This window comes from Berghia stephanieae, chromosome 8, assembly GCF_034508935.2.
Source record: "Berghia stephanieae isolate SIO BIC M18660-M18661 chromosome 8, UCSD_Bste_1.3, whole genome shotgun sequence".
NCBI lineage: Eukaryota > Metazoa > Mollusca > Gastropoda > Nudibranchia > Aeolidiidae > Berghia > Berghia stephanieae.
Genome location: NC_088367.1, coordinates 13,918,316 through 13,990,404, shown reverse-complemented (window position 1 = coordinate 13,990,404; position 72,089 = coordinate 13,918,316). Strand labels below are relative to the sequence as shown.

The window sequence follows — 72,089 nt, the reverse complement described above, 5'->3', positions numbered from 1 at the left end:
CCATATACCATTGCCAGTAAGGTGAGTTTATCAATTTATCTGCTCATATTTGCTATGTTTTTAGGGGGGCTGGGGTCCACGTAATCTCTATGAGCAATCAAATCCAATGGTTTTTATCCTCAGATTCCTCCATCAACCACCATATATTTGTTATGACACTGTGAAAAGTAGAATGTTCTGGGGGTTTTTTTTTGTTGTTGTTTTTTTGTGCTTCTTTCCAAGTGACTTTTCAGATAATATTGTGAATTCGATTTTCCGTATCGTTTTGTTTTCTTTAATCGTATATTTGAATATTTTATTCTATGCCTCATGTTCATCATACTGTAGAGTTGTTTTATGTAACACTGCAGTTGCGAATTTTCTTCCTCTCCCCTTCCCCCCCCCCCCCCTCATGTTTTTTTTTTCATTTGTTCACAGACCCATGGCCAGTCATAATTATTTTATTGCACTTGTTGTTTTTTTTATTATTATTATTATTATTACTCTCTTGGAAGGGAGGAGACCCCTTCTGTTTTTCTTATTTTATGAATTGCTGGTGGGCCATAGGGGTACAGGTTATTCTTCTAGTGAAGTTATTTTAATACTTCATTTCATTTTTTTCAATAGGAAGTTGTTGGTGATGCACAGCCAGCAAAGTGGAAACGGAAAGAGAACCTGGATGTAACTAAGTCCTTCAACAACTACATGGTGAAGGTAATTTATTTGATTAATTGTTGACAAATTTTTTATCAGACTAGCCATTCCAACTCTCAACATAAGTGCAATAATGAGTTATTTATTTATGACAAAAAAGAGTCAATCTTGTTATCATGAAACACAGTAAAAATTGCTTGATCCCCTTTGGACAGCACTGGATTATCAGCCCGAGCCATGTTTCTCAATGAGTTTTATATTTTTTTGAATTTATATATATCTGGTTATCAAACCTCATTGGGAGAGAATTGAATTTTATTCATTTTCCATGTATCGAATTATCCACAGGATGTCTTGCAAGATTTTGCAGCAACAATTTTACAAGTACCTGATTCCCCGTTTGAAGAATTGTAAGTATCACGACTCGTCATGCATTGAATTTTATGTCACTCATAAATAAGTTCTGAACATTGACCGAATGAATGGAAAAGAAAAACAATATCAATGTTGAATTATTTTGAACAATTATTGAAAGATTAAGTGATTAAATAAAAGCCTGGCACCTAAAGAAAAGCAAGAACAGCTTTTCAAACTGCTGAAAAAGTTCAGACAGACATTTAAACCTTTGAGGAACTATTCCTGTTATAATTCTGGTATCCATCTTATTTTTTTTTTATTATCTTTTATGTAGATTATTTCTGCCGTTCTTTGAATACTTAATTTAGATCACTTTTTATGTTGGACTTTACAAAAACAAACTTTTGTCACAAATTTACATAGACTTTTGAAAGATCATTCTCAATTTTGGATTTTTTTTTTTTTTTTCAAAGTTGGATTTTTAACATCAAATTCAGAGGTAAATAGAGTTTGTTTTTTGGAGGTTTTTTTCTTCATTTAAAAAATAGTTCTTTTTTTTTTTTATGTTTGGTATTTGTGTGAGACTGCGCAATGTCATTTTTCATTTGCTTTATCACATTGATTTCAGCCAAGCAGACACAATGCCAACAGTACATTACGAGTTCCCACATGGCTACAACCAGGACTATGGCAGTGAAAGGTTTAGGGTCTGTGAGGGTCTCTTTGATCCCTCTTTTATCAAGGTACTTGACATGTAATGACAAACATTAGAACTTAATTATAGTTTGAATGTTGACTCTTAAAATTTGTTTTTTGTTGGTTTGGGGTTTTTTTTTAAGCATATGTTTACAGTATGTGCGCTTGCTTTTTTTTTTTTTGCTTTTTTCTTTTCTTTTTTTTTTTTTTTTTGTTTGCTTTTAATATCTACATTTCGAATATGTATATATCTACTTATTGATATGTATTTTCAATCATCTTAATGTACATCTCATGACTGGATCTGTTTGTATCTAGATTGAACATTACAGTTGTCTAAGGCTACCAGACACACAGATGGATTGCTCTTCGGTTTGCTTCTGTACTTCATTTGCCCTTTGTCTTCTATCCTCTTTCTTTGATGCTTGTTGGTGCAGATCTTTTATCTTTTAACTTTTCCTTCTTTTCTTTATTACTGTTGCTGAAATGACTTTATAGTTATAGTGTTGCCATCACCAGAAAAGCAAACAAACATCTCTGTTTATCTCAACATCCTTACATGTAACAGGTGAAAATAGTCCTTTAGAATTGTAGGACACACAGAGCCAGAATTGGTCCCTATTTCCTGTAAGATAAGTTGAACATTAATAATTTATTTCTGCCCCTTGGATGTGATTCTAGTCTATGACAAAGTACTTTCTGTCAGATTTAAAAGACCTATCCAATCATTGCTGGATGTACAGAGAGTTTTAAAACATCTCAACTCAACCCAGATTCAAAATGCATGTGTTTAGTGAGTTCAAGTTGAAGTGAAGTTTAATTCATGTGATTAAAAATATAGGTTGGCTAATATTGAAGCAACTTGGGGTTGATCTTACAACCTCCCAACTCAATTCACCCTGATTGAACAGTAGTAATTAACTGTTGCATCTGTTTAAATGGCTACAGAACACATTTTGGAATTCAATTTTTATAGAAGTAAAGTATAGTGACTATTGTGCTTTTATAGATTTACTGTTATTTGTATTTCTTTTCTTTGTATAGGAATCAGGTGGCAACTCCATGCTTGGCGTCAGCCATGTTGTCAGTTCAAGTGTTGGGATGTGTGATGTGGAAATTCGACCTGTAAGTTTTGTCTAGTAATACAAAGGTTGTCCCAAACCTAAGGATTACATGGCTATGATTTTGAGTTATATTCAATTGCGTTGAAACTTAACCCCAAAAGTATTTACCGCTTAGCTGGTTTTCTGCATAGTCTCTGTGAAAATTAACAAGAAAAATTTATGAACAAGAGTGTAGATTTTAAAATAATACATTTTTGACACTATTTGTGCGTATAATTTAGTAATGAGTGTACTTTTCCAAATCTCTTAGAGAAACAATGCATGTGAGATCAAAACTCATTGGTAATTTTTTTAACCTGAACTATATTCTGAAATATTTATAGATCTGAGGCCATCTCAACAATCTAATTTAGAGCTGTCATTCACCTGAATTAATGACTCAATTCAAGTCACATTGTGAACTTATACAAATTCGTGTTAAAAGCAAAAAGAATTCCTATGTATTGTTATTAATAAAGCACACTTGGAAATTTGTTGTAGACCTTTCTTTAGTTGGGGTTTTTTAATGAAAAAAGGAATCACCGGCTTTTTTTTTATTATTAATTTTTTTTTTCATGTCTCTTGATGTCTTTTTTGTGTGTTTATTTTTTTTTTTTTTCTAATAATTTATACCTTTCTTGTTCAGGCTTTGTATGGCAGTGTCATTTGTGTAGGCGGTAACTCTTTGCTGCAAGGCTTCACAGACAGGCTGAACAGAGATCTCAGTACAAAAACGCTTCCTGTGAGTTTACTTGATATATGTGAGATAGCTTTTAAAAAGCAGTTTTCTGTGCAAAGTATTAAAGCAAGATCAAAAAGATATAGTTCTTTTTTTTTCTTTTTTTTCTTGATCTCATTTTTTTAATACAAAGGCCTGTCAGTTTTGAATAGTTCAAAAATTGAATGTAATTCTTTAAAATGTATAAGCCACTGAACTTTTCATATACAGCAGACTCCGGCTAAGACGATGTCTAGGGGAACAGAAAATAAAATGGACTTGATCAAAAATCAACTTAACCGGGGTGTAACCAAATGAGCAAAAATGTGTGTGAACAAAGCAAGCCAATCTTGAATCAATATTGCCCTTCATGTCGCGCTTTCCACTGACGTTGCTTGGTCGCATCAAATTGACCAGAGAAGTAGTGGTCATAAGAGGCTCCTATCCCCCAATAGCCCCAAAGAAAAATCAGAATACATAAAAAGCAAAATATGAAACCAAAAAGTGAATCAACTTACTGTTATTGACTATGACATGCTTTGCAACAGAAAATGTAATAGACAATCCAAAAGTGCTTAAAGACTAAAAAAGGGGTCAAATAATAATAGCGGACACAGGCCCTAGCAGTCTCAGAGCAAAGCATTGAATGGATAGATTTAACCTTGTGAGGACCCCCCCCCCCCACCCAACACACACCTAATCAAATATTGCGCGTGCTGACACACACACAAATACACAGGGCTAAAATTAAATAGGGAAAGAAGCCGACTGTACTCAATAATACTACCTATTGGAGCCAACATATATTACCTAGATCATTGACCTCATATGTTGGGAGTCAACATATTAATGATACTTCGGTCAAGCCTCCCTCCCTAAAATATAATATTATCTGGCATCAATTGCTAAATTTTTCCTCCATTGAAAGGCTGAAAAGTAGACCTGTAAATTCTCAGTCAATTAACTGAAATCAGTCAATTTGTCAAATTCAAATATTTAAAAAAGGAAAGAAAGAAAGAAAGAAATAAAAATAGAAAGAATTCACAAATCGTAGTCGAATTACCGTAAAATAATTAGGAGTGTTCCACAGCGCTACGTATAGCTCATGGGGACCGTTTATATTAACGATGTATATATTGCCAAGACAAAGCGATGCTTTTTATAAAAGGCGTGTCTGAACACTTCCCTGGGTATTTTCACACATCCTTCGTTAAATTATTTTTTCACTTTCCAAACCGTCGTGATCCCAACTGTAGCCAATTGTAACTGAGCCACCGAGCGATAAATTTCACTGTTTCATCTAAGCCAAAATTGACCACATTTACCTGGGGAGTCTCAAAACTATGATAAAGTAAATTGCGAATGCCGCAAGTCCGTTATGTAGACATCTTCAAATCGAAAGTTAGGATAGATTGCTACAAGCACATTTCGATTGCCTCACGTTGTAAACAAACTGGTTGACCGTTTCTTCACTGATTGAGTACCTGATTATAAGGAACAATGGTAAGTAGCCTAATTAATTCCCGTGCAAATCAGGACGTTTTCCGGCATTGTTTTGCTCAAGCCCAAGCGAGCTTGCTGTTTTGTGGCGATTTACCTTCTTTCGATTCTTTGAATTTTTCCGCTACGCCTGCCGAAGTTTCTTCTTGATAATTCACTTCTACTTAATAATTCAGTGTATTGGCCTGAAGTCATATTTATTTAAGTTTTTTTTTTCTCTGTCATTTACTGATTGAAAATCACGTTTGCTCATTGCTACATTATTCTAATGTTCTCACAATGGCTGAGCTGTTCGTGGATCGCAATTCAGACTTGTCGAGCATCGATAAAGATGCGAGTCCCGTGAGGAATAAATTCAATTGGTCATGGCTAGAAGTTAAAGATGATAATGGTGATTATTTTTCTATGTCAAAAAAATTCCAGAGGCAGGAATATGACTTTGATGAAGTCATCTTTACCTATATGAATGACATGCTTATTTAGCATTCCTTCTACATCAAATTATGGCAGTCATACTTCCAGTTAGAAATAACACCCACTATTTTGATATATTGTATTTATCACTCTCCTCTCCAATGATGCCCTTATTTTTTAAAAAATAATTGAATCTTCAGTTTGTCGAAGAGTTTCAGTCGATTTTTATAGAGCTCATTTACAGGTCTAGTAATGTTTGCCTTGAATGCGGAATATAGACCAATTAAAACGGAATGATTCCGCGAAAAGCAGAAGACCTAAGGTTGATCAGTCAGTCACGCCTTTTACTGTGTTGTTGATGATATGTTAGATAAAGAACACATAAAAATCAATATGACGCACAATATCTACAGCTCACCCATCTCCGTTCCCCATAAATTATGTGTGCCGTATGTGCTTTCCTCTTTTCTTCTTGAAGTAGTTTTTCTTAATTGGGTGTTCAACTTGCAACTCACATCCCCAATGTAGCCATGTTCCAAGAAAACTGTCCCTGTTATAGCCATACATGATTTAATATGAATTATATAGGCCCTGGAATGGGGGTTTTAAAATTTCCCGTTGAAGCCAAGCTCCCATTGCAACTGAGGCCTTTAAATACACGCTGTGCTGTATCTTACTCGTATCCATCGTGAATCAACGGCAGGGCAGCATATTTGCAAAACTAATGATAGTCCTTTAGATAAACGCGTAAATAAATCCTCAAAACTACATTTTGTTTTTTGTTTTTTATCTCATGCTTCCCTTTATCTTAAAAAGAAATGGGCAGTGAGAATTTTTTTATATTTCGTGTCTTCAAGACCATCTTTCTAGGCTTGAGACAACTATTGTAAATTGTCCCTCAATGCTATTTCAGATTAATTTTAGCATTTCGAAAAAGATTGATATTAACATTTATTCTTGTTTATTACATTGTCTGGTCCTCCTAAATTTCAGAGTATGAGATTGAAGATCATTGCTGCCACGAGCTCATCAGAGAGGAGATTCAGCAGTTGGATAGGAGGCTCAATCTTGGCATCATTGGTGAGAGAAAAGTATTGTATACATAGCATCACCATGATTTTTTTTTCTTTTTTTTTTTTCAAGATAAAGATTGTCTTTGGAATGTTATACTTTCTATTTTGTTTATCGTTGTTTTGTTTTCTGTGTTTTTTTGTTTGCTTGTATTAATTTAGTGGGTATGGTGATGGTGGTGTTGGTGGTAGACGGACAAGGAGGAAGATTGGTATGGTATATGATATAGTGGTAGATTTATAAAAAGAGCAAAGCCATAAAGTGATTATCCTGTTGTAAGATATTTTATTTTTATAACAAAGCAAAGGGCAACTGCTTGGTGCATGTGAATTTTCTCCAATCTCAACTGCACTTTTGATCATTTGCAACAACTTTGCATAAGCAAAAAATTCTGCCATACTGCATTGATGGGGTGTAAATTGCAATCTGACACACTCGTCTCTCTGAATGAAAATTATTTAATAGCCACGTGTTATGTCTTCATTGGGTCAACTATTATTTTCACAGCATCCATCATAGTTGCAACACATTATATTATTCCCTCCATCCGGTTTTCAGTTTTAAAAGATGTTTAGAAAGAAAACTATTGTTAGCAATTCAATAAAACTCATTATTCTCTTTTTCCTATTTAATTTTATGTATTATGTGTTTGATATATAGTTTAAACCTAATAGCTTGTCTGGAACACATATTTCTAGGCATAAGGGATGCAATGTTCTAATCATCTTTTTATTTTCAATTGTTTGTGTTTTCCTTTTGGTTATCTTTGCGAAAGTGAGAAAAGTTAAGAATTAAATAAACATGCTGACGCTCATATATGCAATTATAATATACTCTATACCCATAGCATCAACCATGAATTCCGTGCATCACACTTTTGAGTCATAAAAGTTTTCTTGAAATCAAATTAATGCAAATCAGTTGATAAAACTTTCTATACCTTATTTTATAAGACATACTCTAAACATAAAGGTCGTGTTATGAATCATATCTTGTCTTCAACAAATTTTTTCATTGCATAATGGACGAAATTTGAAACCTCCGTTTGTATTAATATACACTTATATATCTTTTTAACATTCGAATATTGAATCCATGAATATAGCGCAGTTTATTTGGCCTAGAATTGTAAGTCTCTCACATTGTTAAATAATTCATCCTCGTGGAGTATTATAAATTTAACAGGCCACGTAGTGATGGCAAATTTTTATTATGAAGGAATTATCTGTCTCCTCCACTCTTCTAATAGAGCTTGCATTAAAAGAGCCATAAATGCATACATGTCTCTCTCCACATCTTTCTCTTAAAATTTTTTCATTTTTTTTTTTATTTGACAATGGAAAGTTTATGGATTGTGTTCAATTTTATCCATATCACTCTGGTTGACCAAATGATATCTATTCCTACTTCCTGTTTTGTTTCAGCAGTTTTGGCGGAAAATAAGTGTTGAAATGAACATTTCAGGTTTTGTCAACATCATTCAGAGGCCTATTTTTTCCCATCCGTCACGTTTTTTAAAGATATCTAATTCATACTAATACTTATAATGTAAGAGGACATTCAAATATTTCAATGAAGCTTCATTACTAGTGATTTTCCAACAAATTGCCGGATTTTTATTTTTTTTCTGGTTCTTGTTTTGTTATTTTTTGGGGGGTTTTTTCTATTGTAACATACTCTTGAGAGATTGTTCAGTGTTGGGCCCATTTAATGGGAAAACTGCTATTTTCTGATAGTCAGTCTCAGCATTTCTTTTGAAGCTCTTTACAAAGTTTGGTCATCATTATGATCTGTGTATTATTTATATCAAGGAGACAGTCTATATGAATGATTCCATTGGAAATACCGTTGAAATGCATGCATTTTATGAATCATAACTTATCAGAACTCTGTCTTTATTCAATTCATGATATGACGTGGACATGTTAGAAAGTGCTGACTACTACCAATCTGTCTCAAGCAGGAAAGCATTTGTCAGTGTAATTTTTATCTCGATGTGATTTGTTTTCTTCTTTGTTCCTTTCAGGGTGCATTCCAACAGATGTGGGTCTCCAAACAAGAATACGAAGAGGGTGGGAGAGTATGTATTGAACGGAAGTGTCCTTAAGATGTGACAGGTGTTTTCTATTGGAAGGGGGGGGGGTCGGGGGGTTCTCATCATATTTCATACCCAACATTGTTTGTATATAAAGATTATTGTCATACTCCTAATGTTTCATTATTTTACTACACATACATCAGATTATGTTAAAATAATTATTGTTTTTCAATGCATCAACGCAGTCATTATTGTCAAGATTCATTCAAATTAGTCATTATTGGTGTCGCTTTTTATTTTGTTTATGTTATGATTATTTTGTTGTGGTTGTTATATCCCCGATTAATTTCATTTACGGTGCTTTATACAAGTATTTTCGAGTCGGTATGATACTGTTATTCATATTAAAAAAGTAATAACCAGGTACATTACCAGCTCTGAATGATAGAAAGTGGATTACCCATTGAGGTAAATAATGCATAGATAAACAATTCAAAAAACTTGTGGGGAAATTATCATATTAGGAAGGGTGTAAAATAATGTCATGATTTTATGGCCATGTGGATGTTCTTTAGATGATTTTAAGAAAGTTTTGTCAATGTTGCATTTAATTGATTTATGTATAGAACACATATTCGATGTCATTGTCATTAATTAAATTAAAGATAAAATGCTAAATTCAGAGAGTTGTTTTGTTTGTGTGTTTTTTTTTTGTTTTATTGTTGGGATATTTTTTTTGTTTGTTTTGTTTTTTTCATTGGTTCAAGTTTAACGTTCAAAAATAATGATTTGATGCATATACGTGTACTTGTAAAGCACTTAAAACTTGGTCAGTGGATATTGCGCTACATAAATTCTCAAGTTTATGGTGGTTTGTTTTTTTCTAACTAATTTTTATCATGCTGAAGAGATGAATTATGAGGGGGGGGGGTCGGATTTGCTTGTTGTTTTCTTTTACGTTGTATTTGCATTGACGAAAGTACTGGAATCAGTCTTTGAGCCAATCTAGTTCAGGGGTTGTTTTGTAGCACAACTCCTTTAACTTGAAAAAAGTGTCCACCTTGAATCTCCTAAAATTGAAATCACATAGAAATATTTTCATTTTGTCCGTCTCTTCCACCTCGATGAAAAAGCTGAATAAATAATACAATCATCATCATTGCTATCACCAGTACAATCACATAATTTCTATAAGTTTGATTTATTCTACCTTTACTTTGATACACTGTGGATATAGTTACTATTTAAGATTATTTACGGTATTATTGTAGTTTAAAGTAATTTATGATAACTTACTTACTTAGGCCGCCCCTTGGGGCGCCCAACATGAGCCACAAGTCTTCGCCATTCTGTCCTGCACTCCATGAGTGTACGCAGCTCCCGGGTGTGGTCCATTCCTGTGTCATCTAGCAGACAGTCTATGTATGTTGTATTCTGCCTGCCTCTGTTTCTGGTTCTGTCAAGTGGTTCCCATAGCACAAGACTGCTTGCAATCTCCTCCTTGTGTCTCCAGCAGTGCCCCGCAAGTCTCAGTCTTCTCTGTTGTATCTTCGAAGTCACTGGGGGGAGGTCACCGTAGAGTTTATGATAATCACCAATTTTTTTTCTTGACATTTAAAGAAAAAAACAACCTTCTAGATATGTAATTCTAATTCAAGGATGACATGACCTCTGAACTAGTTTACGAGTTTAGAAAAAATAGTCCTTCAGTGCCATAAGACGTGGAGCTAGAGTTTTTTTGTTTGTTTGTTGCTTTAGGTCTCTTCCAACACAATTGAGGTTATATGAGAGACCGCTGAAACAAAAAAAACAAGCAATCTAACAAAAATAGTACAAATGTAAATCAAAATCATAACCTAAAGATATCATAAGCTAAATTATAAATAACCAAGAACAAACAGGCAGAAGATTTACAGAAAAAAAAATATCCCCTGTCAAAAATACAATCACAAACCAAAGAAGCAGGATAGGCTAGTAAAGAGAAGAAACGACATTACTATCGGATCGTACACCCATGCGAACATCATAGGTATATGATTCAAGGGTGATGCTCCCATCCAACCACCAGCTAGAGCTAGAGTTTATCCCAGTTTCTATGACCTTAAATGGACAATAGCAATTGTTTGATACCCTTTTGATAGGACACATGTCTAATGCAAAATCCTTCCCACCAGATGCCAAGATTTTACAGACCCAGTAATCTAATCACTGCTGGATGGACAGGGGTCAGAATAAAATCTCAACTTCACCTTAGTTCAATTCAGGTCACTTTAAGCATGAAGCGAGTGTTCTACGAAACTAACAATCGGGACCCTCAGTTCAGAAGAAGAAAAAAAAAAAGTAGGATGGTGTTATTAGTTGTGGTGTGTGTATTTCAAAATGGAGGATTTGGTGCAGTGAATGAGCTTCTATCCCATCCATCAAGACTTAATGGTGGGAATACGACATGTAGAGCACTTAAGGATTATTTTACAATGTTGCACAGGATGGGATGATAAAATTATGAATGAGTTCATGTCACGATGCGATCGTGAAGTAGTATGAAATGAATTTGGAATTTAGTTTACTTCTCAGAACAATTATTATATTATTACACCCTACAACTTTACTAAAAATATATGAGTCGCTAAATTTGTTGCTTATGATACACAATAAAATAAAAGACTTTAAAATTAAAGTGATTGTTTTAAAGTAACCATAGAGTTAAAATAACCTACCTGAGGATTTAAAAGGCTAAAAAAGATGATGGAGTTGGAGCAAAGTTTCAGCTCCAGTTTCCGGGTGAGATCTTTTGACCTTCCATAGTGGCAAGAGGTCACTTGCTTTGTGTTCTATCTCCCCATCCATAGCCTATCTATTTTCCTGGGGTTTTTTAAAATTATTATATATATATATATATATTTATTTTTTTTGTCTTTATCTTGGAATGGGATTACTTGGTTTTGTCCTGGCCCTGGGCGGGGTTCTTGGCTGAGAGGAAAACAGATAGTATTAGTCTGTCATCTGCATTTTTTGCGAAATTGGGACCTAAAATTTGCCCCAAAAAATCCCCAAAATTTGCCAAGAAATTTGCCAAAAAGACCAAAATTTGCCGAGCAGAACTAAGCGTTTCAATAAAAAATTAACATGCGATACAGAAAAAATATATATAAAAGACAATTTATTACATTTAAGGAAGCTACATTTATTAATTTATACAGCGTTGTTACAAAGATTTTAAAGGATCATTATCCGTAGAGAGTGGCTTCCCTTGGTTTGGGCCCAGGCAAAGCTGCAACATTTCTCAAGTTTGACACCTTTTTTTTTCGTTATTTTGTTTTCGCTTCTTTTTTACCCAAAATTTGCCACGCGATTTGCCAATTTTCCAAAAATTTGCCACGATTTGTCAATTTTGGGAAATTTGCCAAAATTTGCGGATCGTCCTGATATTTGCGGCCGCAAATTGCCTTTGCGGCCGCAAAAAATGCAGATGACAGATTAGTATTGGGAGATGATACTTTTTTTTTGTAAATCATCTTTCTATTATGTACTGTAACTGTAATAATTATTATTTTTAAATAGTAATGGTAATAGCATGTTTTGTAAGCTTTGTCGAGCTTGTGTATAGATGGGACGTTGAAATAAACTCAAAGTACATTGATAGTTTGCTCATTGAATCTTCCTGTGTTCCACTCTTGATTCCCTTTGTCTTTCCTTTTCGGGTGGTTTAATTGTTAATCCAGACATTTTTTTTTCACTAACCCATCTTTTGTTGTTTTTTATTTTTTTTTATGGCGCTGAAATGACCTATAAGCAGACTGACTATAAGCTTAGCAAGCGCCTTAATTAAAAGCAAAACAAACAAATAGCTTCAGTTTATTGGCACTAAACAAATGGTGGAAATTTCAACAGACAGGGCGATTTTAAATATTCAACAAACGCAATACACAGCGTGGCGAAGTACTGATGATACCTTGTCTTGTATGTCTTATCGAACGCCATGTCTGCTGATAAGAGAGAGACTCGAAACGCTCTCACTATTACATACGATTACTATTATTCTCTCTTGTGACTAAGTGTGTGTTAGTGTTTGTTTCCCCTTTTTTGGTTGTAAACTCCATCAGAACTAAATATTGAATATTGAGCTTTATATAGCGCAATATCCACTAAATGTGCTCAAAGCGCTTTACAAGGGGACCCTAGTCAACAGCAACATTTAACATGTAGGACGGGACATGACGCCTGTTAGGCGATATTACAATTTTTCGGACAAAGACAACGCTGTTAACGGTCAGGTAGTCATTTTACACCTGAGTACGGTGAGAGAATGTGAGTAAAGAGCCTTTTCCAAGGACTCAACTATGCGCCGAGCGCGAGACTCGAACCCAGGACCTTCCGATCCGAAAGCGAGTGTCATACAAGACCACATAGCCGCACAACTAAGAAGTTTAATCATCTTCGGGCCTTAGTGCACATACTGGAGCTAAAAGTCCACCTCATTTATGTTTTAAACTTGATAGAACTTTTTGATATAATAAAGTTCCCTATGAATTGATTCCCGTTGATTGTTAGCGCATGAAAGGTAGTGCATCTGCTATTGCTATCTCTTGTTTCTTTTCTTTACTTCTTCAATTACTACATACGCGACTCGGTGGCTCAGCGTTAGGTATGGTGTCTCGTCTTGTTAGTAAAGTGAAGCATTGCTAAGCGTGATAAGTGACAATGATCGCGGAAAATTCTGGTTCTTTTGTTGTGTCCTTGGGTAAGGCGCTTTACACACATTATTCCTCTCGAAGTGTTAATGAGTACCTGGCTACTGGGTAGGGATCCTGACCTCCCATAGTGGGCAGGGAGGTGCAATCTGTGTCTTCTATCCCCCTATGTCTGTTTTCCAACATGCTTTCTGTCTTTGTCTTGGAATTAGATTACTTGGTTTTGTCCTGGCCCTGGCCGGATATCCTGGTTGAGAGGGAGACAGTCTAGTTAGTTTTGGGAGATGATATTTTTTTCCTTGTAAATCATCTCCCTGTTATGCACCGTATTATGTTTTTGTATAGATATTATATATGGTTTGTAAACATTTTAGTGTATTCCTCTTAGTCGGGACATGTGCTTGTGTCTGGATCAGACTTTTAGGTGATCTCAAACTAAGTGCTTTGATATTGTGCTCTTGGAATCTACATCTGTTTCCTATTTGAACCAATTCCCCTTTGTCTGCCTTATTCTTGGATGCTTTAGTTGTAATTCTAGAACTTTTTACTATCCCATTTTTTCCCACTTTTTACTGGCGCTGATATGACCTTAATGTGTTGCAAGCGCCGTAAAACCCTCAAAAACAAAACAAAACAAACGAGTACCTGGCTATAGGCAGTGACGGATTTTGTAAGGGTGTTGTTGTGTATAAAAATAACATCTAACCGGCGAGTCGTAGTGTTTGGTATAGAAGGAAGGTTCCTGGGGAAAATAAAGGAATCATTGTGAAGCGCATTGAGCATTGTGAACCCGTGGAAATAACCTATATAAATGTTCCTGAATCTTCATATTCATTCACTATTACTTAGCCGACGTAAAAGAAAAATAGTTTTTGTACAGCACTATAGCCATTTAATTTTAATTCACCGTATTCAAAAGCGTTTTACAAGAGGTCCCGAGCCAACAGCAATTAATTGGATTCAATAGTCTGGTGTCACGTCGCCCAGCAACGGCGGCCATCGTGGTTCTAAACAAAGAAAATTGGTACTTTTTATTCTTCATGATGGCTAGAACGTTTCATATTTATTGTGATCAGAATGTGTAAAATTCAAAACATGATCAGATTTATAATGGGTTTTTTTTCCTCTGGATACGCTTTTATGCTCGTCAGATAAATATTTCAAAAGGGTGTCCGCCATTGTTCCGATAGTTTAGAGTCAGTAACTAAGTTACCATGCGTCGTTACGAGGGAAGTGACGTTACGACTGTTGAAGCGTATTCTAGCTATATCGATGTTTGTAGGACACTCTTACTATTTTTTATTTCCAGCCAGGCTCGTAAATATTTCACTCCTGAATGACTATGGGTAATGTGGGGTCCCCCTCCCCCCAAGGACTTGACTTGCCGGCCACAGCGGGACTCGAACCAGGTACCTTTATGCCAGAAGCCGAGTGTCATACCACAAGACCGAAAAAAAAAATAAAAAAACAGCTGCACATATCATTTTTTACATTATTTTTTTTTTCACACAAAATTGATAATTTATATTGTAAAGTGCCCAGAGCTTGTGTTTTACACGAGAATGAGCGCTGTATAAACGTGTATTATTATTATTATTATTTTATTATTATTATTATTATTATTATTATTATTATTATTATATTATTATTATTATTATTATTATTATCATCATCATCATTATTATTATTATTATTATTATTATTATTATTATTATTATTATTATTATTATTATTGTTATTATTATTATTATTATTATTATTATTATTATTATTATTATTATTATTATTATTATTATTATTATTATTATTATTACACTGACCGTAGCGGGTGGTTGGATGGGAGCATCACCCTTGAATCATATACCTATGATGTTCGCATGGATGTACGATCCGATAGTGATGTCGTTTCTTCTTCTCTTTACTAGCCTATCCTGCTTCTTTGGTTTGTGATTGTATTTTTGACAGGGGATATTTTTTTTCTGTAAATCTTCTGCCTGTTTGTTCTTGGTTATTTATAACTTAGCTTATGATATCTTTAGGTTATGATTTTGATTTACATTTTTGTTAGTGTTAGATTGCTTGTTTTTTTTGTTTCAGCGGTCTCTCATATAACCTCAATTGTGTTGGAAGAGACCTAAAGCAACAAACAAACAAACTGACCGTAGATTTATGTAATGAAAAGAAGCCCTATAGGCATAGGCTATATCAACTGCAGCGATTCTACACAAGTGAGGTTAACGTGAATCTCTCTCTCTCTCTCTCTCTCTCTCTCTCTCTCTCTCTCTCTCTCTCTCTCTCTCTCTCTCTCTTTCCCTTCTCTCTCTATCTCTCTCTCTCTTGCTCCCCCTCTCTCTCTCTCTCTCTCTCTCTCTCTCTCTCACACACACTCTCTCTCTCTCTCCCCTCTCTCTCTCTATCTCTCTCTCTCTCTTGCTCCCCCCCCCCTCTCTCTCTCTCTCTCTTCTCTCTCTTCTCTTTCTTCCCCCCCCTCTCTCTCTCTCTCTCTCTCTCTCTCTCTCTCTCTCTCGAGCGTGAGAGTAGATTTATGTTCGTGTAGTGAAAAATAGGCTAGTCGACTGCAGCAATTGGACATTAAATGAGGATGGCGTGATTGTGAACCCCGGGGGGCAAAGGGAACACAAACGCGCATGTATCAAGAGTAGATGTAAACATCACACACTCAACTCAATAGCATGCCGTACTCGCCGCTTTCCGTTGAATACTTGAAATAAATTCAATAACAATGTTTAATTGAATGTAAGCTTCAATTTTATTACAAAAAACAGATCAAATGAACGTTTCGGGTTTCCCCTTTATTAGCAACAAAACAAGATGAATGTGATAATGTAGTAGTGGCGATGTATGTATCGTATTCATCTGTTGTGTTGAATACTTGATGAGGCTATTGACAGACCTGTCAGTCGTTGTCGCAGGTCATAAGAAGACACGGATAAACGTTGAGTAAGTTACTAAATTTGGAAAGGCGGGATGGATAGGAGGAAACGATTATGATGTCTGGGTCTGAAGCAGTTGACCTATGACCTATAACCTCTTGCCCCGAAGTAACCCTCGAGACATCTAATTATTATTTATGTACATCGTATCCAGCTCGTCCTCTCAAGGGCTGACATTTCGTATATGAGTAATCCGTCCCGTGTGTCCAGTCTAGTGCTAGGACTTTTGACTGAGAGTCTATGTGGTCTAGTGGTATGACACTCGCTTTCGGATCGGAAGGGCCTGGGTTCGAGCCTCGCGCTCGGCGCATAGTTGAGTCCTTGGAAAAGGTTCTTTACTCACATTCTCTCACCGTACTCGTGTGTAAAACGAGTACCTGGCTGTTAACAGCGTTGTCTTTGTCCGAAAAATTGTAATATCGCCTAACAGTAACAGGCGTCATGTCCCGTCCTAAATGTTAAATGTTGCTGTTGACCAGGGACCCCTTGTAAAGCGCTTTGATCACATTTAGTGGATATTGCGCTATATAAAGCTCAATTTATTAATTTTTAAAAAATAATATTAAGATTGTGTGTTTCCTTATACAATGTGGAGAGTATATTGGACAAGCCAATTGTTGAGCTCTGAACGATAGTTCATTTTTTTTTAAACTAGAGCATTTGTATAGCGCAATATCCACTAAAAGTGTTCAGAGCGCTTTACAGGGGGGTGGGGGGGGGGGGGGTCCCTGGCCAACAGCAAGGCTCGAGTATGTAGGTCGAGACATTATGCCTGTTAGGCGATGGTACATTTTTTTTCGACAGACAACGGCCAGGTACTCATTTAACACATGAGTACAGTGAGAGAATGTGAATGTGAGTAAAGAGCCTTTTCCAAGGACTCAACCATGCACCACTCAGAGCGAGACTCGAACCCTGGACCTTCCGATCCGAAGGCGAGTGTTATACCACAAGACCATTATATAGCTGTACAAACGAAAGGGTGGATTACTTATTAATCGACTCGGAATGTGATCAACACATTCATTCATCTCGAACTTTCACTGGCGCAGGCACAACCAATAATACTACGTAAAAGTAAAATGACGGATCGATGCGGCAGTTGAGTCTCGGCATTTCAGATTTTTGTTTGTTTGTTTGTTTGTTTTTGTTTTTTTTTTTGTTGTTGTTTTGTTTGTTTGTTTTTTTTTGTGGTTTTTTTTTTTGTGTTTTTTTGTTTGGTTTTGTCTTTGTTTTTGTTGGTTAACAAATTTATTTTTGTCAACAAAGTACAGGAAAAGCGCATTCGTAAATATGATGACAAAAATAATGATGGTGATATTAATAATGATATCAATAATAATAATAATAATAATAATAATAATAATAATAATAATAATAATAATAATAATAATAATAATAATATAATAATAATAATAATGATAATAATAATAATAATAATAATAATAATAATAATAATAATAATAATAAATAATAATAATAATAATAATAATAATAATATGATAATAATAATAATAATAATAATAATAATAATAATAATAATAATATATTATTATTATTATTATTATTATTATTATTATTATTATTATTATTATTATTATTATCATCATCATCATGATCATTGCTATATCATCATTATCATTATCATCATCATCATCATCATCATCATCATCATCATCGTCATCATCATCATCTTTGCTATTATTATCATTGTTGGTGTTGTCGTCGTTATTATTATAATATCCGTCACCATTAATGTTTTACAACTCATCAATGCCTTCTCCATCTGTTTCAATTTGCACAATCAAAAATCGATACCACTTTAATATTCATATTTTAAAAAGGCAGAAGGAGGCATTTTGAATGCAATACACAGAAAGGAACAGGTCATCATCTTCAGACTGAGAACTGGACACAACCAGTTAAAGGAACATATGTGGAGGATGTCCAGAGCAGGTGCCTCTGGACAATGTGACTGCGGACTTGAAAATGAAAATGGACATCATGTCCTAATGGAATGTCCAAAGTACAACCAGTTGAGAAGGAACTTCTGGCCTGACCCAACCCCATACTCAAAGAAGCTGTACGGCAGTGAGGACGACCTCAGGACCACTGTGGGCTTCATTCACCGTACCGGACTGACCATGTGACGTGACGGGAACGAAGAAGGAGAAGAAGAGTGCAATACGGATGCACTTAGAGACCCCTACAAGGAAGTGTTAGGCCCCTGAGTGGTCCGCGATAGCTTGGATTTCATTACGGTAATGAAATTGATTGTACTACGGTAACGCGTATCCTGTACTGTGTTTTGCATGACTGACGTGTGGGAAGATATCGGATTAACTCTTTCATTACCAACTACAGGAAAGTCGTCACATTTATTGTTACGATACAATGAACATTCATATATTGCTCTTATTCAGATTTGTTTTGTAGACTACGTCACAACATTTGAAATGCTGTTTTGTAAAGCTCGTCTTACTGAAGAAATTATGAATAGAATGTAACCTACTGCTTTCAAATTGAGTTTTAAATAAAACATTTTTGTTTTGTGCGGCTATCTATGTGGTCTTGTGGTATGACACTCGCTTTCGGCTCGGAAGGTCCTGGGTTCGAGCCTCGCGCTCGGCGCATAATTGAGTCCTTGGAAAAGGCTCTTTACTCACATTCTCTCACTGTACTCAGGTGTAAAATGAGTACCTGGCCGTTAACAGCGGTGTCGTTGTCCGAAAAATTGTAATATCGCCTAACAGGCGGCATGTCCCGTCCTACATGTTAAATGTTGCTGTTGACCAGGGACCCCTTGTAAAGTGCTTTGAGCACCATTTAGTGAATATTGCGATATATAAAGCTCAATTATTTAAAAAAAATTTTTTTTTTTTTGGAATAAGTATAATATTTCGGGAATAATCCTGAAATTAGTCAGTAAGGAGGGAGTTAATCAGCGGTCTTTACTACTCTGGAAAAACGCGTATTGAAAAATTTGGCTAGAAAACTCGTCCTTCAAATATCGATCAATTTAAATGACCCTAATCTTGACGAAATCTCTCAAACCTGTGACCTGGCGAAGTCTCCGGCTTGAGAGTTTTTGCTAAGGTGAGGGCCCCTTAAATCGATCGATATTTGAAGAGCGAGTTTTCTTGCCAAATTTAAATCAGGGCCGACGTGTTTTTCTGGAGTAGGTACGACCGTGAAATGGTTAATGTTATAGGAAAGATACGCATACAATAGATAGGTATAAAATGTGATCCATCGATTCAAAACCGTATTATCAACTTCTACAATATTGTTTCGAGCATTCGCTCTCATCAGAAAGTGATGAGAGCGAATGCTCGAAACAATATTGTAGAAGTTGATCATAACTATAGAGCAGTAAAGTTAGGTGCCCCAAACGTAAACAAAGGTCGAGAAGCACGTGGCAAACCACATGTTCCTGTCTTGACAGCTCACGTTCCAATGTAAATAATAGAAAAAAATAACCTTTAAAATTTGGCTGTTAGGTGGCAAAAGAAACACATATTCATAAATACTCGATCATGCATCAAATAATGTCTAGATATGGATATTTTATGGAACAAAAGGTAAAATTTTCTAAAATTTATCAAAAGTTACAGTCTATCTATTTTTAGACCAGAGCAAATTATTGCGCTGGTGTGAACAAAACGAGAATTATTCGGAGCCTGATTTTCATAATAATTTAGCCTTATATTATTATTTCTGCAACTGTTAGATTTTATGTAAACATATTTTCAATACTGAAAGTGTATTGCCTACAACTCAAACTACAAAATTGGGAGACCTATATTGTGCGTAAATTATTCCGGTCCCTAACGGAAATCACAAGCAACGTGTTATTGTTTACGTTTGGGGCACCTAACTTTACTGCTCTATAGATAGTATGCGCTTGGCTAAGAAGCTCATAACATTGCCATCCGGAAGTATAACGTACCAACACACAAAATTGTGTGTATCCATGAACGTTTATAATCAGGTTAATACAGTTCAGTGAGCATTACTCATAAACGCGGATGGCAACAAATAATAACAAAGACCTGAGTGACGTCATCTTCGAACTATCTATACTTGAAATATTTTATATGTATAAATATAGATAGATACCTAATATAGAGTGTCGATTAATAGAGAAATCGAGAGAGAGAGAGAGAGAGAGAGAGAGAGAGAGAGAGAGAGAGAGAGAGAGAGAGAGAGAGAGAGAGAGAGAGAGAGAGAGAGAGAGAACCCAGGACCTTCCGATCCGAAAGCGAGTGTCATACCACAAGACCACATAGCCTGTAATGGAACTGTACTCTCGAACCAATGGTTATTATCAGACGTGAAAATATCATAATATGCTAAGCCAACAGTTTTTTTTTTTGTTTGATTTTTTTCTTCCCCTTTTCTTTTCAGATACTGACACAAATTCCATACACGTCAAGGTATTCTACAGTTTTAGTAAATAAAATGTTGTCTTTGATTTTAAGACAACTGTACTAGAATCTATCAATTTGCTTTATTCATTTTTTAAAATAAAGTTGTGAATGCGTTTCGAAGATAATTTTCAGCCACTAACTCTCTGTGGGTGCGGGCCGTGTGTGTGTCGTTTGGCAGTGTTTGATCATGCCGTTGAAGCAGAATTGAAATAAGACACATTTAAACGGCTATGTGGTCTACTGGTTTGACACTCGCTTTCGGATTGGAAGGTCCTGGGTTCGAGCCTCGATCGGCGCATAGTTGAGTCCTTGGAAAAGACTCTTTACTCACATTCTCTCACCGTACTCAGGTGTAAAATGAGTACCTGGCCGTTAACAGCGTTGTCTCAGTGGTATGGTCTTTGCTTCGTACCCGAAAGGTACCGAGTTCGAATACCCGCTGCGTCGTGTGGCTTTGAGCAAGTCACCTCGCCCTAGCTCAATTTTTGACGCTGTACTGCGTCTAACGCCTGGATTATTCCAGCCTTCCCTTGGAATAGACCATAGAGACAAACTTCCCCCATGGAATTAATAAAGGGAATTTTATTTATTTATTTCTGTGTGAAGAAGGGCACTATTGTGCTTTCGATTTGAGGCGAAACTAGTCCATCAATGCTGGACCGGTTTTGGTTTATGGGTCAGACATGTATTCATAATTTTTCTTTTCTTTTCTTTTTTTTTTTTTTTTCATATGTGACTTATTTTGAATTGAAATTGTATGCGGATTTGACCACTTGGTTATTCTCTAAAGAAAATCATCTTGATTTTGATCATCTGTATAGATCTATCTAGATCTTTTTCCTAATGTTATTCCATCGAATTTTAACGATCATTCGCAATTTTATTAATTTCTGGGAGCCTCAATATTTTGGAAGGATGGTAATTGTATATTTCGGAGGGGGGATCTAATCACATGTATTACTATAACGCTATGTTTCCATTAATTAACATTCGTTTCACAACTCCACGTGGTGGACTGACCGAGTTGTTGTCTTTGCCTCTATAAATATCCATTGTTTCATTGGTTATAGAGCAGTAAAGTTAGGTGCCCCAAACGTAAACAATAACAAGTTGCTAGTGATTTCCGTTAGGGACCGGAATAATTTACGCACAATATAGGTCTCCCAATTTTGTAGTTTGAGTTGTAGGCAATACACTTTCAGTATTGAAAATATGTTTACATAAAATCTAACAGTTGCAGAAATAATAATATAAGGCTAAATTATTATGAAAATCAGGCTCCGAATAATTCTCGTTTTGTTCACACCAGCGCAATAATTTGCTCTGGTCTAAAAATAGATAGACTGTAACTTTTGATAAATTTTAGAAAATTTTACCTTTTGTTCCATAAAATATCCATATCTAGACATTATTTGATGCATGATCGAGTATTTATGAATATGTGTTTCTTTTGCCACCTAACAGCCAAATTTTAAAGGTTATTTTTTTCTATTATTTACATTGGAACGTGAGCTGTCAAGACAGGAACATGTGGTTTGCCACGTGCTTCTCGACCTTTGTTTACGTTTGGGGCACCTAACTTTACTGCTCTATAGCTACCGTATCAGCGAGCGCAAAACAGAAGTGACGTCAAGGGAAGATAGACATGTTCGAAAGGGCTCTTTGTAAACAAAATTAAAAACAACCCAATTTGAAAATATGAATTGCAATTGTTTCAATAACAACAGGTCGTTTTAAATTCTATAATTACTTTCTAGTATAAAAATATGTTGCGAGCATGTACAGCATATGATTTACTATACATCAGACAGCTTCAACTCACCATTCCTTACGAGTCTACATAGAGTTTTTGTCCATCCCCCTTCATGAAAGACAGACATGTTGCAGTGGTGAATATTTCTGGCTCTGGTGGAGCCCTATTTCGGAGTTAATACTGAAATATTTCTTTACAAATGTGATTCTAAACGCGGGGGATAGACTTTTACATTTAATTAAAGCCGTGGAATGGGTGTATTTATTCTGAAACATTGATGGTACGTGTTTAACTAAACACTTCCGTCGCGTCTGACGGTTGTTTTTCTGGTCTTTCTGCTTTTAGGTCATGGTCACAGAGTGAGAGTTATAGCCACAGACGTTTATCATCATTTCATGATATTCACCTTTTTGACGTACACATTTTATGTATTGCATGTGATAGCTAAGAACAAAAATATGCCTTTTCATTGATACTTTTATGGCAATCCTCTCATGAGTCCCTAAGTCTTATCGAATTTCAAATGTATGACAGAAGGGAAGGCGAAGGAAGAACGGCAGCAGCTGTAAGTTTTCATTTTGAATCTCAAACTCAATCTTATGCAGCGTTGTTGAGGACTGACCACCGACGTTGATTTTGTTGACACTCCAAGTTTCGATGAGAAAACTTACAATAATTTGAACACATCACTTAATTTGAGTCTCACATTTCCTTTTTAAAAGCTAAAACGTTCATGAACTCGATCAGAAAGTGTTTGTGGGTGGGCTTGGCCAGGTCAATGAGTCAATGTCAATAGTCAACAAATACAAATTAAAAAAAAAAAAAGAGATCGCATGCTATGGCAAAGTTGAGTCAAGACTCGGTAATACTGGTTCAGTGCGGTCCCCAGTCCTTTGTTTACAGTGCGGCCGTATTGGATGGCCAGATTTTAAATTTTTAATTGCCAAAAAAATTAACCATAGCCATAACTAAAACATAGAGAGCTGCGCCGGTGTTACCAATACTTAGCTTCTATACCAGGATAAATCATTCGTTTGGACCGAAAAATAAATAAAAAAACTTACCGCTTACCGTCAAAAGCAGTTTAGATTTGAAGATGCATTTGTTTTCTATCAAAAACATTCGGTAATGGACAATCCTTGATGAATTTCAAAAGTTGTGTTGAAATTATATCCTAATTGTTTTCATGATTAATTCCTCGCGAAATCGTGTGGGTATCGTTTCTGTTATGGTAGCGTCAATTGCCAAGGACCTTGACAATTGTCAAATCGTCAATTGCCAAGGACCGTGTCCTTTCATCAACTACGCATGTGTACTTTTAACTGCCACGGAGTTCCTTTAGTGTCATGAAGTGATGTATTGCCACAGAGTGATGTTATTAATATTAATTGATACTCATACTCTCTTTTTACTCTTCTTTCTCTCTCTCTCTCTCTCTGTCATTTTCTCTTTTCCCTCTCTGTGCCATTTTTTCCTCTGTCTGTGTATTTCTGTCATTTCCACCTCTCTCTCTCTCTCTCTCTCTCTCTCTCTCTCTCTCTCTCTCTCTCTCTCTCTCTCTCTCTCTTCTCTCTCTCTCTCTCATATTTCCTCTTTTTGTCACGGACCTTTGCCAGTTGGTAAATCGTCAACTATTTACTATTAACTGCCACGGATTGATCTTGTTGCACAAATGTTTTACGTTAATTGTTCCTTATTAAGACGATGTGCAGTATATTTCCTTTAAAATAAAGGAAATCTTACTTTTCTTTTTTAATCAAGGACTTGGCAGGGATTTGCCACTTCGTCATTCTGTTGTCTTTTTTGCTGAATCCAAAATCAACAGTAATTTTTTGTTTTGATATTATTTTAACTTGATTTGGAATTCGTGAAAAGACATTAAAAAAAACAAATGCCAACAAGTGTTGACTCGATCCTTTCCACAACGATTGACAAGGAATGAGTGAATCGAAGAAAGTAGAAAGTGACGTGATTCGAGATTCGTATGCGCGCAAATGGAGGCTCGACTGAAATCACCACAAGCAACTGAAGAGTTCCAATTAGACTCCTTGGCAGTTGATGAACCGTCAACTACCAAGGACTCACTCCTTGGCAATTGACACTTCCTTCTGTTATCAAGGTACCGCCTAGCCAGGCAGGGTTGCCAGATCATTTTTGAGTAAGAGACCAAACTAGCTATAGCAAGAGGCCAGATTCCTCGGCAGGAGCCCAAATACCACCAAACCCACCTTAGCCTCGCGAAAACTCTTTAGATTTGTTAAACAATTTAGATAGGATAAGGAAAATTCGTATATATAGAAGCATTAGCAAATGCAATCTGTGGCGTTAGCACGTGTTGCATTTGTCATTTAGATATTTAGATTGCCAAATAAAATAAGTTTTACCGGTACCAGAGTAAAACGATATAACGGGGAAAGTCAGAGGAAGCCAAAAAGTTGGTTACAGGAGGCCAAGTGGCCAAACCAAATTTTGGGAGGCCAAATGGCTTGGGAAAAGGCCAAATTTCTCAAATTTGGCCACCAGGAGGCCAAACTAGCAACCCTGGCCCCAGGTTTTTAAAAAAGTTTATTGGGAAAAAGATACGGAACAAAGTGTCCATAGATAGGTATGCAATTTGGTGCATTAGTGCAGTAAAAAGGCCTTTTTTTCTTTTATTCAATAAACTTGACTGCTGGTGGACCCTAGGCCTCTCTACAAGTCCAAGAAATAATACTCACTTTTTCTCTGCTCCAACGAAAACATCTACCCCCTACCGGTCTAATTATTTGTAGCAGACGACAAATTTCTCAAAACGGTCACGTGACACTGTAAAAACAACACAGGAAGTCCATGAAAGCTTATTTACGGCATTTCCTTTGAACCGTGTAAACAACAAAATTTCGTTTTCATTCGACTCAACGGGTCAGATTGGCCGGTATTTTTTAACGAACTAAAGTTCTGAAAAATCAAAATGTTTCTTAGAAAGTTGAAAGATGCTAGTTTTTGAAACAGAGGTAGGTTTTAAAAAAAAATCTTTATATTTTACGTGAATGCATGCTCAAGGCGAGTTGGACGTGCAGCGGAGGTTGGTAGGCCAAAGGCCCACCTCTCTATATAATTTAGATTTTCTTAGCTTACCTTACGGAGCAGGATACCACTGCTGAATATGGTCAATGATATCATTGAAAGCATCCATTGGGGTCTTCCCGTGAATCATATTGAAATAGAATGATAAGTGTTAGTAATAAATTAAAGGGGGGGGGGGGGGGGGGAAACCAACCAACCATGATTGTAAACAATTACAACCTGGCAAATGGAATCCAATATGGCCGCACTGTAAACAAAGGACTGGGGACCGCACTGGTTCAGTATTACCCAAGACTCGATATAGAAAGATGTCTCGAGTCCGAAAGCTGTACATTAATCAGACCAACAACAATTTTAGATCAATCATTGAATCATTGTTTTCAACCGTGGATTAGGGTTGGGTGAATAAATAAGAAACCGGCAGCCAACGGTGGTGAGTGAATGAATCCAGGCTGCCAGGGTTAACCGAGTGCAATGAATATGAATCGTAGGAGTAGGAGTCGGCAACTTGCATACCAGATAAAAAGTATTTCCCAAACGATGTTGGGAACAGTAGATATCCTAATACGAAGTGACTGTGAAGTGACTATTTCTCCAAATGAATGGTCGTGAAAGTGAAAATAAACTTGATCTCTATTTCTCAGATCAGAATGGTTTCCGTTGTCAACCATTTTTTTGGTTATTTGATTATATTTGCGAAAGTGTTTGTGTGAATGATGAATGTGTTTGCATTTTTTAAATTTAAAGTTTTCTTTTGCCAGTGCTTGGGCGCTCTCTTTTATTCCCAACTTTCTGTTAGACTTCTATCTTGAGTTTGTGCTATCCTGTCTTTCAACTTCTGTTCCCGTCTTCAGACTTTGGCTTTGTTATTTAGGTTTATTTCTGTTCTCTCTTTGATAGTGCAGCGCGAAGTGCAAAAGTGAACGCGCCATGGAGTATTCGCTATAGCACAACTCTTTGATAAAATCTGCCTTTGTCAAAAAAACGCTAGCTTGATGATGATTTGTGAGAATTTCCTGTCCGCTCTGTTTGAGCATTTACTTTTGCATTGACGTTGCGTCCATAACCCATCAGCTACTGGAGGCTAGCCGACCATTCAGAGAATAGAGTTCAAGTTTATTTTCCTGAGCATTCGGAGAAATAGAGTCGGCCTTTATATATTCCCAACTAGTGAATAGTAGAATTGAGCTAAAATTAAATAAATTAAATTGTTCCTAAAGACACTGAAAAGTCAAATTTTTTTTCCAGCTTTACAAGTTTATGGTTTCTAGGCATCACTTTCCAATGACTTTAAAACACAAATGGAATTTAAAATGCTAAGCGGGCATCCATGATGCATCCTTTCCAAAACTATTTTCTGTTTATTGTTGTTCTATCAGTATAAAATATAAAATGTTTTATTTTTTAGCCATTCTAGAGGGAACCTGCAGATTTTCGGCCCTGTGCCACTTCTTGGGTTAAATACTTAACCAACACTGGTTGGGAATATGCAAATTGTACCACTGTATCTATGACACTGGTTGGGAATTGGTAGTGGTAGGCTTTAATATCCCCAAGACTGCCAATACTGGTTGTGAATAGGGAAATTTTATTATCTTCAACACCGGTTGTGAATAAGTTCAGCGTTTAGTAAATGGACCACGATCCAATATTTTTATCGAAGTGAAAATTCGGACTCGAGTCTGAATAGTCTCCTGTGGCTATTTGGACTCCAACTCTAATAACAACAAACAAGCAAGCAAAAAGTATACTGGCACAGAAGACTGAATAATCGTTTGATTGCACATATGCATTGAATTTTGAGTCCGAATAGCCATAGGAGACTATTCAGTCTCGAGTCCGAATAGCTGCAGCCTATTTTCATGTTTGAAGGGAACAATAATCCAAAAGATTCTAATATTAATATATTCATAATTATTTAGTAAAAGCACCAAAAAAAGAGTCTTGGCTGCAATAATAATTTCTTCATAGAAATCAAATATCACCATTAAATTTAATCAAGAAAACATTAAGTACAACATTTTGATCTCCTCGATGGAATATAAAATGCCAATCTGACATAAATTGAGGTGAAAAAAAAGGACCTTTTTCAAAATGTACATAAATGCAGGTCTGACATTCGAGCCCACTTATGGGCCTAGTTTAACATTGGGCAATATTTTGTGTCATTTTTTAAAAGATTTTCATGACAACTATGAGCCCATAAGGAATTGGGTTATCAGACCAACAAATAAGCGAACATTGACCTTTTTTTATCTCGTGACCTCCCGCTCTGTTGCCGGCTACTTAGTATGAATGAGTCTACTTGGTATTTGATGCATATTTTTGATCCGATGTTGTGCCTGAGAGTATTACTATTACAGACCCGATGTTTGTTGTCGTTGACTGATGCCAAATTTTTGGTAAAAAGTACGCTTGGTTGTAAAATTATTCCTTTTTTTCAGACTTGTTCAATGAAATAAGCTGTCCACTGATTCATTTAATACCAATTTTCAAAATGCTCTGAAAAAATCAGAGGAAAATTTATTTTGAGAATTTTTTGCTGGTCGGGAGCACAGACCGAAGAGAGGGGCAGACAGGACAACAGGGTGATTCGTCATCAATAGTGGCTAGTGAGTGGTCGAGCCCTGCCATATTTCTTTTTATGCAACCAATGACGGTGTGATTTAGTCTATATTTCATCACTTTGATAGATGTAGATTAACCTTGACTTGATGACAGAAAATAAGATAAAAAAGGTCAGGTTTACGACGATTAGAAACATTGTTCTGTACTTTTATTATCAATAACTCTGGAACAGTTTGTCGTAGAAGATCAAATTAAGTATCAAATTGAATTTCATGTTTTCTTTCAAGCCCCATCCCTCTAATTGGGCCAATTAAGGTGTTTAAGTTTAAAAATTTTATCAAAGTGCCTAGCTCAGGCTCTCCTCTCATCGGCAATTTATTCTTTTGTTTACACGTTATGAGGTCAGTTCTGAAATCATCCTGACTGTCAGGTTATATGTGGTGTATTTATATGTTCATGTTTATGTTTATGCATTTAGTTCATAAGTAGTTTGTTTCTTTGTTTCTCAGATGATGTCCATCCTTTCTTTTACATCATGTATGTGGAGATTTTAAATACTCAATAAACTTATAAAATTCTTCATGTAAAAGAAAAGATGGACGCAATAATTGAAGAGTAAAATTGAAAGTAAACTGGCTGCACCTACAAAATGGAAGACTTACCAGCAGAAATACTTTGATGACGACACATGAACTTTTTGGCAAGTCCATTGTCACTGTTGTGGCATTCGGAGACATTAAAAGAGCCATAGATTTACATTGTAGGGTAGCATTAAAACAATGATGTTGGTCTGCAAAGCCACCCCACAATAATAGCATGTTCCCCTGGAAAAAATGTTTGCTTTTAGTCAGTAAAATTCCGGAGAAAAAATCACTCTGTTACTGACGTGGCAATTTTTGTATGCCATCCTTTGAGTCACTTACTCATTTGTAACTTTCTATGATTTATATACAGCTAGGAGCTTGGACTTAACTGAGTAAGTCAGTCACTTCTTTCTGATTGAGTAGATAATAAAATAGGAACGATAGAAACTAAATATTAGATGTTTCATCTGGCTTTGTTCCGTTATGAAAATGCAATTTTTAACACATTCGGTTTCAAATATTAACATAATTTTTTGTTTAAGAATTGAAAATAGCAATAATAACAGTTTATTGCAAGTTATTGTTCAATTTCAAGAACAAAGATTATCATTTTCAACAAAAAAGAGATAAGTATAACCAATTTGCAATAAATCTATTCATAGCAAAGTAAATTCATACTCAGTCCAAAGCAAATGATAAAAATCATCAAATTAACTTAAGTTAATTTCTCAAACTTGTTATAAAATTAAATCATAATATTCACTGTCACTCTGAATCAATGAGTTTTGGGATATAAACAATAAGTTTTTGACAGAGATCTTTGTGGCACAATTAATTCTTCTGTATCCACCAATCTGCAGCTACTATGCTTTTGTTAAAGATTCTCTGCGATGACAATGGAGATAGAGTAAATTTGTTCCTGAACTGGCTTTCAACTCCATCAGAATAGAAATGCACTTTGTGAATGTCATTTGCATCACCTTTTAACACACCGTCCTTAAGAATCAATTGGTTGTCACAAACTGCAGCTCCTATACATCATCTGACACGACAACATAAGAAGTTGACTCTGTTGCTCTTGTTATCAGAGCTGTTAAGACTATAATGCCTGCCTTCTTCCAATGGACTGTCATAATTTCATTTTGGTATTTAAGAGCATAATTCTCTGAAGAATCTTTACAAAGGATATTCTCTCCAGAGCTCGAATTTGCCTGTTTTTTTCTTCTTTTTTTTCTTTTGTGAATGCTGTGTGATTGAAATGAATTCGTGTTTTCTTATGAATTTAAAATTTAAGTTGCTTTTTGTTTTACAAGTTGTTTTTATGCAGAAGCCAGATCATACTCACTTGTCTTAGTCTTGGTCTTTGAATTGTGTGCTTTAAAAAATTATCAGGAAGGACTGGGTGGGGTTCCCGACATCCCATAGTGGGCAGAGAGGTACTTACTGTGTCTTCTACCCCCCCTTTATCTGTCTTCCAATTGCTTTCCGTCTTTGTCTTGGAATGAGATTACTAAGTTTTGTCCTGACCTTGGCTGGAGTCCTTGGCTGGTAGGGAAATAGTTGAATGTATAATTATAATTTTGGGAGATATTTTTTCCTTGTAAATCATCTCTCTGTTATGTACTGATATTTTAAAAAATTTTAACATGTGATGTTAAAATTTGAGTGTATTTCTCTTAGTGGGATCTTTTGCTGGTAACTGGGTGAAACATTTAGGTAATCTCAAAGTCAAAGTACACTACTGATAGTGTGCTCTTGGAATCTACATCTGTTCCCTATTTGTACCATTCCCCTTTGTCTTACTTTTTCCTCAAGTCCTTTTAAATGTACATTTAGAATGTTTTTACTATCCAATTCCCATCCTTTTAACTGGCGCTGATATGACCTAAATGTTTTGCAAGTGCTGTAAAACACTTAAAAACAAAATAAAAACAAACACATCAGGAAGAACAGAAACAATTGTTGACTTTCTACATGAATTGCTTATAAGACTGGATTTAGCTTTTGACAGAGTGCGTCCAAATGCCGTGATATACTACTTTAAATTATGAATATAAATGAGTATGAGCAAAACTTATGTTTTCTTGTTCTTTCAGACCCTGATGCACTGATGCAAGATACCTTACAGAACTGCTCTAAAATCAGCGCGTTTAGCAACTATAAAAAACTGAAAGTGGAGTCGCTGCCATTGGAGCAGCATGTAGTTTCATCACATCGTGTTGCCTCCCCCTTACTATCTACCCAATTTTCCCAACATAGCCCCAACAGTGCCTTTTTGCTCAATGAAGGTTTTCTGAACCATGATGCTAATGGCAAATTGGGGCTCATGCCAGACCACTACAACACAGAATATGACTACGACTCTTTGCTTTCAAACATTGCATTGCAGTGCAGCTCCTCTTCAAACGGAAACATTATTCAAAGTGCAGTTGCAGGACCATCTTCTTTTCATGGTGGACCAGTAGTCTCAGCCTCTGCCCATAAGGGGCACCAACATCAGCACCGGCGCCACCAACTACATCCACAGGGGCCTTTACAACCCCATTCTTCTCATATACGTCACCAAGTAAGTGGATTAACATCCAGTCGAGGTACCAAAAGAAAAGTCACTAGTGATTTTGATTCTGGAGGAGGAACTGTATTGGTTGGAACAGCTGCACCAATTTTCAACGCTAGTAGTCACACTTCAGTGACAAGAGTAGCAGGAGGCATTGCTGCCTCTAGCAGTGGTGGAACAACAAAATCACACCATCAGCATCAAAGTAAACAGATGCAGTTAACAGAAGTGCACGCAATTTCCAGTGAAGATGAGAGCAGTGCAGCCACGGCCGCCACCGCAGCCACCACCACAACAACTACCACTAAGATCAAAGTGGCCAACACAAACTCGGCTAATTCTGAAGGAGATTACCAATTAGTCCAGCATGAGGTTCTCTATTCTCAAACAGCAGCTTATGAAGTGTTGGAGTTTCTTGGTCGTGGAACTTTTGGTCAGGTTTGCAAATGTTGGAAGCACCATTCTAATGAGATCTATGCCATAAAGATACTCAAAAATCACCCATCTTATGCCAGACAAGGGCAGATTGAAGTAAGTATTTCTATTTTTATCTGATTGTGTGGTGTGGATAGATTTAAATAATGAGTATGATATTTGTAGTGATGGGCACATCGTGCCTTTTACATCTTATGGACTTGAACATTGGATTTTGATTATGATGGTGATAGAATATTTTTTAGTACGGTACAAGATGCTTAATGGGAACAGCACTGTTTGTGATTTTCTCAGAAATTTTCAGCTGATTTTCCTGTGCCAAACATTTTTCCCTGATAAAAGCTCAGGTCGCTAAGTAGTGGATCTTCTGAAAAACTACCATCTCATCATGTCTTGTGTCATATTTTGACACATGTGCTCAGTTACATGAATTTTGGTAACACTTCCATTTTTATGATGTGTGTCTGGACAGATTGCTGTCAAATGTCAAAATTGATGCAAGTGTTGATCTTCCATGAGTTGATGGTCTATAGGGAAAGGGATGGGGGGAGGGGAAATTGTGTTTAGATTTTTCTTTCTTAAGATAGCTGTAACATGATAGTGCAGTTGTGAAGATTATAAGTTGTATATTCGACTATAAGAACAAACTTCTAATTGGAAATAGTGTACACTCCGGATAATCGCAACTCGGTTAATCACAACTTTCGGTTATTCGCAACATTACCCAAGAAACGGAATTAATTCTATATTAAAGCCACTGGTTAATTGCAACAAACTTCGGTTAATCGCAACAAATTTTTGACCCCAAGAAGTGGCAAATTCAATAAATCAACCAAACTAAATCTCATAATTACATTTCATCATGGGTGAAATCGTGACAGGTATAAGAACCAAGAGTGGGCGGGGTTTAATGCTACTATTGTGTGTCACCGCTCTATTAGAAGAGGGCGGAACATTACAGAATGGGTCTGTGAGGTCATATTCGACCATTAGAATGGAGGCAAGGGGGCTGTGCATAGTCTAGGCAACAGGTGGACAATGAGAGTTTTAAGGAGAAACCGAGCAAAATCTATTGTTTTGGGATTGGCAACTAAGCATTGTGACCAATGGGTTTGGTGTCAATCAAAGCTGCTTTTGCTTGTCAAAAAAAATCTATAGAGGGCTGTTGATGGTTTTTGTTTCAATCAAATTGCTCAGCCTGTGGTGGACTACGTACAATGTTTACAACAATTGGTTTGAGTTTACTATGTATGGTATGAAACTGATCAGTGGTCGAATAATGACTGCTATAAAAACTTACAACAAGCGGTGGTGGAAACTGTGCCCCATCATTTTATCTGAAATCGACCGTAGTAGATCGTGTAAACTCAGAGAGAGAATGTTGCAATAGTTGACAGGAAACTAAACTCCGGTTAAATTGCAACATTTTCCCTGATCTCAAGGTGTTGCGATTATCCAGAGTGGACCATAGATCAATTCATAAACTCTTATGGCAGAGTAGTCTCTCTCTCTCTCTCTCTCTCTCTCTCTCTCTCTCTCTCTCTCTCTCTCTCTCTCTCTCTTCTCTCTCTCTCTCTCTCTCTCTCTCTCTTTTTTTTTTTTTTTCCCCAACCCCCCACACCTCTTTTCTAGCTTCACGTTATTTTTGTTATTAGACGTCATCTCATCTGGTTATAGACAGATAATATATTACAATTTACTATGAATAACGGTGATATTTTAGTTTACTCTTTTTATCTTTGTAAGACAGACTATGTTTATCAATTTATTGATTTATGCCTAACTCCCGGGTTCCAGTAAGTAAGATATTATGGTCTGCTTTGTAATGGAAAAACAATTACATTCTGTCCTCTTGACGAAAAGTTAACCATAATCACATGATGTAGGTGTTCAAATTGTTTGAAAGAAAGGGCAATTCATTATATATTTACAAAAGGTAAGTTATATCTCTATTGATAAGAATGGAATAATAATAATAATAATAATAATATTGGTATATTACATTTCACGGTTATTTTACGGTATTTAAAAAAAAAATTGGTTTGAGTTAACAGTCTGATGGACAGTCCTATACACTTTTCTCCTTTTTGACAAAGTGCCATTATCATCATGATATACAATTTAATTTTTTTGGAGTCAAGATTCAGTTAAATTGCTCTATACATATTTTAAAATGAAAATTTAAAGCAAAACTGAAGAAAAAAATTAAATTACAAAACATTTTGATGTTGCAATGTTCAGAAGTAAAGGTAGAAAGCATACATTTTGGGTTGGTACAATTTTTTTTTCGTTAAATTGGGATTTTCTCCCAACAATATACTGTGTCAGGTTGATTATTTTGTTGTGCGTTCTTAGTACTAAGCATAATTGCCAATGCTGATTTGGGTCTCACTACTCTGAAAGTTTTCTTTTACTTTTTTTTTTGTGTGTGCCTGTCATTCATACATAGTAAAGAGAAAATCTATCTTAAGAATAAGGTGGTCCCCATCAGGAAAGAGAAAAGAGAAGCAGACTATAGGGCATCTGGAGGATGACAAAGAGGAGATGAAAGAAGCTGGAAAGACATGGAATGAGCTGAGCCGGCTGGCCCAGGACTGAGATGCCTGAAGGAACTTTGTTGGCGCCTTAAAAGTTCCACCAAGGAACCAACGGGATAAGAAGAAGACGTTTTCTACCAGAATAAATAATCAACTACTCACTCATTTTACTTATCTCAGTTGAAATGTTGGTCAACGGATTTCAAGTCATTTTGTTGGTTCACCATGTTAAGTGTTCCTCATTTGAGTTTTAGGAAAATGGCATCTGTGATACCTTCATTTTAAATATACAAAACCATGTTGGTGGTGGAACAATCTTTTTGTCCTTGAGTTTTAAAATTAAGTGAGAATATTGTTATTTGCCCTACCACCACAAGCATTAACAACCCTGTACAACTTAAGCTGAAGCAGTAATATAACATCTCCAGCTGGAATATATCGGCCCATTGAACTCATTTTCTGCTTGCGGCACTGTTTCATAACCACCAGAAAGGCTTACCACTGGGCAAAGAAGGACACTTTGGTCTGTGGTTGCAGGATCTTCTTGGCAGCTATAGCAGACATCTGACTCTTATTGGCATACACATCCTTTATAATGTCTGAAGATATAAGCAGTCCAGGTCTGAATTAAGAAACAGGATTTGAGTATCAGCAAAGAATTTAACCTGTTTTGAATACATAAATATTTTTATAATTTGTGTCTTTCTTTTCAGGTGGGAATTTTGTCTCGACTCGCACAGGAAAGTGCAGATGATTACAATTTTGTACGAGCATATGAGTGCTTCCAACATAAGAATCACACTTGTTTAGTGTTTGAAATGTTGGAGCAAAACTTGTATGATTTTCTTAAACAAAATAAGTTTCAACCACTGCCTCTGAAGTACATTCGACCAATCACTTATCAGGTGAGTGAACAATATAATTTTGATATATTTTGTTTTAAATAAGGGGGCTATTATATTTCAGACTGATGTCTCTTGTTTATTTGTTGTTTTTTTACAGTTAAAACTAAATGCAAGTTTCAAATAAATTGCTTTCTTCAGGGTGAATGGTCACTCTGTTTAAGTGAATACATAGATAGCTGCTAGTAATGAATAAAAGTGAAGTAGCTTAAAAGGAAAAGAATGGAGTACTTAACACATACAGTTTCGGGCTCGAAAACCTTCACTCAACATCAAAAACAATTATGATGATTATATTCAGGTAAAATCTAACAGAAAGGATAGTTAGTCTCTGTACGTCAACTCAGGATAATGGATGGCAGAAAGTAAGCTCAGTTTTGTAATAAAATAGATGTTTCCAATCGAGTGTTTAAGAACTTGCGTCTTATTGAATAATTATTATTATTAAAAATTTTTTTTTACTTCTATCCCTATAGGTTTTGCATGCGCTTGGAAAGCTGAAAGAATTGGGTTTGATTCATGCTGATCTGAAGCCTGAAAATATCATGCTAGTTGATCCTGTTCGATTTCCTTATCGAGTCAAGGTTATTGATTTTGGGTCTGCTAGTCATGTTTCTAAAGCTGTATGTTCTACTTATCTCCAGTCTCGTTATTACAGGTATGATATGCAATTAAAGATATGTGATGGTGCACGACGATTCAGTCGGAAGGTACAACTGGCTGAACTGAGAAAACAGCCAATATAACTGAAACGTGACTGAAAAAGTTTCACATCATTGAAAGATAATGTCGGAAAAGAGTCTAGTCAAATTCCAGTATGTAAACGGAAGTAGGTGTGTGCTGATTATGATAGCTTAAATATAACACACCATTGCTATAGTGGTGTGTGTAACAGCTTTAAGTGCAAATTTCTCTGAATTTTGGATCTGAGATTTGCAGGAATCTCCCAATCTCAATCTTGCATATCTCAGCCAAAAATTATGGTACATTAATAAATGATCTATTCAGAAATATCAAAAAGTCAAAATGTACCTTTCGCACCAAACAGTCATGCACCGTCACAAATATTTTAAGAATAGAGATTTTCTTGGATTGGAAACTGTTTGTGTTCAAGGTTGGTGACTGTAAAATGTGTCTTGATTTTAATCCTGTGTTGTTTCAATGAAAACTTAATCTGATTCTAGAAATGTTTTAAAACTATACCTTCTCTTACTCCTTATGGTCCATATGATATTTTATGTTTTCCCTGTATAATGTTCAAATGTTCAGGCCTGTGAAGCTTCTATAATTCTTATGTAATTGTAATCTTAATTCTCTGACATTGAATACATGTTATTTTCAAATGTTCTTCAGTTCCTCTTGGAAAGGAGAAAAGAGAGATCTTTAAAAACAAATGGAAGTAGTTAGTAATCTATGAAATTCTAGATGGATATTGGCATCTTTATAAGTTATGGTCAACACAAATCAAAGGTTAACACGCAATTTAAAAAAAAATCACTTGAAATGAATCAGGAGGCTAACATGCCAATAATTTTTAAATAAATAAATGCTTTCATCGTTTTTATAGCATTTTGTAACCTTTATCAATTTATAGAGCTCCAGAAATTCTTCTGGGTTTGCCATTCTGTGAAGCTATTGATATGTGGTCCTTGGGTTGTGTGATGGCTGAGTTGTTTTTGGGATGGCCACTGTACCCAGGTTCATCAGAATATGACCAGGTGAGCATATATCTGAATTTAATTTATAATAATGTATATATTATAATTAAGATAATATAAAATCCTCTTAAAAAATTATGACTATATATTTTTTCTAAATTTTCTATTATTAATTTAAGATATTTCAAACCCTGCCCCTTATGTTCGGCCAGAGATTCCACCAAACTAGTTGTCCCCCGATTATGCAAAAACGCTGTAATTTTCTCATTTCAGGCCTTCTGTTTGGAATGCCTTACTATTTGTGAAAAAGAATCTTTTTTTATTTTTACAGAGTGAATAATTAATCATGAAACTTTAAAAGATTGTTGTGAAAACAAATCAGAGGTGTCCATTAATTGACTTTATGGTCTTGTGCTGCTTTATGTATATTGTAATGACACTTAGCTTTTGGCCCCAATGTCAAAGTTTGAGTTATGTTGTGGTAAGGCAAAGATGAAAACGCTCTGGAATCACATTTTCTCAATAAACTCTGGCATAACATGAGTGCCTGGTTAGTAGCAGGCATCATATCTTGCCTTTCATGTTTGGTGTTGCTGGAAAAAATAAATAATAAGATAAAATTTCCTTTATTCATGACTTTGGCTTGCCATTTAAAAGCTCACCGTTTTAATACCAAATTTGATTAATTTTTTCCCCAGATTCGTTACATCTCTCAAACACAAGGCCCTCCTACTGAGCACATGCTGAGTGCGGCTACAAAGACTAGCAGATTTTTCGTGAGGGAAAATACCAATGGCAGTTATCCCCTTTGGAGGTTAAAGGTAACTCAAAATATTCAATATATTTATATTTACATAACAATTATGTTGCACAAATAAATCATCTAAGGTGACTTCTAGCTTGCCTTACATTTTAAAAAACCTGGTCTCGGTTTTAACAATTTGTGACAAATTGGGTTTATTTTAAATCAACGAAAGTCATGTCCCACGTTACAGATTGATTAAATAGAGTTAGTCTTGGAATTCCATTCTATTTTGCCATCATTTTATACCATTAGTCTGCAGATAGGGGGGCGGGGGGGGGGGGGCTGTTTGCTCAGTTGGTAGAGCACTGGCTTCACACTCAAAGGAACCAAGATCGATCCTGGGTGCAGTCAAGATTTCTTTCTGACCCCTCTGTCTACCCAGCAGTGAATGGGAAAGTACTTTGCGATAGCATCCTATGAAAAGGATAGCAAGCAATTGCTATTGTCCATTTAATGCTATAGAAACCAGGATAAACTTCGGCTCCATGGGCTGAATGACTCTGAAGGACTACTGTAGATAACGTTGCATTGTCCAAAGCTGGAAATATATGATACTTGAATAGAAAATTTTATGTTGCCATCAAGCCATTAAGTGCTAAATCTGTATACAATTAATTGTTTTTGGTCTTGCTTTGTTCAAATGTGTATCAAATATATTTGATTGATCTCAAATAAAACAGAAATTTATGTCTGTTTTTGGTTATTACTAAACAATTAGCACATCTGTTTGATTGCAAATGGCATTCTTATTCTAGGATGGATTGTTTTCTATTTTAAATTGATGTTCTGTCTGTGTGTATGTCTTATAGGGTGCATATGATATGTCATGTATAATCATTTTTCATAATTTCCCTCCCCACCTTCCCCCCTTATATTTTCTAATTTAGGGCTGCTAAAGTTCTAAATCAATTTTACCTCTGATATAGAAGAAGAAAGGAAATGATTTAATAGACATATTTTTGTTTCAGTTTGTTTGGAGATGTGGATGATATGTTAAATATTTTTTCTTTTGCCCATCCAAATTTATGTCAGACTCCAGAGGAACATGAAATGGAAAACAAGATCAAGTCTAAAGAGGCTCGCAAATACATATTTAATCGCCTGGAGGATATTGGACAGGTAAATTGTTTTAGTTTTCTTCAATGATAGGATGTTAATCATAACACATGGTATTCACAAATTTTTGTAACTTGATGTAACTTGACCCAACAATTATCTTTCTCTTCCGTTGTGAAGGTTGAAGAGAATAATGCCATTGTGGATTTCTTGATTTATGTAGCCAAAAAGCCCCTCAGATGCTGTGTTAATCAACACAGTAATTTTGTTTTTATACTTTTCTTTGTTGGTGTGTGGGACAATTACAATGGCAATTTTACTCAAATTTTAATGTAGTGACACATTGTGACTCTATTTGAGGTCAGTGAATGAAGTACTTCACTTAAATCATTCATGATTTCATTTCTTAACTTTTGTTTAGGATATTTTTAATAATGAATTTTATTTTGTCCATGGATTATTATTATCAACCTTTTTTTTTGACGTTTTGTTTTTAAATCTAAAATGAATATCACATGTAACCTTAATATTCACAGACCTCTCATGATGACATCAAACAACTTTGCAATTCATTGAAGATCTTGGATTTCAACTCCAGATTCTGATATATTTCACTTATTCCTCTTTCCAGATCAATGTACCCACCGACATAGAAGGCAGCGAGTTAATGGTGGAGAAGTTTGATAGGCAAGATTTTGTAGATTTGTTAAAGAAGATGCTAACCCTTGATCAAGAGCGTAGGATAATGCCAAGGGATGCCATTACCCACAAGTTTGTCAGTCTAGATAGACTCAAGGATTACCCGCATACTATTATGTAAGTATTTGACGTACTCTACCAGTTCTGTCTAAATCCATATTTTACTATGGAACCTTCTGATCCATTGTGAGAGGTCTCAAATAATCATTTACAAAAAAAATATGATCAAATTTTAAGAAAGGCCAATGTGAGTCGTAAAATCTGGAATTTCTTACCATCTATAATCTACATCAACTACTAAAATTTTTGAAGTTCTTTCTTAATTCTGATCTAAATGTTTACTATACAAATACTCTTATAATATCAGATCATCACGTGACACCACTCTATTATCTGTACCAATTTTGGTGATCGCTCTTTTCAATATTATGGTCCTAAACTCTAGAATACTCAACCGAAACCCATTAGAGAAATCGAGAAAATGTCAAACTTTAAATCTGCTTTAAAAAATCCATTTTTCCAAAATTCATTTTACACCATGCAGTCTAATGTTTGTATACTATTATTGAAGCAATATGTTGTTTCAATGTTTAATTTTGACTATCTGTGTCCGTTACGTAATCCATTATCTGTAAAATGTTTTAACCCCCAGCCCTCGACCGTTGTTTAAACGTAACACATCATTCCGACCCCAATACCGCGGCGGCAGTTTTGATGTAACACACCTTTTCTGAGTCACATGGGCGTCAGTTGTAAAAACGTAACACAGACCCGACCTTGATTTAGTAAAAACTTCATTGTGTTCTTTATGAAATAAAAGCTGAAGTTTGATTGGTTGATATTATTAGTTTCATCCAATCAGCAAACAGTTTATCTAAGCTGTTTGGGTTGAGTATGAAGCTAGTTATTGACGTATGAAATTACGCGATCAAACCCGAGTGACGTATTGACGTATGAAATTACGCGATCAAACCCGAGTGACGCTATATGTTAGCTACGTCATTCAAACTTGCTAGGCAAGTACTGGGAACCGGTTGTTATTTCCGGTTGACCCCAATGCGGTAGAAGGGTTAAGACGTTTGGTTCATGGAAAGTGCTCAACAAGTGTCATTTATTATTATTATTATTATTATTATTATTATTATTATTATTATTATTATTATTATTATTATTATTATTATTATTATTATTATTATTATTATTGTTGTTGTTGTTGTTGATTGTAAATGAATTTGTGCACATTGATCATCAACATTATTATACTCTCTTTGTTTTACCAGTTACAAAACAAGTTTGAGTGCTATGGATATTGCATACAAGCGTCCATATCGTCCAATGGATTCCAACTGCAACAGTGTCATGCATAGTGTGATCCCGTCCTCAAGTAGTAACTTCACGCTCACATTCAACAGTAATCAGATAAACAATCAGATTAATGCTCTTCACTCACAGGTAGGAAAAAATTTAGACTTAATTCAGGGGAATCATAAATTATAGTTCATTGTAATTTAAAAAAAATAGAATTAAAATGTTCTGCTGTAATCTATCTAAACCTTAATTGTCTCCCTTCTTTAGTTTAGTTTAAGTACAAGGTCCATGAATATTGCCCAAAGTCCACGATAAGTTAATATCATGTGGTTCATTTTACAAAAAAAAAAAGTGATAATCTTAAGTGACTTAATTCATTTTATGCAAACATGACCTAGCAAAAGAAAAATTGTGGCTAAACTAAAACTCATAAAATGTTTTGAAATACTTTGAATTGCCCAGAGATGACTGGTCACTCAGTGGTTCCCTACCTCTGTAGGGAAAAACATTGGGAAAAAATCCCCGCTATATTTTTAGATTGCATATTTAACAAGAAATTGTCATGTACATAATTTAATATCACGTAAAAGCTAAAGACAGTGGTATTAATATTCATATTATTCTTCACAGAAAAACTTAAATAGAAAGAAGATTGTGAAAACAAGAAACATTATTGTAGTAGTTGTAAAAAATTATACTTTGAATGTTTTATACTATAATTATTTTTTTTAATTTTAATTTTTTAAAGATAAAGAAGGTTCAAATCTTTAGGGTTTATGGTTTTGCAGTTTCAAATTTCCTTTCTATAAGGAAAGAGTTTCTGAAAGACAGCAAATGCACCATGTGCTTGCTCATCTTTTAAAAAAATAATTTTAACAATTTGCTTTTGGCATGTTATTTATATGGCACTGGACTGAAGTATCTGTCTTATCTTTGAGACAGGTCACAAAGAAAAAATTGATCTTGAGAAACTTTCACTTTTATATTATAGAACTTTTTAGTGTCTCTTTGGCAAATTTTTGTTGTTTATCATTACATGCAAAAACAAAATTCTTGCTCTTTTAAGAACTTTCTACACTTGAAGGGAAAGTTAGATGAATTTGATAGGGAAGGCTAGATATATTCAAAAAAGATATAATATATATTAGATCTAGGCTTCAAACTCCCACAATACATGTTACATTCTATAACCCTACTTTTAGCAAGACAAATCTGTTACAAAATCAGAAATGGGAAGATATTATAATCAAAGAGAAATATAAATGAAATGTGTGACCCATTCATTTTTGGCCTTATTATGCAATCCTGGTATCTCTCTTTGTTTTAGATGGCGTCTTCTAACAGCCACAGTCAGAGTGCCTCTGATCTCCAGTACCTTCAGTACTCCCTCCCTTCAGGACCATACCTGTCATACCAAGCCACGCCAGTAGGTCAGCAGCTCAACCAACGGTCATCTGGACAGTTTGCCAGTCGGTCTGATCCTTTCCGCCAATCACTTTGTATGCAGTCTCTGGTTGTTCCTGCTACACTTCCAGGTGAATAGATATTGATTGAATGACATTGAAATTTCTTTTCCATTGTGTAAAGATATCAGGAAAAATAAAGGATTAGTGTTTGCTACTCCCACCCCCATTTCTCCAGAATGACTGATATATCACTAATCAAAAAAAGTGCAATATTCATGATGGTCTTGTCTTTCAATTTCCAAAAATTACCAATTTGTCAAACTTGGAAAATCTGTGCTCAGCCTTGAGATATTTCTATTGAAAGCTACTCAATTTGATTATTAATTTACATTTCACATGGTCAAATAAAACACCATTAGTAATCTGATAATGTTGTGGATGGCTCTAAAGTATGAAAGTTATTTTATTCAGAAATGCATATATGCGAACACAATTGAACTACTTTTTTACATTACTAAAAGCATTTTATAAAGACAATTATTATATAAAAGATGGAAATCGTGCAATCTTGTTTGACACAGATTTTTCTCTTTCGATATTTAATATAAATCACAAAAGACAATCACATTTTTTTTGTATTGTTAATGGTAGTTATTTCATTTGTTTCTAATCTTTAAATTCTTTGGTTTAAAATAGTCATCCTGGTGCTCACCTTACACATTGCTTAACATTTGCTATATTTTTCTCCTTAAGACATTATGGCATCAACCTCTTTATTCATGTTGAAAAATTGATTTAAAATTTTATTTTTCTTAAGCCCTGAACTCCCCAATTCGACCCAGTGCAGTGTCTGTAGTCACCCAGCCTGCTCCTACTCTTCAGATACAGCCTCAGCTAATAAGTCAGGTGAGATAATGTTATTTGATAAATTAATCTTGGTGTTGGTATCGATTATCTATGAAAATTAGTACTTGTTATTCATATAAGCTGAAGATTTTTCATATATCAGTTAGAATTTCATTTCAAAAATAAAAATTACCAACGTTTAGGTTTTCTTTGCTCTGACAAGTTTGAGACATGTTATCCATGCCAAGTAAGAATAATTATGTTTGCGAGTAATTATTATGACTATTAGACTTATGACTGTTGCTGGGAGAGGGATGGTGAGTTGAGAAATGAATTAAAGATTTCTTACTTGTTTAAGAGCCAGTAGTTACATTCACAATTCCCCCAATTTCCAGACTCCCCAATTCACTCCTGTTTCGATGGTGGAATCTGCCCGGCCTGTGATCATGGCAGCGGCTGTATGTAGAGTCATTATTAATTTTAATTGTGTGTAGATAAATTTTAAAGCAGAACTAACAAATCCTGTGGTCGACGTTTGCTCAACAATTTAAAGCTTTTCCCTCCCTCTTTTCTAATATGTGTTAAAGAACTGCATAGTTAACACTTCTTTTGTGAGATTTGAGTGCAATGAAACCTGTGCAGATTTTCAGCTTTTGATCCGTTTTTAATCAAGCATTTACAAATAAGTTTTGATTTTACTGTAACACTATAACCCTTCGTCATTAACTATATGTCATAATAATGCCTTAGTCCCATAGTTGTTACAGCTAGTTATAATAAATAGAAATAGAAATAAGACTTGAGATACAATCTTGCTGGAGAAGGCATAGATAAGCAAACAAAAAACAAAATCAGAAGGCACAAACATTGAGATATAAATATAGATATTTAGATATATTATCAGTTCTTCCAATCATCCTTATTTGTGTGATCTGGCAAACCCTGTCGGATGTCGGAAAATTTTGATTCAATTGTTATTACATTTTCGAATAGAGCAACAATTTCTGGACAAAATGCAGTCTGAATTTTGTAATTATCTTTTTTAGGGCTGAAGTCATTCACATTTGAAGGGAGGGATTCAAAGATTAAAAAAACCCCCCCAGAAAATCGCTTTTTTAAAGACAAGACATGGATATATACTATAAATTGTTTAAAATACGGCTACATTATTATCACACCTTGCACACCTTATTCATGTTAAAAAAGCCTCCTGTAAAACAAACCAAAGATTCTGATTGTTTCCCCATTTTGTTGCCCTTCTTGACTGCGTGATGAGAGAAGGTTCATGTGCTGCTTCATCCTTGTAGGCTGATTGCTCTCTCAATACTCTTGGGTTACTGTGTTCATGGTTTTATATTTGTTTTCAGATATTGATATTGACTTTTAGATATTTGATATTGTAAATTATGGTATAAAATTGAAAGAAAAATGCATTAGTTGCATGATTTTATTGATGTCGCAATATTTCGCCTAGGACAGAAGATGGACTATTGCTTGTCGCGTTACTCATTTTGTTTATACCTATGAGCAGTCGTTATACTGACTCAATGGTAGCCTGTTTTCATGCGCACTGACTTGCATTTCAAAGAGCAACCATTTACAGAAAGAATATGTAATATGTTGGGGTTTGGTAAAAAAAGGTCGGTTCTCAGCGCTGAATTGAAATCCTCTACCTTAGAGGCAGTTATAGGTCAATTTCGAAGATAAATACGTTTCTGTCTCATGGGTCTTAAATGCTTATCATATATGGTCACTTGTGCAAGAGCAAATCTCTCAAAGCCCCAGTTTCATTGGCTTTGCATTGTATATTGCAGTACAATCATATTTGGTTGAATGAGCTTGACATCTTAAGATTTTTAGATGTTAATACTTAAAATGGCGTCTTTGGCTCTTTCACTTCCTAATTGTACACTGCTAAAATTAATGCATTCAATATTTGACGTATTTGCTTAGTTTTGTTATAATTTTGCTACTAAATTATAGCTTTCATTTGAAGGCTTTCCTATATTCAGACTATTATTTTGATATTTTGTCGCTTCCCGGTTCTTCTCGGGAGAATCTGTATTTTCAAATTGTTAGGTTTTTTTTTCTTCATAACCTGTGTTCTTTGTTACTAACCATAACATTTTAAAGATTAGAGTTTCTCGCTTACTGCTGTATTAAAATTACCATTTATTGATTTTTGTTGAACAATAAGAGAAATCTAATATCTCATTAATATTTCATTCATTATTAAATTATTAATTTTGATAACATGTTGATATTGACTGAACATAAACACCACCTCTGTCTGTTCTGTGCAATTTTTCTTTCTCATTTTTCATCTGACTTCTCATGGTGGGCGGAGAGGTCACTTCTGCTGTGTCTTCCATCCCTCTATATCTGTTTTCCCTTTCCCTCTCTGTCTTTGTTATGGAGTGAGATTGCTCTTTTTTTCTTTTCCTCCTGGCCCTTTCATGGGGTCCTTCGCCAAGATTGGGACTCAGTCAAATAGATGAGATTTTTTTGCCTTAGTAAATCTCTCTATTATGTACTATTATAGTTCTCTAGTTTTGAATGTGTTGTACATTGTAAGTATTTTAGAGTATACTTTCATATTGGGATCCTTTGCTTGTGCCTGGATGGGACTTATAGGTAAAATTAATGTCATAATAGGCTTATTGATGCATTGGTTTGTAAAATTCTTTGTTCTCTAATCATCTAGTCCCCTTTGTCTTACCTTTTTTCTGTTGCTTTTAACTGAATTCCCTCTCATCTCCCTTTTTACTGGTGCTGAAATGACCTAAAATTGTCACTATCACGTAAAAACCCTAAACACTAAAAATAAACAATCATACTGAAATGATGATGATAGGATAATAATAGTAATTAGTAATAAAAATGATGATGATGACGATAATGATTAAGACAATAGTAATAATAATAATAATAGTAATGACGACAAAAGTAAATGATGGTGATATTTATAGAGCACTTAAAAAAGAAAAGCCAGCTATTTTTATGACACAAGCCAACAACAAGACTTAACTTACATGGTGAGATTTAACGTTTGAAAGGCACTTACAATTTTTTTGGTCAGAGACAACGCTCTTACTGGCCAGGTACCCAAATCAGTACGAGAGAATGTGAATAAAGGGCCTTTGCCAATGGCATAATTTTTGGCTGCAGATAAGGGGGTCGGAAGCAAGGGCCTTCAGGTTAGAAATTGTTGAGTGCCATAAGACAAGTCTACAAGTTGGCTAAAATCAATTTCAGTGCTAAAGTGCTGTAATTAGAAAACACCCAAAATGATTGAATTGATAAAGTGACATAAAATCTTGATTTTGATTTTTACATTTCATTTTTTTAAAAATGTGTCACCAGAATTCTCACAGCAGCTGGACTAGTGGTCGCCCAGTGGTAATGGGACCTTGGCCTTCCCTTGGACCAACCGGCCCTCAGCGTATGGCAGCTCACCTTCAGGAAGGTCTCCCACCAGAAGCTTGGAGACAGCCCATTATGGTTGGCACTGATCCTTTCCATTCATCAAATACCAGTCTCATGCCATTGGTAAGATCTGAAAGTTTTTTTCTCACCCCCTCAAAGCATGTCTGGGCTATTTATAGGATTCTACAATGTAAAGTCAAACTCACAAACAATAAATGGAACTGTTGTTGTATGAAGTGAAAGTCACTGAAAAGAGGCTTTTGTTTACATTTTTTTGTGGTTGAAATTAAGTTATGATTCTCAAATCTAGTCTGTCTCAATTTCAAAATGTGAGATTTTGTCGATTGTTCTGCTGACCTTAAAGCTATTGAGAATGGTGTCAAAAAAACCCAAAAAACAAAAAAAAAATTTGAATGGTATTGAATTGGTTTGAGGACAAGGATGACAATGTGGCTTCTCTCTGATTATGTACGGAAACTTTCAGACCCATGCATCTGCTTTTGCATCATATGTATCAGCTGTTGGCTTATGGTAACGTTAAAGGATGTTTTTTTTTTTTACAGAACTATCTGAGACTTCTCTGTTTCCAGTATTTACGGGACTGATAATTATTCTTTACTATGTTGACATGTTTCCATGAATAAATAAAGTTTTCGTAAGTCTCTTCCTTCTTACCTCAATAGAGTGCCTCATCCCAGCAATGGAACATTGGCATGGTACCCACCTCCTACTCTCTGAGTGCTAGACATTCATCATCCCAGAGCAGTAAAAGACCCACACGGCAAAGGTATGCTTTTGAAAAACATTGAAGTTATTAAATATTAAACTCAGGGTTCACAACCCTCTTTTTAAGTACCCAAGTTGTAATATGATATTGGAGAGTTATAGTAAGTCTAATGTTATAAAGTTAAAGCAGAGTATTTGCTCTTTAATTCCCAATGTTTGGCAAATTTAATTCCCTATTTGCTTTCCGATTGATTTGTGGTCATAAATGGAAATCAAATTATTCGATTATACGAACCTCAAGACAGTTATTGATATACTTTAAAAGGTGATTGTTTCATCAATACAGTTTCAATAGTAATTTGGTTTTATCTTCCTCCAGACAACCTAAGGAGGTTCCTTCAACACAACTTTCGCCAGTGAAGAAACGTGTCAAAGAAAGCACACCTCCGCCCCCAACTCGAAGGGACCCACTACCATCCTATTACCCAAACTCTGCTGCAGCCCTGGCTGCTGCAGTAACAGAAGATCCTCCACCATTGTTGCATATTGCTGACTGGCCCCCTGCGCCTTCCTCTACTTCTTCTCAAATCCGTCAGCCCCTCTCGTCTCATTCATCGGCCACCAATTTGTTCCCAATGGTTGCCACCTCTTCCTCTACCGCGGCGACACTAGACCCAGCCCAACCCAGACACCATCCATTCATTGTGATCCGTGACACGCCAAGTCCTGCTCGTAGTGTCATAACAATTAGCTCAGAGAGCGATGATGATGAGGCTGGAGTAGGAGGAGGACGGGTTCCACGAAGCAGCCGCTCTGAACGCCATAGTCATCATCACCGTCAGAATAGGTATTTTCAGCTTCAACAGGTCGCAGCAGCATCCCAGCAGCCCCATGGTCTGTCAGACACTTCAGCACATTTGGTGGAAGTGAAAAATTTGGCAGCCATTGATGAGAGTCAATCTTTGTTACGCGGAGTAAAAAGGTAATAGTCTTATCCTTTGATAATTATGTAAAAAGTAAGGTTGGTAGGGTACAAAATAGAAGAAAAAAATTCAACCAAAATTTTGTTATTGCTAATTTTTGGGTTGTGTGTCTATTTATATATATAAAATTTTTTTTTTTTTCTTGGTCAATTCTTCTTCTTCACTTTTGTTAGATGGGAAGTCTACTCTCCACCAGATATGCTGCTGTCCTCTGGACACCCTCTAGGCTCCCATGGAGCTTATTCCTCAGGCTGGTTGGGGGAGTCAGTAGCCTGTATTTTCTCCTAAGAGCAGAGAGAGTTGGATGCGTTCACCTCTGTTCCACAGGGGCACTGATGTGATTGTCGCCCGTCATGTTTTGTAGGAATGAACTCCGAAGTCTAACTTTACTTTTTTGGTGTTTCCAACCTTTTAAAAAAAAAATTGTTTAAATGACCTAAAAGTGTATCAAGGGCCTAATCTAAATTCTTAAAAGATGGTGAAATGTTTAGCACACTCCCCTGAAAAAAGGATATTAAAATTGACATAAAAATATGATTGACAATTAATGTCCGATTTATACTTGCTCAATTTTGATTTGACATCGTACTCATTTTTTTCTTCAAGAACATTTAATTGGGGTCTTCCAGGATTATAATTAAATTATCATTGAAATGAATTCTAATCTCTCCGTAACATTGCACTGCAGCAAGTACCAAAATTAATTTTTTAAAATATATTTCTTTCCTGTTGTCAGCAATCTCAGCCATACTTTAACTCTGCTTACTGACTGTAAGCGTTATTGTGTGTTTGGGAGTGGGTAATATTACACCGTCATAATTTGATTCAACTATCAATATTAATAATATTTTGTATTTAAAGTTGAATTTGATAAATGTCATTTTGTTGTATTTCTCAAATTTGGAGTAGTTATTATGAAATTGAGGTTTTTTAATATCTTTATTTTTCAGATGATATAAATTGAAAACAGAGCCATCATTATGTTCCATATGCCAATTTTAAATCCTTCTTTAAAAAAAAAAAGGAAAGTATACAGTTTGTTATGCCTTTTAATTAATTTCACTATATATATTCGTAAGATGATTAAACTGTAACAATCTTAAAATGATCTCCTACATATTTCAGCAGTAGTAAACGTGATGATATGGCAAGGTACCTACCAACCAGTTTATCAGACTCTTCCCTTGCTTTTGGTAAGTATCTCATAATATGCATTTCTTTTATTTATTAAGAAAAAAGAAAAAAAAAAACACCAAAAGAGCTTTAAACATGTTGCGTCTGGAGGATCATTGTACACACGTTTCACTACTTGTGTAGTGAAATAATAGATTTTGTTTAGATTTATATGGTCACAATGTTTTTTTAAAAAAAAAAAAAGTCTAATTGCATAGCATAAATAAAATATGTTCTTGTCAGGCATGTAAAAAAGCAAAAGATTATTTTTTATTTTTTGAGGGGATTGTATTAATTGAATGCTTCCAATAATGATAAGTAAATAATAAACATAGATCAACTGGTTTGATACATTTATCCGTTGAATGAGCGTTAAGATATGTTTGACTCCAGAAAATATTTGATCAAGGAAGAATACCTTTTTTCCCACCCCTCCTTTATAATTTTGGCCTCTACAGTTGTCTTTTATTTATTTATTTTTTTTAATGTTTTTATTTTGTCTTTCTTTCCATCTTTTTCTTCTATCTTTATTTCCTCCCTTACCTTTCACTGATCCATAAAACCCATTTATGTCACTTTTTAATCCTGATTTAATCTCAATTTAATTACATTTTTTATGGCAAATATATATAAATAGGCTATATATTTATTTATTATTTTATTTTTTTGTTGATTTTTTTCAGTAGCTGGAGATGGTCTTGAGCTGGGAAGTTTAGATGACCCAGGAAGGCAGTTTAAGCGAAACAGCCTTACAGCAGCAGGCAGTGGAGGTGCTAACTTGGTAGTAAGTGTTGCTGCTGCAGCAGCTATGCCATGCCTTCCCATCAGTCCAAGCAGTATTGGGGGTACAAGTGCTGCCCATCACCAATCCCAGCAGATGCATCAGCAGCACCATCCCCACCATCACAGCAATGGAAGCAGCAGCAGTAGTGGTAGCCACCACCAACACCACCATAACCACCAGCATCATGCCAGCAGCAGTCATTCTCAGTCACAACAGGTGTTTAGTACCAGTAACATCAAACATGAGTTAGTTGACAGACTGCCAGCATCACATGCACATAGCATATTCGCTTCACAGGTAAGGAATAGTTTTCAAGAAATTTAGATATATAATTACTTACATTTTTTTTCCCTTCATGATTTAGTAATGTTTACTCAAGTAATATGAATAATCTGAAAGGTTTTTAATGTTTATGGGTGTTTTCTATTTAATTTCGTTCTGAAAACTATCAATTTCCGGCTAATCTTCCAAAATCTTTAAACCATTCACTCGCTTTTCACTCTGTGATTTTACATTCAACCTTGTGACTCATAAATTTATGCCATCCTAAACATCCACTTAATGCTTTCCGAATAGCTCATTAGAAGTCTTATTTTGAACAATAAACAGTTTTAAGTCTTTTTCTATTAAGTAGGTACCTTTGTCATATATGATGGAACCTATTCAAGTATGGAATCTATTCATTTGCAAGTGTTTATATATATCTTATACCAAATTATTTATTTCAGGTCTATGAAGGCACAAATAGTGGTGCACAAGGGATCTCTCGCCTTGCGGATACATCATCCACAAGCGGCTCCCACCATTATCACATTCTCCACCACTCGAGGAGTAATCAGTCAGTCACTGCTGCAACAACCACCACCACTGCTAGTAGCAGCAGCCACAGAAGCAAGCAACATGCCAAAGTCAGCCCCTATGTCCCTAAGCAAGAAGTGCTCCTATCGGCTGCTCACCAATCTTCTCTTCCTCACCTTTCTGCTGCAGAGCGTAGTATTGAACGTTTGAGAGCCAGGTCTCCTAAGATGGAGAAACTGACCCCGTCGTTTGACATGCAACTTGAGCTGAGTTCAGCAGCTGCCCAAGGAAAGTTGGCATATGTTTCTCCAACAGTCCGGTCCATTCCCCAATCTTCTAAAGTCACTGTCAATGTCAGTATGGGAAGCATCAGTACAGGAGTCCCCCATGGTTGTAGTGGTATAAGCTCTCGTGGAGGAAACATGCATTTGTGTGTCCAACCAAACTCTGGAACTTCCATGAGTCAGCTATCACCCGTTGCAATTAGTCAGCCAGTTCTGCTAAATACTGCTTCTCAAGTGGATGTTAGCGGGTAAGTAAAGCATCACTGGTTTCCAATGGAATCAACTTGTAGTGTAGAGAACGCAACCATTGCCCCTTGTCCTATAACCCCAATGAGTTGGATTGTCTGAACAGTCATTATTCACTATACAGTGGCAGTAATCTCACTAAATGAAGCAAACTACACAGGTATTACACATTGCTATGCATGTAAGTAAAATACCACCAGTTCTACCTGCCATGTAACACAACTCTATATGTAACCTTAAACAGTTAAGTCAATTGAGAAAATCTATTAATGTCTAATCACTGAATAACAAATAGTAATGTCACGTCAACTTCTTTCATTCTATTGGGAATAAACAAACCAGCTATGTTTGTCAGAGTGGGTTTGAGGTTGTATCATATATTCTGTGTTTTGATTGGTCAAAAATCTACTGGTTTATTGAAAAAGTTAAATCATGAATATCATGCATGTCTTATTGTCTGTGTCCGTACTTTAAGAATCTACTCTTGATTCTTTTTGTGCCAGTCTTTTTGGATTATTTGTCAATTCTAAATTCAAGAAAATGAATTAAGACAAATTGTTTCCGTATTAAGATAACTTTTGTCTTTTTGTTTGTAATGTTACAAAATGACTTCAGATATGTAACAGTGAAAACTGATATTTTATTACCGATAGCCATTGGATTTTAATGTATTACTTCTTACTACAGTTACTATATGATAAGAGCTAGTTCTGATCATTTTCCATCACAATTGGGGGAAAAAATGTTTTTAAAGGCAATATTGAGGACATGCACATTTGTGAGATTGTCTTGAAAAGGTAATAATAAAGACAAAGGCTTCAAAACAGGTGGTCAAGGGCATGTTAACACTATATCTATTTCTTTTTTCTTTCAAAAAATAAAATAAAATACAAGATCTGTCTCTCTGATGTTTCCTTGGACCTTCTGTCATTATCCTGGAATGAGTAATGAAAGTTGTGGTTTTAGTATTACCTGTGCCTTTATTTGATATAGAAGAGGTTTTGTCAAAAATGGGGATAAGTAAGTTATTGCCCTGCACAATTAAAAATAGCCTATTGGAATCAAAGAAATTTCCATAACATGACAGGTTTATGCATGATTTGTTTTGATTGACAAAAAGACAAGCATTAAGTAGCATTCAGAAGAGTACGAAAAGGGCTCAATTTTGGAATTAGTATTAGCCCAACATTACATTTTTATTACTTTTGCCTTTCTTTGAGAAACTAAGCACCAAGTACTTATTAAAAATATAATTTTTCACTAAGATCTATTCTAATTCTTAGAATCTGATGACATGAAAAAATTGAGATGTCACAAACATTACCATATAAAAGGTTTGTTAATATATTTCAGTTGTCATTTATCTCAAGAAATCGGAATGACATCTCTATTAATTTGATATATTTTCTCTTAACACAAAGCATTGAAATATATTGATTACCTATCTCACATCACCATCCTGTTATTAAGATTTCTTTGATTTTTCATCTCATTGTTGCCTTAAAAGATAATGCATTTATTTTTCGTGTATTTTTTTTCTTTCTTTTTTTTTTTAAATGAAAGGGATTACAGACGACTGGGTGCAGCTGCTCTCCATGGATCTCCCCTCCACCAATACCTGTTACCAGCCCACCAACATCAACAGATGGCTCTGCCTGCATCAGCTTCCATTACCCAATTTGGGTACGTTTTCTTGTATATATTTTTTCTTAATATTACACTTATTATTTTAAAAGTTTAGACACCCCCCCCCCCCCCCCCCATTTTTATTTATTTTTTCTTCTCCTCCCTCCTCTCCCAAACACAAATCAAGTAATTTATTTTAAAGACAAAGGTATTAAAAAGTGGGCTCCTATAACTATGAAGTAAACTTTTTCATATTAGTTATTAAGTCTTTGTTATATAAAAAATAATTGTCAGCTGATACCAAAATAGTTTATTATATAAACTTGGGAGATTCATAATTATGTTGCTGATAAGTTGGATTTCCCTGATGGTCTCTTTTTTCACTAACTTGCTTAAAGACCCTAACATAGTTTTACAGTTGACTTGAAAATTCAATCTTTCATGTTTTAATGCCTTCTCTCTGTTCATCCTCTCCTCCCCCTAGGGCCTTCAGTCCAACAGTGGCCCCTCCTCCTGCTCACCAATCTCCCCGACAACTTCAGTACTCATCACATCCACTCCCTGCCCACATGCACCCAGTACCAACGGTTCTACATGCCTCGGGTCTGACTCCCACATACCCAGCTGCTGCACAGATTCATCCTCACTACGCAGCTGCTGCCGCTGCTGCTGCCGCCGCTGCAGCAGCTCCAAGCTACTTAGCACCAACAGCTCAACCACCAGCAGCCCCACCTGGTGTATACGCCACTTACCAGATCAGCCCAGTCAAACACAGGCAGTTGCAGTATTTTGCTTAGGTTGCTGGCAGACTGCACTGGTCAAGTAAAGTAACAATAGCAAGATTTGAAATTGAGTTTGATGACGTTGTTGATAGTGTTAGTGTTGTTATGCTGTGGTTACTCTGCCAGATTGTTCTTTCTTGAAATAGTATGCTATGTCACAGTTACTTTTGAATTCAATGTCATTTTCTGAAAAGAAAAATTGCTCAGATTTTCAACTGTATCTTAAGAGAAAGTATATAGATATGGAATAATGTCAAATTTATATTATCAAAAATAAATTAAGATTTAGATCCTTTTATTGATTTAAAAAAATATATTATTTTATCTTATTTATTTATTACTCTATTTATCCTGGTTTTATAACTAAAGAAATGTAAAGATGCAAGCAGGAATGAACTAAATATCCATCTATTTCATAATTAAAAATTGCTCACATTGCAGTATTACTGAGGCAAGATAACATAGATTTATATCCACATTCAACTGTTTTTTCCTTTAAAAAAAAAAAAATTTGGTGTTTCTTATGGGGTGATTTTCTATTCTTTTTTATTTTGTTTGGTTTTGTTTCTAATGTGGGATAACAGCTTTTTGGGGAATTAGTTCCTATAATGCAGTTTCGTCATTAGACAAATCTCAATCTCACGAGTTGACAAGGGATATGCATATTCAAAAATCAAATGGTTAGAAATCAAACAATAAAACCAAGTTTTATCCCCTTGTTCACAATTTTGTTTAAGGTAACAAAAGACTTGATGTGGTTGACAAACTTATATTCATCTTAATGAATAACTTATCGAGCTGTTCTCTGGGAGAGAGAGTTTTGATTTATCTTGGGAGTGGCATTGATAATAAAGTAATTTAGATTGAACCATACAACTGTAACTGCTTCGTTGGCAGCTTCATCCTTTCTTATGGTTTGGCTGATTGGCTCTATCATGGTTCTTGGCTTTTGCTGTTGTATTTTCATTGATATTATATATTATTTAATGATAATCCGTTCATATGTTATTTCATGTTCAATTGGATATGTTTCATTTAAAAAAACCCATATTCCTCTAGTTTAGCCAGTATGTAGTAGACAATTTTAGAACATTTTTCTGTTATCACATTCACTAGACTTTTTAAAAACATTGTGTTTCAAAAGACAATAAAATTGTAAATACTGATATTTTTTCTCCCCTTTCACTTATCTTTTCCTTTATCAAATTTGAACACACTCCCCCCCCCCCCCCCCCCTTTTTTTTTTTTTTTTTTTCCTTCTATGATATATAGAATATATCATGAAATTTTGCAATGATTATCTCTCCCTGCTGAAATTGTCAATGGCAATCTTTCATGTAATTTATTTTCCTTTTACTCATTTTATTTTACTTTGATTGAATGAGAAATTGGAGAATTATTGCAGCCTCTTCAGACCATGTTTCATTCTGATCTTGAAAGGTGTGGAGATATTGGAATCGCTACAAGAATGAAGTGTTAATGTTATATAGTTGGTTAGAATATGAGTTATGATAATCAGAATACAGAAGACTCATTTATTGGGGAAAAAAACAAAACAATGTTTAATCATTTTATTTTATTTATCCATTTTTTTTAAATTTAGTTTTTGATGGACTAAAACAGATTTTCACAATAATGACAAGCCTCAATTTGTAGATTTACTATGTATTTTGTTACACTTATTCACTTTGGTATAAACCAATTATATACTCTCCCATATGCTTTATATAATATGTAGAGTCACACAGAGTTTCACAAAATTTATATCATAATGAGTATAACCAGAAAAAGTTTTAATGTCACAGTCTTTCCAAAATCAAGCTTCAGCTCTATATTGTTATATCCAGATCTGTAAATAGTAGTAAAGATTTCATTTCAAAATGAAATTGAACAGGCGTTAAGAAATATATTACTTTATGAGAGGGAGAGAGAGAGAGATAAAGCGAATGATTTGACAACAATGTCCCATATTATTATTATCCTCCTCAATGTATTTCTCTTGTGTTTTATTAGTTAACCAAGGTTAATTGTTAATCATCACCTTGAGACAAATCACCAGAGTTTGATATTTTATCATTCTTCACCGAGTATGCATGCTTGGGTGTCTAATTTGTGAAGCCAAGCTTTTTATATATTTATTCATTATTCTTTACCCAGGACACCCCTTTCCCTCAAATCCTTTCACAGGTGTGTGGAGCAGATAAGTTGTCTGCCTTCTCCTCAGTTTTTTAATGTTGTTGTATCAATATGACACATAATGCATATTGTTAAATGTTTAAATAAATATCTATTTCTTAAAATGATGTTATATATAGTAATTGTGCCTTTTCTTCCCTGAGCGGAGGCTTGTATTTATCATTCAAATTGTTATAAATTTGATCAATTGTTCTAAAAAGAAAAAAAAAACAACTTATCTTTTTTATACCTAGATATCGTGTGTGTTTATGTATATATATATTTGTATAAAGCTAATTAATAATATTCCCCATCTGTTGTCAACAAAAATCATCTTTATGATTATCATCTTTATCATCCTCATCACCAAAATCATTACAGTCGTCATCATCAATGGGTTTAGACGGTCACTTGCTTTTGTTACTTATGTATTATTTTGCCCTTGTTTTGCTGGGTACCAGTCTAGGTACTTTTACTGTGCGAGGACAAGAGACAATTGGATACATTTTCTGTGGGGTGTTATGTGACACAAGAAAACGGACATTGGAAGTGGTTAAATAACTTTTGCAGTTTTGAAATCCCTTTTGTCAAAATTCACCACATCATTTGACATTGATATGCAAAGCATTCGCCAAATCCCACAGGGGTATTTTTATCACACACTATACAGTGTGCAATTACAAGCACATACTGACTTTTTGTTTTCATGAATTAAAAAAAATTTTTTTTTAAATTTATATTAATTTTCAGGTACATATTAGTATTTTTACAAATGTGTGGCACGATCTTATTTCTACAACTGATTTTTCACTGTAATGCATTGGAAATTTGGTTTGCTGAATTTTCTCAAACTGCAGTTTATTATCTTAAACCGTTATCTTAAACTTATATGTTCTAATTTCAAATCTTTGAGTACAAACCTTTTGGCTGGGATCCTCTGCTTTTGTCTGGTTGGGATCTTTCAGATTTTCACAAACAAGAAGCATGAGTGAATTTCCTTTGACCACTCCATCATCTTCCTTCTTATACTGGGGTTGACAGAAATGATGTTAGAATATTGCAAGTACGTGTAAACCCATAGAACCTAAATCATCAATCCATCATTATCATCAACCTAGTTGCCAGTCAAAATTCCTGTCATGCATTTATATTGTATTATGTTCGCAACCACTGGAATAACCGTTGGCTGTTTTTCAAAATACTAAAGGTATTACACCAATTGTGGTTTGGTTTAGTTGGGTCTCAATTATCGGCATCTCCAGTCTGATGTCTCATCCATCCATGATGCTTGTCTTTTTGTCATAGCTTCAATAACTTGTGTAAATATTGCATTCCTTCACTCCCCCCACCCCTCTCTCTCTCCCTCTCTCTCAGCGGGTGGTTGGATGGGAGCATCACCCTTGAATCATATACCTATGATGTTCGCATGGGTGTACGATCCGATAGTGATGTCGTTTCTTCTTCTCTTTACTAGCCTATCCTGCTTCTTTGGTTTGTGATTGTATTTTTGACAGGGGATATTTTTTTTTCTGTAAATCTTCTGCCTGTTTGTTCTTGGTTATTTATAATTTAGCTTATAATATCTTTAGGTTATGATTTTGATTGACATTTGTACTATTTTTGTTAGATTGCTTGTTTTTTTGTTTCAGCGGTCTCTCATATAACCTCAATTGTGTTGGAAGAGACCTAAAGCAACAAACAACAACAACAACCCTCTCTCTCTTTCCATCTTTCTCTCTCTCCCTCTCTCTCTTTCTCTCTCTCTCTCTCTCTCTCTCTCTCTCTCTCTCTCTCTCTCTCTCTCTCTCTCTCTCTCTCTCTCCATTTGGGATTCCTGACCTTCTGTAGTTGATAGGGAGGCACTTACTGTGTATTCTATCCCTCTTTAGCTGTTTTCCAATATGCCTCCTGTCTTTGCCTTAGGATGAGATTACTTGGCTTTGACCTGGTTTTTACTATCCAATTTTCATCCTTTTTACTGGCGCTGCTAGACTTAAATGTGTTGCACACGCCGTAAAACCTTTAAAAATCAATCAATTCTATAGCTTGCATTAGATATCTTTAAAATTTGGGGTAGATTAAGACTGTTAGAGTAAAAATCTTGAAAAACTCTCAAAGGCATTAAATCATATATCAACCCACAATAAATATTTTTATGAATTTTTTATTTATTTATTTTTTTTTTTTAATAAAAAGTTTTTCCCTCTGGAGAAGGTGGATATAGATTATTATTTGCATTGCACAAATTGTGTTAGAATTTTCCAATGTCCCTCCCCTCCAATTCCCGCCTCCCTGCTCGAATTTTATTGATATGTTATGTTTCAATACATTCAGTATAGGAGTATTTATACAAATCAGAATGCATTTCTGTAGAAGTATTTAATTGTCCAATTCATTAACTTCCGATGGGCTTTTTAAAATATAAACCTTACCTGCCATAGTGGGCAGGGAGGCACTTTGTCTTCTATCCTCCTATATGTTTCCCAACATGCTTTCTGTATTTGTCTTGGAATGAGATTACTTGGTTTTGTCTAGACCCTGGCCGGATCTCTTAGCTGGGAGGGAAACAGTCAAGTTAAAGAGGTTTCGGAGATGGTGTTTTGTATCTTGTAAATCATCTCTCTGTTATGCACTGTATTGTTTTGTTTACATATTATATATGATTGTTAGACATTTGAGTGTATCCCTCTTAGTTGGAACATGTGCTTGTTCCTGAATGAGACTTTTAGTGATCTCAAACTAAGTACCTTGATAGTGTGCTCTTGGAATCTACATCTGTTTCCTATATGAACAAATTCCCCTTTGTCTTACCTTTTCTTGGGAGCTTTGGTTGTAATTCCAGAACTTTTTACTATCCCATTTTCTTCCTTTTTATTGGCGCTGATATGAGCTTAATGTGTTGGAAGCGTCATAAAACCCTTAAAAACAAACATAAAATATAAACAGAGGTACTTTTTTGCTTGGAACTACCTCTGAATCACAGAAGAGTTGCAGGCACAGACGTCGCCCCATTCTATGATTTTTAACTGTCCTTTTAATTGTATATAACTTATAACTATGACTCTTGAATTGCAAACTCCGTAAACAAATCTTTATAACCGATCCTGCCATCATTTTGTGGGCATTTATATGACCAATTCGGTTTGTTTAGCCTCTGTAAAACTCTTAAAATACATTTTAACAGATTGCTTACATGCCTATTACAACTTGAATAACAAGGCTTAGTTTTTGTAGTGCTATCTGCTGTTGTCACTATTTAAATCATATGCTTCATTTATTTGTATGTTATAAAAAAGAAAAAAATTACACCCACTGGCAATAAATTGAGATGCTATATTTTCCCCGCATTTGGTTTTGTTTTCAGATTAATTTGTGTGTCGAGATTGTTAGTTTGCTTGTGAATTTAATTTATTATTCATTTGTTCATGAACATAATTCATCGAGTTTAGTTATTGCCATTTTTCATCCTCATAGAGAAAGACTTGTTTTGTACAGAACTAGAAACCATTCCATAAATCATGGAGGCGTACCTTAGGGTAATAAAATGTTAATTGCCTTTTCCTAAGCCATTTGGGATTAATTGTATGCGAGTAAAACTTTTGACAATGTAATAAAAGAAACCTTTTAGTAAATGGCTTGTTATAGGGGTTGGTTTATAGTGTAGAGGATACTGTACAACTGTAGATATTGCTATTAGTAAATGATATTCATTGTTCCGCTTTTTAGGGAGACCTTTGTTATGATTTTTAGCAACTCCAACTTTTTTTTTAAGTCAGGGAAAGTCAGTCAACACAGACCAAATTCACTGATTTCATCTGAAACAAGGACTGTATAGGGATCAACAATATTATTTTGCCAAGTATCATCTCCCTTACGTTCAGTCATGCATTAGAAATAAAATAACCTCGATTCTGGCTACAATGCCAAATACCTTTGTCTCTTTATCCTGGAAAACTGTTACTTCATTGATTGATAGGTTAAGAAGGTGGAAACAGGTTAAAGACCTTTTGAAAAGTGGGTTATTCTAATCCTCTTCCTGTAGTGTTTTCTTAACAAATTGAAAGAAGAAGAAAAAGTGTAACGACCATTGATTTAACATGAAAAGTGCATAAAACATCCAAAGTTATTTTAAATCTTTATTTCCCCATATAGCTTTTATTAAGAATGATTGCTTTCATTTTACTTGTGTCGTGTACTCTCCCCCCCCCTCCCCCCATATTGTTCTCTGTTGGAGAAATACATAATTCAGTTTTAATATACATATATATATGATTGATTCATTAGTATGCTATGACTTCGTTGTTATTTCTTCCTTTTATGATTATAACCACACTTGTTATCATTATCATTATCATCTTCATCATTTGTTGTTGGGGTTTGGGTTTGCATATTTTCCTTTTTTGTTTTTTAATTAAATTTTTTCTTTCTTTTAAAAAAAAAATTATTTTTGGTGTGTGTGTGTGTACATTGCATTTTTTCTTGAATTTCTCTTGTTCCCACCAACGTTTGCATGCTGCATGCTATTGTGATGATAATTGTTAAAAGATTGTTCTTATTGTGATTATCCTTATTGTAATTAGATATTGATTGCTGTTTTTATCCAGTCTGGTTTCATGCATGGATATTCTGTACATTATTATGGTGTTTTTATTACAATTATTATGTTGTTTTATTTAAACTTTTTAAATCTTTTAGTACAAACAACTGGATATGGGGTCTTCTGACATCCATTGTGATTGGCAGGGATCCTTAGCAGGGAGGGAGGCAGTCAAATGTATAGTACCCCCTTGTTATTTTTTTTTTTTTGAGGGATAATATTTTTTCCCCTGTTATATACTTTTATAGTTGTTAGTTTTGATTATTTAAACATTTAAGTGTATCCCTCACAGCGGATCATTTGCTTGTGCTGGATGGGACTGTATAAAATGTCTAAAAAGGCACATCAGTAAATTGCTCATGGACTCTATGTTCCCTGTTCGAATCAGTCCTATTTGTCTTGCTTTCTCTTTGGTGGTTTTAACTTCAAACTTTTCCTCTTATCATCTTTTTACCGTTGCTGAAATGACCGTATTATACCACTGTAAAACCCCTAAATACAAACAAAACATTAGCACAAACAAAATGCTTTTTTTGTGTGTCATATGCACTTTATTAGGGGTGCAATATCTGTTTTCGAGTTGCTTTCTGTCTTTGTCTTGAAATGGTATCGCTTGGCTTTGTCCTGGCCCTTGGCTGAGAGGGATGCAGTCAGATGTATAGTGTTAATTTTTGGAGGTGATATATTTTCCTTGTACGTCATCTCTCAGTTATGCACTGATAGTTATATTTTTTGTTTTGAACATATCTCTTAAACTTAACATTTGATTGTGTGTCCCTCCTAGTGGGATCCTGTGCTGGTGTCTGGATGAGACTTTTAGTGATCTCAAACTAATTACATTGATGGTATGCTCTTGGAATCTACATCTCTTCCCTATTTGAACCAATTCCTCTTTGTCTTATTTTTCTTGGGTGCTTTAATTGTAAATCTAGAACTTTTACCATCCCATTTTCTTCCGCTTTACTGGTGCTGATATGACCTAAATGTGCAACCATTAAACAACTCATCTCTTGCTCAACTTCACATATTTATTTGCAGTATGCTGGAAAGAAAAATGTGAAAGCTCTTTGTGGTAACGTCCATCTCTCGTGGTTTTACATTAAACCTAATGATATGGATGGTCCTCAAATCATTAAATACTGGGTGGGGTTCCCAACCTCCCATAGTGGGCAGGGAGATACTTGTGTCTTCTATCCCCTTGTATCTGATTTCCAATTGCTTTTTGTCTTTGTTTTAGAATGAGATTACTAATTTTTTTTGTCCTGACCCTGGCTGGAGTCCTTGGCTGGGAGGGAAACGTTGAATGTATATAGTTTTGGGAGATGATATTTTTTCCCTTGTAAATCATCTCTCTTGTTATGTACTGTTATTTTTTTTTATTTTAACATATGATTTGTAAACATTTGAGTGTATTCCTCTTTGTGGGATCTTGTGCTGGTGTCTGGGTGAAGCATTTAGATAAGCTCATACTAAGTACATAGATAGTGTGCTATTGGAATCTACATCTGTTCCCTTTTTGTATCATTTCCCTTTGTCTTAATTTTTTCTCAAGTCCTTTTAATTGTACATCTAAAATGTTTTTACTATCCAATTTTCATCCTTTTTTACTGGCGCTGATATGACCTAAATGTGTTGCAAGCGCCTTAAAAACCAAACCAAACAAATCATTAAATATGAAATCTTCAATCAGATTGTTTAGATTATTATTGAATGGATTCTAAGGTGTATGACAAGAAACAAAAACAAAACAAAACAATACAATTTTTTTCCGTCCGGAGTGAGAGGGGTCTTTCAGTTCATTTCCTCCTCATTGTCTGCTCACCTAATATGTGAAATATGACATTTGATACGCCTTAATTTCCTCTTTTTATAATTTCTGGGATTTCGTATCACTTGCAAATGTTAAGTCCTCAGTTCTATTAAATCATTGCTATAAAACTTACTGATATTATATTTTGATTAATGGCTGTGCTTATAATTGCTGGAAACTGAAGTTCAAATTGTAAACAAAATTCAATGGCATTGATCATATTAAACATTCATTTTTATCATTATCATCATGGTCCTCATCAGTAAATACCCGTTTTCTTTATTGAATATTTCTAGTCAGATTTAGAAAAACAGTATCCATTCCCATTCATTGTTCCACAATAACATTTTGGATAAAGACAAGCATATTAGCAAATCACATTTGGTCTTTTTTTTAAAAAGTTTTTTTTTTTTTGTTTTTTTAATAACTTGGTGCTTTTGTGGGAGAGTGGTTGGGTTGATTAATATCACCAAATTGACTAGCAAAGAAAATATTTGTTAGGTTTAGAGGCGAAAACATTTCCACTTGGTTGTAGATATTATTTTGAATGTCTCATTTTACCTGTAGCCATGTCTCCTATCCCCTCTATTCTATTTTGTCTTGTTCCATAAGTACTCAAATCAAATTCAACTTTTGACTTTTTTTTTTTTACCCTTTGTTGGAATGGAATCGAATTCTAGTTCTTAATCGGGGTTCCTGACCTCCCATAGTGGGCAAGGGGGGGGGGGGGGTACATACTGTGTCTTCTATCCCCTTATATCTGTTTTCCAACTTGCTTTCTGCCTTTGTCTTGGCATGAGATTACTTGGTTTTGTCCTGGCCCTGGCCGGAGTCCTAGATGGGAGGGAAACAGTCAAATGCATAGTTATTGTTTTGGGAGATGATATTTTTTTCCTTGTAAATCATCTCTCTGTAATGTATTATTGTTTTTTTAATGTATAATGTAGGCATTTGAGTGTATTCCTCTTTGTTGGATTTTGTGCTTGTGTCTGGATGAGACTTATAGGTGATCTCAAACTAGGTGCATTGGTGGTATGCTCTTGGAATCTACATCTGATCCCTATTTGTTCCCAGTTCCCCTATGTCTTACTTTTTCTTGGGTGCTTTAATTTTAATTCTAGAACTTTTTACTGTCCCATTTTCTTCCTTTTTACTGGCGCTGATATAACCTAAATGTGTTGCAAGCGCCGTAAAACCCTTAAAAACAAAAAACAATAGTTCTTAATCTTTTTTCACCAGTTTCTTTTTTCTACTCTAAGGCTTGTACTACCTTTTTCTGTCTTAGGTGTTGTTAATTTGTAAAAAGAAAATTCTACCTGTTGCATCTATCCATTTACCCAGCATTCATAATCTATTAACCGTCTACCATGATTGGGTTTTGATTGTTGCTGTTTCTTAGTTTTTAAAAACTAGTTTTGCTTTTTGAACAAACAAGAAAAAGAAAGAAGACACCGCTATTCTAGTGAATTATGATAATTATGGATTCCATGACTTGAATAAATAAATATATGTTTTGTCGACATTCCACATAACACATTTTGACGTGATTTGCTTAGTACAACGTGTAGTGAGTGATTTGTGTAGCTTTTTGTTTTATCTTTATCATTTTATTTATTTGGGTTTTGTGCCAGGGGCAATTGAATTGGATTAATGTGTTTGATTGACTGCATCGTTTCTTCTCACTTTGAATTAATCATGTTTTAGAGTTGATTTAGTTTTAATTAAACAAAAAAATTATATTATGATTATCAATGATACTATCACCACACTACTTACCGCCCTCACTATCAGTATCATTGCATAGACTGCTCCTGTAATTATCATTTTCCACCATGTACCATTTTGATTATTTTTATTGATAGACTCGGCTAGTAACAGTGCTTAGATTTCTTCTTCTTTTTCTTCTTCTTCTTCTTCTTCTTCGTCTTATTATCATTATTATTATTATTATTATTATTATTATTATTATTATTATTATTATTATTATTATTATTATTGTTGTTGTTGTTGCTAATTAAAGGATTTAAAGAAATTTATCTTTTCTTTTTAAAAAATTTAAAACAATATTAAAATGATTTAACCTAGATTATGTTTTATATCAAAGCGCCCTAGATTTAAATTTTGAGTTTTCTTCCAATTACAATCACAATTTTTTCATTTTTCATCTTTGTAAAGATTTAACTTAATTTTATATCACAAGATTTGAACAGATAATCCCTCTAAGAAGTTCTTTCGTTTGCTCTCCCTCACTCACATTCAGGTTTGCCTAAATTTGCTTCAATCTAATAGGTTAAAATGCTTCTCTCCTCTGTATATGGATATGTCTTTATTTTTATTAAAATGAAAGCAGTATATAAAATAGTATATAATGTATTTATTTCTTCTGTTTTACTTTTTGTCAAGATAAAGTAAACAAAACCAAAGCAATTGCAGACTGATATTATATCTATGCTCATTGGTTTTAGTTAGGAAAGCGTCGGAAGCAAGTGAGAGAAGTTCACGTTTTGAGATGAGCTAAATGCTTTGAGTGAGGTTAATTAATTAGCACACCTGCTATCCTTTCTTCCATCACCTTTTCTACGTCCATTAATTCAGGTTTGATGTTGTTACTTAACACTATAAACAGAATTGTATATTATATATCATGGTTGTTATCATTATGCCTATTTATATATTTTCATCATCATTATTATCATATCTTTGGTCTCTGCAATAATAATAATAACACATTGATGTGACAAACAATTTGTGGTTTGGTGTTCCTGTTTATTATTATTCTCTATCCCTTGTTGTTTGGCAATTGTTTTATACATATAATGTAATCATCTTGGTTGTTGTCAATCTTTCCCCCATATCTACAATCATACTGTTAAAGTATTATATTACCATGTATGCAAACAATTTCCCAAAATTTTTGCACCATTCGTTGATTCTTCTATGCCTTTAAAACACAAATTCCTATTTTCTTTTTGTTATAACTCTTCTCAGGAGTTCTATCTTTTCTTACTAATGAAATCCCCTTTCGCTGTCAGTGATTTTCAGTTAATTTCGTAAATGCATTGTTTTGTTGTGCAGAGTCAAAATTGACTGGGCGGGGTCCTTTGACATCCCATGGTAGGCAGGAGGTCACGCTTTGTCTTCTATCCCCTTATATCTGTTTTCCAAGGTGCTTTCTGTCTTTGTCTTGGAATGGGATTACTTAGTTTTGTCCCAACCCTGGCTGGAGTCCTTCACTGGGAGGGAAACAGTCAAATGTATAGTTATAGTTTTGGGAGATGATATTTTTTTCCTTGTAAATCATCTCTCTATGCTTATGGATTGTTAGTTATGTATTTTGTAAACATTTGAGTGTGTTCCTCTTAGTGCTGGTGTCTGGATGAGACTTTAAGGTGATCTTAAACTAAGTGCATTGATGGTATGCTCTTGGAATCTACATTTTCCCAATTTGAACCAATTCCCCTGTCTCCCATAGTGGGCAGGGAGGTACATGCTGTGTCTTCTATCCCACCATACCCGTTTTCCAATTGTTTTCTGTCGTTGTCTTGGAATGAGATTAATTGGTTTTGTCCTGACCCTGGCTGGAATTCCTTGACTGGGAGGGAAACAGTCAAATGCATAGTTATTGTTTTGGGAGATGATATTTTTTTCCTTGTAAATCATCTCTCTGTTATGTATTATTATGTTTGTTATTTTTAATGTATAATGTAAGCATTTGAGTGTATTCCTCTTTGTTGGATTTTGTGCTTGTGTCCGGATGAGACTTATAGGTGATCTCCAACTAAGTACATTGATGGTTTGCTCTTGGAATCTGCATCTGATCCCTATTTGTTCCCAGTTCCCCTTTGTCTTCCTTTCTCTTGGGTGCTTTAATTGTAATTCTAGAACTTTTTACTATCCCATTTTCTTTCTTTTTACTGGCGCTGATATAACCTAAATGTGTTGCAAGCGTCGTAAAACCCTTAAAAACAAAAACAAAACAAACAATTCCCCTGTGTCTTACTTTTTCTGGGGTGCTTTGATTGTAAATCTAGAATGTTTTGACTATTCCATATTCTTCTGTTTTTTAACTGGCGCTGATATAACCTAAATGTGTTGCAAGCGTCATAAGCCCCTTAAAAAGAACAAACAAAAAAACCCAAAACAAAACAAAGCAGACAATCAAAATTGAAATTAGAATTATTACAGATGGCTTGAGTAAGGGATGAAGAAGCTTTTTTTCTCTCTTTTGTATAATAGCCTAAGATGGAAGCTCATTTTATTCATGTTGGATTTTAGGCGATATTTTGGTTGTTTAAAAACAAGGCGAAACGAAACGACTTAATATCGACCCCATGGAAAGGATTTCTTTGAGATTTTATTTTGATAAAGTAGATTTTAATCACATGTGCTAGGAAAGACAACCCTTGGATAGAGGTCCTCAACCTTCCATTTTGTGCCAGGGAAGTCACCCCTTGGGTGGGGCCCTTAACCTTCCATTTTGTGCCAGGGAAGTCACCCCTTGGGTGGGGCCCTTAACCTTCCATTTTGTGCCAGGGAAGTCACCCCTTGGGTGGGGCCCTTAACCTTCCATTTTGTGCCAGGGAAGTCACCCCTTGGGTGGGGCCCTTAACCTTCCATTTTGTGCCAGGGAAGTCACCCCTTGGGTGGGGCCCTTAACCTTCCATTTTGTGCCAGGGAAGTCATCCCTTGGATGGGGGCCTCAGCTTTCCATTTTGTACCATGGAAGTCACCCCTTGGATGGGGGCCTCGGCTTTCCATTTTGTACCAGGGAAGTCATCCCTTGGATGGGGGCCTCAAACTTCCATTTTGTGCCAGGGAAGTAATCCCTTGGATGGGGGCCTCCGCTTTCCATTTTGTGCCAGGGAAGTAACCCCTTGAATGGGGGCCTCAGCTTTCCATTTTGTGCCAGGGAAGTCATCCCTTGGATGGGGGCCTTAACTTTCCATTTTGTGCCAGGGAAGTAAGTAACCCCTTAGATGGGGGCCTCAACCTTCCATTTTGTGCCAGGGAAGTTACAAGTGTAGACTACTCCCAGGATCTTAGAATGGCTTGGAAGTAGGCTCTAGATTTATAGACCCGCTCTCTGCTGTTTACCGTCTTAACTTTTCTTAGACTCAGAAAGTACCTTACGGTATCTTGAAGTGAAGTACTATACCTCCTCTAAAATTATTTGTTCTGTAACCATACGTCAATAGCTTGTAAAATGCATCCTTTGGAACGACAATTTTAAAACATTCACTTTCTAATACATCTAAATCCCATGAGCGTTTATGTACACTACCCTTTGTACAGTAGGTACTTATGAAACTTTAAATCATTACTTCCAACTGTATCAATACTCTCACATGGATGAAAATTGAGACCGGACTGTGCTAAGGTGGATTCACATTTGATCAATGTAGACGGTCGGATTTAACCAGTTAGTTGTCGTTACCCGGAAAAACTTGTATTTAAAATTGAGGGTCATTTAAATCGATTGAGATTTGTAGGACGAAGTTGGATCGAATCAGTGTGGTAGGCAAAATTATAGGGGGCAGTGGAGAAACTAATTATGTATGTACAAGTATCTAATGGTGTTATATTATCATGGTTTGAAAATCCATCTTTGAATTTATTATTTTTTTATTTCGAAAAGATGCAATAATTTCGCCAAACATGATGAAATAGTTGGGTATGATATAACCAAATATACTGGAGATGAGGAGTAGAGAAAAATGAAGAGCATCTTTTAAAAGTAAGTTGCATGAAGATGTTGTGTTAAGCGATAACGCAACAGGAAAAGCCTTCAATGATAGTATCATCCCATGAATCACAGGTATTTGTCCCAAACATGACGTCTGCTTCTTGTCAAACCCCATAATCTTACTTTTTCTTTGCTGCTAGTAAGCGGAAAAAGTAGGGAACCCATTTTCTCGGTCCATGTCTACGTCAGGATATATTCAACGTGATATTTTGAAAAGCATAAAAGTCCAATTCAGAATTCGATGGTTGACAAAATCTCGCAAGAGCCGTAACAATTAAACAAAAATAATATAACATTCTATTTACTGGACTTACTTTTTGAAGTTTAATTTATTTTATGTTAATATATCAAGTCAACTTACTCTGCCTTGGAAGCATATATTGACTAATAGAGACGCGTTTTCGCACTGTTTGTGGGTTGGGCATACACGTTGAGTCTTTCTTTTCATCTATAGTTTCCGTTTTCCGTGTATCTTTCTGTCCTCATCCCAGACTGAGAATTTGGTTTTGCCCAGATCCCCTGGATTCATTTCTCTGAACTGAATGGTCTCCTTTTTGATGAGATTCCCGTACGAGTGTATACATGCTATTTTGGATGACTTCAAGCTGGGCACAGGGGTAGGCTAGATTCTGCATTGGGTAAGATCACTGCTGGTGTAGACTTGTTCTTACTTTGCGCCTTGTCCCATTTGTTTAATGTTTTACTAGGTATCTTTCATTGGTAATACCATGTCAGTATAATATGTGCAGGACGTTTTGATACCCGACAAACAAGGGTAGATTTCTTTTAAAACGTCCCTTTTGTCTTATCTTTTCCAAGATGACTGTTACTCAGGTGTCCTTTCAGTGGAAATGTCATGTCATCTTCTGTGTGAAACTGGATGACATCAGGTTGGGCACAATGGTAAACAGGATTAGATTTCTGTTGGTGAAGGCTTGTTCTTTTCGTTTAATTACTCCTCTTTGTCTGACCCTAATCTTAGGCATTCCTGGATGAAAATGTCAAAATTCGTGGGGGGCTTTCGGGGGGGGGGGGGGGGGGGGGGGCCTTGACTATAAAACTAGCTTTATACATTGCCAATTGGCCACATGGTAATTGATGAATAACGCTTCAATTTTCTTAATTTATGGAATCGGCACTGAATTTTACTTTTCAACAAGTCTAACTGAATTAAAGTCTTGTCACATAACTGAATTCGTTCGAATTTTTTGTAAAGTAGGCAGGTTTGCCTTAGGTACTTGTGACCCTGTCTTACATTTTTATATTAGATTACTGGACCCTGTGTTACTTTATCTTAGGTGCAGGTGACACTATTTTACATTATCTTAGGTGCCAGTGACCCTGTCCTCCATTATTATCTTAGATTACTGTCACCCGTTCTTACCTTATCTTAGGTACTTGTGACCTTGTCTTATATACTATTAGGTTATTGTGACCCGGTCTTACCTTATCGTATATGCTTGTTACACTGTCTTACATTATATTAGGTGATTATGGCCCTGTCTTACCTTATCTTAGGTGCTTGTTACCCTGTCTTACAAAAGTAGGTGTTTATGACCCTGTCTTTCCTTATCTTCGGTGCTTGTGACTCTGTTAGTGCACTATCATAAGTGACTCTGACCTCGTCTTACTTTATCTTAGGTGAATTTGACCCTGTTTCACCTTAATTTTGGTGACCGTTACTCACGAAGGTTACAGGCATTCGTGAATTGTAAATCTACTCTTCCTCTTCTTCTTTGAGCTTATCCCGCATTTTGCAGGGTTGCCATAATGAATGCCACATCTCCATGCATCTCGGTTCAGAGCATCATCTTTTTCCAGGCCCAGTTCTTTCATATTGTCCTTTACCTTATCCAACCATCTAGTCTTTGGGCGTCCCTTTTTCCTCTTTCCCGTTAATTGTTAGTCCAATACTTTCCTTCCCACGCCTCTCTACATGTCTGAATTGTAAATCTACTCATCTGCCATAAATTTCACTTCCGCTGTGTTTCTAAAATCACTTGGCGTTGATTTCTTGCATATATGTCCGACTGGTCCCCTTCACTGGACGCCCGATCCTGATTGACCTTTATATTTATGGTACAAGCTGAGTGCCCCGTCTTCGACCGGAAAGGATGAATTTTTGATATGTTTCTTACGTCATGATGCTGAAAAACTATCGAACAGAAGATTGTATTGATAACAGAAGATATGGAAATATCAGTATGGCTCGATTCCGAGGTGTAGTCGAATGTGTGAATCTTTTCTTCTATTAACCGATCGTTATTGTGTCACCAATTCCCCCTTTTTCTTACCTTTTCTTGGGTTCTTTAATTGTCATTCTAGAACTTTTTACTATCCCAATTTCTTCCTTTTTACTGGCGCTGAAATGACCTTAATGTGTTGCAAACGCCGTAAAACCCTTAAAAACAAACAAACAAACAGTAATTGTGTCGTAAGCCAAACGAGATGAAAACTGTCTGTGTCTGCAGATAATACGTAAAAAAAAAAAACCCAACAAAAGCTGAAATTGAATATTATGGGTCCTAAACAACGTTCTCTACGTACAGAATGTCTTTGCTGTCTATTCAGTGGTTTGAGAGCCTTTTGCATTCGCATTATCTACAAATTCACTTCCTCGATTGGTGGACAATATAAAGACCTCTCCAAACGGGACTGGAATCTCAGTGTTGTGGCTTGTTGTTTTATTGGATTGTTTGATTTTGTGACTTTTGTTCATTCGTAGAATCGATCGAGTCTCCCAAAAATCAGTGGAACGGAATCTGTGGTCAACGCATTCACCTAATTCAAACAACGCGATTTCAATGACCTAATACATCCAATTTTATATGATTAAATGACAGTGATTGTGGCCCTTTGATTGTTCTCAACATCCTGATTTTCCTAGAATTAACCAGAACAATTCTTGAATACGCTTAGTTTTGTGTCTTGGTGCTTAACAAATTCATCCGGTAACTTGCTTCGCTGAAACTATCTTTTCGAATTTTCAGTGCCGCCTTTTGTGACCCACCTCATCAAACTGGTATTATGTTGGAATGGACGGATGGTAAAAATGAATTTAACCTTCTTCTTACCAACTACAGGAAAATTGTCACATTCATTACGATGCGTTTCACAGATTTGTTTCTACATCACAAAATTTGAAAGAAAATCTTTGTTAAAGCTATAAGAAATTAATGATGTTTTGTTAAACTTGGTTTTACTGAAGAAATTACATATAGATGTACTTATCACTTTTGAGTTTGAGAGTAAAAAAAATTATTTTTGTGTTGTCTAAGTATAACATTTTGGCCGTAATCGTGAAAATAGCAAATTGATCAGAAATGTGAAATTTGGGCTTCTGTACTTATTGTAACTATATTCTTCTCAATAGAATTCATGAACTTAATCCTCTCCTATCCAACCATAGGAAAATCGTCACATTCTATACGATCCAATCGGCACTTTTATCATTCAGATTTCTTTTTAAATCACACAATATAAAGAACAATGTTTTAATATAGCTAAAATCGCGACACTGTGTTGTAGAGTTCATGTTGCCGATCAATATTGTACATTAGAATGTATTTGTTGCTTTTCTGTTCGAGTAAGAAAAACTATTTTTGTGTTGGGTGGGTGTGTGAAATTTTGGGGAAAATTCTGAAATTTGCTGGTAAGGAAAGGGTTAATCCATGTTTTTGACAATAAATTCAATATTATGCACACATATCACTCCGACATATAGCCGTTTTTAGAAGGTGGATCACATTTGGTGAAACAATTTGATATTGTTTGATATCAACTTGATTTTGTCTGGGTGGGGTTCCTGACCTTCCATAGTGGACAGGGAGGCACGTACTGTGTGTTATATTCTCCTACATCTATTTTCCATCCTGCTTTCTGTTTTCTCCTGGCCCTGGCCGGATACCCTGGCTAGGAGGGATGTCAAATGTGTAGTTAAGAGTTTTGGGAGGTGATATTTTTTGTCTTGAAAATCATTTTTGTTATACACTGTATTATTTTTGTTTTACATATGTGCGATTTGTAAACGTTTGAGTGTTCCTCCCAATGGGGACCTGTGCTGGTTGAGACATTTAGGTGATCTCAAACGCTGTTACAACTAAGTACTGTGATAGTGTGCTCCTGGAATCTACATCTCTTCCCTATTTGAA

General features: G+C 35.3%; 2 protein-coding genes across 18 annotated transcripts in view; both read left to right on the top strand.

The window, feature by feature from the left end:
* LOC144978201 (actin-like protein 6A) overlaps positions 1–9,212 on the top strand; it is a 17,046-nt gene extending 7,834 nt beyond the window's left edge. Inside the window, exons 7-14 of the mRNA XM_078923967.1 lie at positions 1–21; positions 607–693; positions 982–1,043; positions 1,619–1,733; positions 2,731–2,811; positions 3,436–3,531; positions 6,415–6,501; positions 8,519–9,212. The exon at positions 1–21 is cut by the window's left edge and continues 86 nt beyond it. Of these exons, the coding sequence (XP_078780093.1) occupies positions 1–21; positions 607–693; positions 982–1,043; positions 1,619–1,733; positions 2,731–2,811; positions 3,436–3,531; positions 6,415–6,501; positions 8,519–8,599 (630 nt within the window). The 3' untranslated portion in view covers positions 8,600–9,212. The remainder of the gene's footprint in view (positions 22–606; positions 694–981; positions 1,044–1,618; positions 1,734–2,730; positions 2,812–3,435; positions 3,532–6,414; positions 6,502–8,518) is intronic.
* A 13,235-nt stretch (positions 9,213–22,447) lies between these two features.
* Positions 22,448–53,985, top strand: LOC144978200 (uncharacterized). 17 transcript variants are annotated; one of them, XM_078923954.1, is made up of 20 exons: positions 22,449–22,638; positions 30,673–31,664; positions 34,819–35,010; positions 35,484–35,665; positions 36,602–36,725; positions 37,364–37,486; positions 38,503–38,589; positions 39,158–39,342; positions 40,506–40,677; positions 41,861–42,068; positions 42,757–42,845; positions 43,181–43,243; positions 46,149–46,334; positions 46,895–46,998; positions 47,317–47,919; positions 49,046–49,113; positions 49,777–50,174; positions 50,606–51,207; positions 52,769–52,888; positions 53,325–53,985. In XM_078923954.1, exons 2-20 carry the CDS (start codon positions 30,687–30,689, stop codon positions 53,626–53,628), a joined length of 4,788 nt encoding a protein of 1,595 aa, XP_078780080.1. In that variant the 5' UTR covers positions 22,449–22,638; positions 30,673–30,686; the 3' UTR covers positions 53,629–53,985. The 17 variants fall into 17 exon arrangements, with proteins under 17 accessions (XP_078780085.1, XP_078780080.1, XP_078780091.1 ...); XM_078923953.1 differs by having other exon boundaries at positions 22,457–22,638; positions 49,049–49,113; positions 49,780–50,174; positions 53,316–53,985; XM_078923956.1 differs by having other exon boundaries at positions 22,457–22,638; positions 49,049–49,113.
* Positions 53,986–72,089: the final 18,104 nt, after the last annotated feature.

Bases quoted from the DNA above. Each gene is read 5' to 3' on its own strand.
- LOC144978200 (XM_078923949.1), top strand. From the start codon at position 30,687: ATGCAAGATACCTTACAGAACTGCTCTAAAATCAGCGCGTTTAGCAAC. The intron at 42,846-43,180 runs GTGAGATAATGT...CCCAATTTCCAG, and splicing joins AGCCTCAGCTAATAAGTCAG to ACTCCCCAATTCACTCCTGT. The intron at 46,335-46,894 runs GTAAGATCTGAA...TTACCTCAATAG, and splicing joins ATACCAGTCTCATGCCATTG to AGTGCCTCATCCCAGCAATG.